The sequence below is a fragment of the Hibiscus syriacus genome, unplaced genomic scaffold, assembly GCF_006381635.1.
Source record: "Hibiscus syriacus cultivar Baekdansim isolate YM2019G1 unplaced genomic scaffold, ASM638163v2 tig00110160_pilon, whole genome shotgun sequence".
NCBI classification, from domain to species: Eukaryota; Viridiplantae; Streptophyta; class Magnoliopsida; order Malvales; family Malvaceae; genus Hibiscus; species Hibiscus syriacus.
The window spans coordinates 1,237,489-1,309,577 of record NW_024062608.1 but is presented as its reverse complement, the minus strand read 5'-3'; the positions used below and the strand labels follow the sequence as shown (position 1 = coordinate 1,309,577).

Genomic DNA, 72,089 nt, shown 5'->3' with positions numbered 1-72,089 from the left:
TGGGCGCATGCAATTAATAAATGAACGAATCTACAAAATCATATACACAAGAAATATAATCATTTAAATGTGAAATGCATGTAACTAACAAAAATGAGTCAACAAAATTATATTGATTTACTAACCGCATCACCAATGGCGATAAACAGCAACTCAAAGCGTCCATCTCTATCTGTTTTGATATGAGTTACCGACCCAGGATTTTCAGCTTTAATTGTGACAATAAGCCAGCAGTTGGGCAAACGATGCTTCTGGCGACCCCCTCAACAATTCCAAGGCATAACATTTGGCTCTCCAAGCTTGAGAATATGATACTAATCTTGAACCGAGCATTCATGCAGTCATAATTTCATGTCCCCGATATACCCTGCCATTCAAAACATTAACTCAGCCAGAAAACCACCCACACCTTTTTTTTGCCTGTCTATGGTGAGGAAAAACTTGGGTTCTTGAACATGTATGTTTATCAATAAAAGTCCTAACTTGAAACATTTCGCAATCTTTTATCCTCTTTGCAATCATACGCCACGTACAGTTTTTGTCAATACATCTTGTTTCGAAATGATCTTTGCTTGATTTGTTAACTTTTAGATGATAGCTATCTTCCACACATTTCGTATACAAAGCTATCTTCAAGTCTTCCTTTGTATCAAAACAATCATCTTTCTAGATACGAATAATTTTTGTATAACAATCAACTGCTATCTTTACCAACTCTTCTCCCGGTATCTGAAGTAATTCTGGCATATTCCAGTTATACTCCCGTGGCATTTTCTTCGGGGACTTTTTGGGGATTTCTTCTCTTCTTTTTCTTCTTCAGTGTTATATGAATTACAGAATGAATGTTCAACATGTTCATTACAGTCGTAACTTCCTCCTCATTATCATCAACAACATCTTCCTCGGCAACGGCTGTTTCATCATCAAAATTTGGGTATTGACCAATATCAAAATCATTACACGCAGGGTCTATTCTTCTCTGAAAAATCATCACAATCCGAGTATTGACCAAGATCAAAGTCCGGGTATTGACCAAGATCAAATTCGAATACTGACTAGTACTCACAATTTTTCCTGTTGGCTCATCATCGTCTAACTGGTCAATACGAAAACCAGAATTTGGTGCTGAAAGTTGATTGGGATTTGGATTAGGGAAAGGTTGTGGGTTTTGAGATTGTGTTTGGTATTGGAAATGTGGTGAAACAAATTTGCTTGGTGATGAAATTGTGGTGGAACCATTAAATTTTGAGCACCATAAACTGGGGTTGAAAAACTTAGTTGATTACTACCCACTACTGACCCACTTCACTACTTATAGGTTCAACAACATACAATGTAACATCATCACTTGAAACACTAATGTAAGCATGAATCGTTCAACATCTTCATGTCGGTTAACAAATAAACTTTATCATTTCTCTGATAAGATAGCCTAAATCCACTTAGGGGCTCTAAATTCAATTTATTTGCAACACGTAACATTAGAGTTTCATAAGTTAACTTTTTTAATGACAGTTTTAGTTGAAGATTCATGGGTAAAGCATATATTGTAAAACACCATGAACATTCTCCCATGACCCTCCAAAACACAAATCTATCCAAACATGATCAATATTAGATGATTTCATTATTGTAAATTAATTTACTAACAACGAGCTGTGAAACTAAAACCTGTTGCCGGATGGGAAGGATGTCGTTGGATATAGGAACGGATGTCGCCGAGAGAGTGATAGATGGAGATGGAATGAGTTGCGATTTAGGGATTTAGGTTATGAGTTGCTGCTGCTGCGTAGTTATATACCCAAAACATTTGTGTTGCGAAACTAAAACCTGTTGCGAATTCAGAAATCGAGTTGCGAATTTGAAATTCAGTATTGCGATAGTCAGAATCTCGTTGCGATTTACAGATACGCATTGCGATTTACGTAATCGCATTGCGATTTTCCAAATTCGCGTTGCGATTTACGTAATCGCATTGCGATTTTTCAATTCGCGTTGCGATTTACGTATTCGCATTGCGAATTAGGAAATCGTAACGCGAATTTGGGAAATCGCAATGCGATAGTCAGAATCGCGTGCGAATCTGGAAACTAATTTACGATACCAGAGATCACGTTCGAATTATCGATCGCATTGCGATTTAGTTGGTCATTTTGACAAATCCAAAAAAGTGGTTAAAATCGTATATTATAAGATTTTTTGGTCACTGAGGTTATTTTCTCTTTAAGATATTGCTTTCTTGATTGTCCTTGTTGCACTGAGATACCAACAGGACTTTCTATACCCTATTTTCTCGGCAGTTGACCTCTTGGGAATAATATCAGGGCTCAAGTACGTCCATCTGCAAACCTTAACAAAGGAAATATTTATTTCCAGCCATCTCATATTTTAGTCGGTACTCCGAAGAAATAAAAGAAATTCGCATGTCATAGCTCATATTTGGTATGCCAACCCTATACAATATTCATTCCCTAGAGCCTGCAGACAGTTCAAATGTGAGACAGGTTCTTCGATTTTGGAAGTTGAAGAAATTTTCCCTGTGGCATTCTGAATTTCTGTCTCAATTGTTCAGTTTCTTATTTGTTTCTCTCTCTCTATTCCAACATTTAGGATAGAATTGAGAGGTCCATATAAAATGCAATCTTTACTAGCTGTTTCACAAACCATGGTGCTTACATATTATGATGATCACTTGTGCCTTCTGTTTTTCTTCTCATTTCGTCACATACAAAGGTCTAGCAAGGTATCCTCTTTGCGTTCGTGAAGATGCTCCCACAGTTATATTATAATGGGATTGTTGCAGGTGAAACCCTAAACCCTTATAACCATGCAAACAGTACTTAAATTTCGCATGTATACGCATTTGTATGTTTAAAGTTGCCAGGCTTAAGCTTAAGGCTAAATGTTTGTTTTGTTCAAGTATGTGGGAAGCTTGATGAAGGCTAGTGATTCCTCAGACTTATCAAAAGTGGTTTAAACTGATTGATGATAACAAGAAAACATGGTCCAAAGCATAATTTCCAAGTACAAAAGATTTGCAAGAAAACCTGGAATCCTTGTGAAAGTAATAAGCAAAAAATTAACCACCTATCTTCCTGGTAGTCTTTGAAGTGTTAGAAAAACACAGTATCTGCATTTTCTTGTACACAAGATTTCCTTCACAACTTTAATATACTCGAGGAGCCAAGTTAGGGTGATCTAGATTCTAGCAGTCACTGAATCATGCATTTCCATCATATATTACAAAAGAATGTAATGAATTATGTACATAGAATAGAAGCTACACAAAGCATTGTACAAAAATACATCTGGTCTTGCTGTATAAGGTATAGAGATTTGCTATATATTCCATTACGACTTGTATGCTCGAACCTAATGAAGCACCATAGCATGCCACCCGATGCAATGCCGTAAATGGACTTGATGCATAATCTTACAGCTGCAATGTAAGTAAGCGCAAATGTCCTCTCTTGTGCATTTACACAGCATATTATGTACACTGGCATTGATGACCAAATAGACCTTACCTGACCTGGAAATTAGACGTCAATGAGAGATGGAACTTGCTTCTGTGCTATAAAATGAGTTTTCACTTAAGCTGAAGTTGATTTTCTCCTCATCCCATTTTAGAATCTCCCTTGCAAATTTAAGAGCAACATCAACACTGTTGGGTTCCAGTCCTTTCACGTGGGAAACATACAACTTCCGCCCAGTGAGTGAATAATAAAGCCTCTTGAACTTGACAGCGACATAATGGAATGCTAGCTGTCCCAGGGTAGGATTTGTTAATGCTATTGCTATTTGTATTTGTACGATAACGACTGATCAAGGGGAAAAATCATCAAACCTCGCACCGAGTCAATGGAACCCGTTCTACCTTTTCCTCAAACACATCGAATTTGTTCAATATTAGAAGGAAGTCCATCTGATCAAATGTTGGATGACTAACGATGGTTTCAAAGAATTTCCTGCTCATTAGCATCTTATTAGTCCCATCAGCAGAGAACTGGTCATAGTCACTCAAGGCAACACAAAAGATGACCATTCCAACATCTTCAAACATCTCAAGCCACTTGCAATTTCTCCTAAGCCTCTTGCTTGCACTCTGATCAATTGGTACCTGAGAACCAATCGAAACTTTTAAGGATAAAAACATTCGACAATAACCTAATGAGTTATTGAAATGTGCAATGTAGATCACCATAGAGTGCTGTTTTAACAAGTTAACTACAGCCTCACAAAATGCAGAGAACTTCATTTGTAAAAGCATGTGCTTACTGTTGACACTTACCTGAGCATGGAGTCATGCTGATCAGGAGTGTCAATATTTTCATCAGGTGAAGATTGGGGAAACGAAAAGTCGACACAGGCAAGCCCGTTTGATGAGGTAACACCTTCAGCATAGAGGATATCTAAATCTGAAGGTTCATAGTCTGTTTTCAATATCTCAACAACCTAGAGAATAGTAAAAAAAAAAGTATTAGAGAAAAATAAACACAAGCACTGGTCATATAGGCTATACTGGCACAAAAGTTCAAAAAAGAAAAAGCAGTGCCTTACAAGTGCAACCATTAGTACTAGTTGAGATTGCTCGACAGATCTGTGTCAAGAATGGTGACCACTCTAAGGGGTGGCCTAACATTATGTACTAGCCTAAATAGAAGGCAAGTTTATTTCTAAATGATCCAGATTAGGAAACTCCTGGGTCTTCTTATTAAGGGCATAAGAAACTCAAAAGAGAAGAATGTGTACTTCTCCACTTGCCTGGTGAAGCTAGCTCGTGGACCATGCAAGATTCTTTGTTAAACTGATATGGTCCTCCATTTGGAGATTTTTATTTTCATCATCAGAACTAAACCTATTGTTGTACAAACCTTTCACTTAGTAGCACATTGATAAGACCATATCCTCACAACCAAATGGTGTCCCCGTTTTTATCTGTTCATCTTGCAAACAAAGCCTTACAGCCTATATGCTTCACAGTGAAACACAAACAAGTCGGCAACTTCTCCTTTTGAGCCAATTAATGTATTTTCTCTAACCACATTCTGATGGTAAAATGCTTCATTAAACAAAATTCTCGGAATATCCAGTTTCATGGAGGAAATTTAGTTATAGGTAACATGTTGGAAAGATGGAATGGGTATTCAAGTAACCTTCAGAACTCAGATACGCAAAACTAATGATATATAAATCAATGCTGTCTGAGAAGTTACGACAAATTTAGACAAAAACTTTTGTTTCAAGAATAATCTTACACGTTCCAGGTAATAACTAGCAACACTGGGTAGCATTTCCAATTCACTTCTCCTGCCGTAAGTTTCCTGAATTGCTGCATGCTTCCACAGCTCCTCGACTAATGGAGCATATTCACGAGTAGCAGCTGGAAATATGGCTTCCAAATTACCAGACACCATAGTCTTCAGAAGCCAGTCAGAGAACGATTTGAGCCTTGGGCCAATGGAATAGATAGTTTTGCTATCAGCATCATGACTACTTCCTGCCGGAAAAAAAATGAAAAGAAATAATTAGATGCTTCAGATAGCAATACTACTAATCAGGTTCATTATATTCTCCTGCTAGATATGAAATGCCCTTTCAAAAAATTACAAGGGGAAATCTGAAGACTTGAATCCTTAAAGATATCCAATATATAAAGAAGCTACTTACAAAAAAGCTGTCCGTCAACAGCGTAAACATTGACATATTTTGAACATCGAGCAAGAGATGGGTATGAACTAATTCCCAGCTATAACAAGCTTGATCTTTTCAAAGTACAACCATTTTTTAATGAGGGTAAAAAGGATGGTTTGGAGAATAAAATCAATGTGCAGTCTCACCTTCAGGTTCAGTGTCCTTGGAACTTCTTTTCCTCATTTCAGCCAAACTCTCTTCGTCAAATCGTTCACGGCCCTCAAAAAGTATGCCAAGATAACCATACACGTTGGTTTGGATTGTTAATTTTATACTTTCACGCTCATCCTCTGCGAATGGTACATCTTTATAAAGGATCTTTGCCTGAAACAATCCGTTCGTTTAAAATATCAATTGACTACTCAATTAAATCTTGTTTCTATTGTGCATTCCATCTTTAGGCACGTATCTAACATTAGCACATAAACCTAAGAAAATATCAATTAGTTGAATTCAGGCAGAGAGGTAAACATGAAAACTGAAGTTAATGATTCATAACAATTCAGGAATAATCTCCTATGCTCATAGTTAGATCTAGATTTTCCTTCCATCATGATCTCGATAATATTGTAACAAACTATACTGAGAGTCTATTCGCACTAAAAATTATTAGATGGACCAGGCTCACCAAGTCATCTGTGATCCCAACCAATAATAATTTTCCATCTCATTTTTTTCAAGGTGAATCTTCACCTCTTTCCTACATGTAAATAAAGAGTGGACAGTTATTTGGAAGTTATTTTAAAATTGATGAATACCAGGTGAGCCGGGACCATGAAATAATTTCTCCTATTTGCACTATTATCTTTGTGAACTATGGTGTATCAGCCATTCAAAAATTTCAACTTTATACCCAAACATAAAGTAATCCCAATGCCCGTTGAATAAATTTGATTGATGCAATTAAACATCTCTTTTAAACCATCATCTATCTCCTTCGGTAAAAGAGAATGTGAGGCTTACGCAAGCGATTTTTAGTGGAGAAAAGCTATCGGCACATGAGTACAACTAGAAAGCAATGGAAGTTAAGATTCCCAATAATTATTTACCTGCTTAAATATGGCACTTGACCCAGATCCAGGAGATCCAACCAAAAGAATCTTCTGCAATGTACGCTGCTCAAGATAGTCAGGAACAGATCTGCTATTTATGCTGTTAAGTGACTCTCCGCAAAGATTTGAAGATTTAGAAGGAACAGGCAGTGATAATACAGCACAGACGAGCTTTGTTCCAGCCTAAGTCAAATTTTGAACAAATAAATAAATGCTGAATACAAGTATCTCATCCTAAGTTAAATTTTGAACAAATAAATAAATGCATATATTGCATACCTTTCCCCATATATATCCTTTTGTATTTTTTTGGCCCTCTTCTTGGTATGAACCATCCTCATTCACCCAAAAGTGTGGGTTGCCTGCAACTTGAACTCCTGCCAACTGCAATGTTCACCAAAATGGTAACAGACAATCTTGCACAATAATAACCATCTTAACAAATTTACATGTTTAGAAATCCAAACCTGCAACATCCTAAGTTCAACTTTTGTGATTTCGCGACCATTTATGAAAACTTGTGTGTTTCCGTTGCTAGCATCTGGCCTGATAGATCCACCAACATTTAGATGGGGACTAATTATCTTTGAAGGTTTATGTCTCTCCTGTCAATTGCAGAATAATCATCAGTTTCCCTAACAATACAGTGAACTATAGCAAAGAATACAACGTCATTCAAGATTATGTATTCACCTTTCCCCAAAGACCAGATACTTTATCATACCAATAGTTTCCGGGCTTTAGCTTCTTCGGTGGGTTAGGGCAACTCTGCAGTATAGCCAGCTCCTCATAACAAAGAGGTTGCCCGTTCACACAAATATACTCAGGGGCAACTGTTTGCTTCACAACTTTTCGGCTTTCATTATCTGTCTTACCTCCAAATCATTAGCAGCCGTTTAAGCAATCGAGAACACTTTCCCAAAGCCCCGCGTTTCGACTCGTCAATTGGAAATCCATACAATAACACATTCCTTCCTTCAGGCATAGACCCCATAGCTCTAAGCACACAATTACTACATACTTGGCATCACAAACAATACAAACTTCCTTCTCTGTAACCTATTCCCTTAAACATCGGTAGCACGACCCCTTCTTCCTTTCGTTTGTGGCTCTCTTTACTCTAACACCTGAGCTTGCACCTCATCTTGACTAAATTCCTTATCAAGTTCATCATCCGATTCAATATCTCGAAAAGTAAACTTGAGCTCTCCTAACATCACCATTGACTCATTAGCACAGTCCCCGGTCTTAAGAGAAGAAACCCGCGAAGATGGGTAATCTAAACTCAAAACAGACTCGTTAGAACCCCAATCAGGTTGATTCAAATCATCGTCATTCGAAATCCTCGCCGGCGAAGAACTTCCCCTCGGTTTGTCAAGCTATCGCAAGAATCAAGCTTACTCGAATGTTCATTACTAACAAAACAAGCCACTAAACGCCTCGAAGAACTATCATTATTGTTAATCAATTCAGCTAACTCCCCGGACTCGTAACTACTCAACTCCCCAGATAACAAGCATTATTATCTCAAAACCCTTTCTTCGAAAGCGATAACCGAAGTTGGTGAAACAGTGGTTGAAGAAGCATTCTTTAGAACTGTTACGATCTGAGCTAAATTGGAGGTACAACCTATATGGAGTTCGGTATTGGAAGTGGCACCTTCGAAACGACGGTGGCAACCGGGATTTTCTCGTATTCCACCGCAAAAGAGTAGTTTTTGGTCTTCATCATTTTTTCTACGCTTGGCAAAACTATAGCTTCCTTGGGTGGCATTTTCTTGCGGTTTTCAGGGATTATACAAACGAGAGAAGAAGAATAATTGTTTATATTCGGTGGAGGAGAAGGTAAAGGAAATGTAAGATGTGGGAAAATGACAGCAAAAACAAGGAAAACAATAAAAGGAAATTGGGGCTTCTACTGGGATTGGCTTAGAATAGGAATATAAATATTTTATTTAAAATGGCTTATAAGTTTTGTAAAAGGGAGATGTGGGGTATGAGCCGGGGAAGAAGTTGTCTTTTTAGGTGAAAGGATGGTGGGGGGACCGACTTGCCTAGCTTAGCCCTTTGTTTGTGAAAATGCTGTATTGGAATTGGAGCTATCAGTGGAAAAAGCAGCCATGGCGGAATTTGGATTTCCCTGTGGATTTTTTCCTTTTTCTGTTTGATGGTACCTTTTTTTTCAATTTATTTGGTTTAAATGATTGAGTCGATCTAAATTGGTTGTGAAAATGACTCGTTTTTCAATCTTGGAAATCTTCCCACATTCAGTTCTTTGCTGCACTTTGACTAGTATTGTTATCAACATCTTATGAATTCATATGAGAATTTAACCAGATTGGGCTCATGATTTAGATGTACTCTCGTATTTAAGATTGAAAATTGAAAACAAACTTGGTTACATTGGTTTACAAAGCCAATCCTAATTATTCACTTGTAGTTAACAAACCAAATCTAAGTAGGTAGATTAAGCCATAATCTGAGTTCAAATCGAGCCCCGAGGGCTAGTTTGTTTCTCACTATCACTTACAAAGGCTAATGTGATGTTGAATCGGTCTCATTGAGGCATTGTGTAGGCAGTGTTTGGTCCTTTAACCCCCATATCTTGACGGACTTATCTAGGCTACCACTGTAAAGAATCCACTGGTTTTTATCGGATGTTGATTCATGATCCTCTTCCACCGCCAAGCACTTAATAGGACCGTTATGGCCTGTTAATGTTGTCAACAAGGAATGCTCCTTCCCACATCTTCTCCAGACAGAAATAGACTTATCGGCCGATCCACTGATGACAAGATTTCCGGCTGTCACCAAAGAAAGAACAGCCAATTTGTGGCCGCTAAAAGCACCACCATGGGAGAGATTGTTTTCACAGTCCCAAAAGTTAACTAGCCCATCCGACGACCCACAGTAAACTAATGTACCATGAGGGTTCAACGCTAACGCTGTAACGGCATAATCTTAAGTTAACTAGCCATCCGACGACCCCAGTAAACTAATGTACCATGAGGGTTCAACGCTAACGCTGTAACGGCATAATCTTGTTTGAACAATGACCGGAACAGCGATGCCTGGTCCCTCTCCTCTAACTCCCGTTTTCCATACCTTACCAGATCCATTGGCTGAACCCGTGAACACTAAGCCATCACACCCTGCAACAATGGAGTTAACCGCATCATCATGAGCTCGAATAGATTCCAAGCATTTCCAATCAAAATTCTCCAGACTTGAATGTTTATCCCAAGAACTCGAGTAGAGCAACGTTTTGTCTTCACTAAAACACAGGCAGGAATAGCATCGGAATGTCAAGCCAAAGACCGCTTCGACAGCCTTCACTTCAAAAAAGCCTGTTGGTACGAAGGAGTTTTTTAAATAGTCTTGAGAGTCGGCAATGTCCCAATCGTTTATGAAACTCTCGATTTTTTGCTCAAACCCCTCCATACCCGAATCTTCCCATCTGATGTCCTGTAAATATCTTCTCTCCGGCAATGACGATGGCTTCACCAACCCACCATGCGATTTAAACCTGAAAGCGCCTTCTGTTTCATCCATACCCTAATGTTTTTGCTATCGGAGCGGTATACAACAAATCCCGGAAACAGCCAAGGAATATACATGCCTTCTTCACGTACCAATGTACCTATCAACTCTTTACAAGGACCTGCATTGGTTTCTTCCACAGAAGGACATAGACTATTACTGGCTACGAAAGATGACCATGGTGATTTTCTGAAAGAAGCTGGTGATGAATCATGAGGAGTACTTGCCAATGAAGAGAAATCCGGGTTGCTTGAACAAGAGTAAATCGTTGCCGGTGAACCGTATTTGAAATCTTCTTCGGAGGATGAACTCCTTAGCCTGGCAACCTTTCGGCCGGAGGAGGGGCCTGTTTCTTCAAACCATAGGTGGAAACCACCCCTTTTCTTAAACCTAATGGTTCCATGCAGAAGAGACACGCAAAGACGACAAGATAACAATCCAATGGAAGGGTAAACCGTATAACAAAGAATCCCAAGATGAAGGAGAAAATGAAACGAGGGAAGGCAAGAAATAGCAGCATTGCCTTCCCTCCCCTCCAAAAGATGAACCAAATGAAGCTACAAGCCCTCCCACGTATCAACACAACAATGAATTTGAACCCTTTTTTGCATGCAAGATGTGCTCAATGTTCCGTCGGGATTGTTTCCACCTGTATCAAACTGGGTTATGCCACATCAAATACGACTCTCATTTTAACTATTTTTTGTTACTAAATTTAATGGCTTTTCCAAAAGATGATATGTTCTTAATTTATTTTAATGGAGAACAGAAGATGTAGTTTTTTACTTTGTTAAGGACTGAGATTGTGGTTAAGAAGGTTCGTCGGGAATAGCATTATCAGTATTATTTTTTTGGCAAATTTTTTATAATAATGCTGTTGAAAAAAAACATGTTTCAAAAATAATGTTGTGGACGGATTAATTTGGAAATGAGTGCTAATTTTTCTAAATGGATAATGTAGAAAATTGGTTAACAATTCCTAATATAGATTTGATTTTGTTTTCATTTATGGATCACTTTATATTCAAATGAAAATTGATTTTAAAATTTTTCAATAATTTAGAGTGATTATAAAATAATATATTTTATTTAATTGTTGATATATATAAAAATGGTTGTCTCTTGTTCCCATATGTAATGGGGTAAGGGGAGGTAAGATAGTAGGCTACCCCTAAACACTAGGCTTAATTGTAAGATTTTCAATTTAGCGCTGGTCAAGGTTATGTATATACTAATTTATGGGATCGCAAAATGGCATATATATATATATATATATATATATATATATATATATATAATATATATATATATATATATATATATAATATATATATATATATATATATATATATATATATATTCATTTTGCATACTACTATATATAGCAGAAAGGGTTACTATTAGCGCTAGTGAAAGGCTATGTAAAGTGGCCTACACATTTTGTTGGTTTTCGGTTATGGGGATTTTTTGGCCCAATACCCCACGCAAGTAATTTATTTAAGGTATTGGACCTATTTTAGGAAATATAGCATTCTCTATAGTACATCCTAAATTCGTCACATCAACGTGACGAATTCTTTTGGATATTAATATTTAATGAATCCCGTACTGTGAGTCCCATGTGGGTTATTATTTTATTTCATATTTAATGACTTATCACTTTGGCGTAACGAGTCCAATAAAAAAATTTATAAAAAAATTACAATAATATATATATATATATATATATATATATATATATATAATTTAAAAAAATAGGGGAACTCGTCACGTCGACGTGAGGAGTTCCTTCAAATTCAAAATTACTAGTTGTTTTCTAGCCGTTGGTCAACAGGCAGCAACGATCGCATAGAACTCGTCACCTCGACGTGACTAGTTCCCTCGGGATTTCAAAAAATTAGTTGTTTATAGTCGGTTGAAGTAAGGCTATAAATATGTGTTTAGGGTTTTGGTTTTTTACCAAACCCTAAATCTAAAAAAATTGTAAAATTTCATACGTTCTGTCAAAATGACAACCCGAGAATATATGTTGTTACTGGATAACTCTTATGTTTCATCGATCGAATGCATATCGAATTACGATGAATGGGGTAATTGTAGTCGGGGATGACAACTAGAGAGATGCATCAGCGGATGATAACACATCTACATCAATCCGATTTATTTTTACCATATTTTTACATGGCTTCAAGGTGTACCCGGTGTTGATCAAGGCTCTGATCGAATGTTGGTGGCCCTAGACGCATACGTTCCATTTTTCGAGTGGAGAAGCGACAATTAATCTGGAAGACGTCGCTTGCCAACTCGGTGTTCCTGTCAATGGAGCCCCCGTGGTTGCGTAGAACGCGTACGACCCAGCGACGTTGATCTATCAAGTTTTTGGGAAATGGCCATCTTTCAACGTCATGAGGGGCTATCGGGTGATGATAACGTGGTTGGAGTCCTAATTCCAAGTCACAGGTGACTCTACCGAGGCGGAAGTTGTTTTCACCTCCCAAGCATTTCTTCTACAAGTGATCGGAGGGATATTATTGAACAGTTTTGAGAAAAATGATTATGATATTTCTCTAACAACAGATTACATCTTTAAAGTAAGAATTACTGCAAAAATAGGAAAGTATCCCTAAAAATTAGGAACTACAATTAGAGACATATTTACACTAGGTTAACTCCTAAAAATAAGGAAGAAGATTCAGTCCCTTAATTATAGGATTTCCAACACTCCCCCTCAAGCTGGTGGGTAGATATTTATCAACCCCAGTTTGCCAATAAAATCTTCAAACACGTTCTTACTCAGACTTTTAGTTAGTAAGTCTGCAACTTGTTGCTTAGTAGGAAGATATGTGATACAAACATCTCCTGAATTTACCTTCTCTTTGATGAAATGACGATCTATCTCCACGTGTTTAGTACGATCGTGATGAACTGGGTTATGTGCTATACTGACAGTAGCTTGACAATATACCTTTATAGGTTTAGCATAGGATACTTTAAGTTCCTTCATTACTCTTTGTAACCAAATTCCCTCACATATACCATGAGATAAAGCTCGATATTTTGCCTCTGCACTGCTACGAGCCACAACAGACTGTTTTTTACTTCTCTATTTCACAAGATTGCCCTATACATAGCTACAATAAACACTTGCAGATCGTCTGTCACTCAATGATCCTGCCCAATCAGCATCAATGTAAAGTTCTATGTCACGACTGGTGTTTTTCTTGAATGAGACCTTTACTCTGTGTTCCCTTCATACCTTAGAATCCTGTAAACTACCTCCAATGTTTTTCCTTTGGAGCATGCATATACTGACTGATGACACTCACACCGAATGCAATATCAGGTCAGGTGTGAGATAGATAAATTAGTTTTCCGATGAGTCGTTGATATCTCCTACTGTCTACGTCTTCCCTATCATCATCATTACCTAGCTTAGAATTGAACTTCATTGGGGTCTCGGCAGGTTTACAACCTAGCATGCCAGTTTCAGCCATAAATCAAAACATATTTTCATGGGAAATAGAAATACGTGTCCGAGTCTGTGCTACTTCCATGCCAATGAAGTATTTGAGATTCCTCAAATCTTTAAGCTCAAATTATGTGTTGATGAAATCTTTTAGTTTCAACAACTCACTCGAATCATCCCCTGTTAGAATAATATCATCAACATAGACGATAAGAATAGAGTATTTCCCACTTCCCGAGTGTTTGTAAAATATGTATGATCTGCTTGCCTTGAGTGTAATTCCTACTGGTCATATCCTTGGTAAACCGGCTGAACCAAGCTCTTAGGGACTGTTTTAGTCCGTGTAGTGACTTCTTTAATCTGCATACTCGCTCTTTTTCTTCTTCAAAGCCTGGTGGAAATTCCATATACCTCCTCGCTCAAGTCTCTATTGAGGAATGCATTTTTACATCAAGTTGTGTTAAGGGCCAATCAAGGTTAACAGTTAAGGAAAGAAGCACTCGAACAGTATTTAGCTTTGCAACGGGGGCAAACGTCTCATCATAGTCGAGACCATAGGTTTGAGTAAAGCCTCTTGCCACAAGTCGGGCCTTGTGCCGATCAATACTCCCATCAGGCTTGATTTTTATGGTGAAAATCCATTTACAACCCACAATTTCTTCCTTTATGGCAGATCTGTAACTTCTCATGTCCCATTATTTTTAGAGCATTCATTTCTTCAAAAACAATATGTCTTCATTCGGTTGATTCCAAAGCCTTTTTATATTCTTGGAGTCTCTACACTGTCAATATTAGTTACAAAAGTTTTGTAAGCTTTAGATAAATTTTCATAGGATAAAAGCCGAGAGATTGGATGCTGAGTACAAGCTCTTGTGCCTTTACGAACAGCAGTGAGGAGATCCATATTCGACGAACCAGGAGACTGATCTGGAACGAGACATTCCTTGGAATTGGATGAATTTAGCACCGCTGCTGTGTCGTTTTTAGGAGGAAAATGTTTCCGAGAATAAACAATGATTTCTGGAGGCTTTAGCTGGGGTTTCTCAGAGGGATTAGGTTGATAAAGCTTACTTCCAATGGAAATTCATCGCTGAAAAAATTCATTTCTCTCCAGTGGAAAACTCAAATCTGGTGTTATGAGGACAGAGTCGCCCTTAGAATTTTGTGTGATAATAGTGTTAAGGATAGATTCAGGGGGTATAATAAGAAGAGTATGAAGAGTCTCATCTTCACTAAGAGTCTCCCCTGAAGATGAGTGGCAGAAAAATAAGGGTCGTTTTAAAAAAATGTGACATCATGAGAGACAAATATACGATACAAGGTGGGTGAGTAACATTTGTATCCTTTTTTTGTGGATGAGTAGCCAACAAAGACGTATAGGTGTACTCGGGGATCAAGTTTGGATTGATTAGGTTGGTGATTATGTACAAAGGCTTTACAACCAAATATCTTGGCTAGTAGGACATGTAAAGGAGTTTGGGGATTAAGAACTCTAGAGGACATACATTTAAATAACATGCAGTAAGGACGGCATCCCTCCATAGGTATTTTAGAACTTTCATGGTAAACATTAAGGCTCGAGCAATAGCTAGTAGATGTCTATTTTTTTCTTTCTAAGATTCCGTTTTGTTGAGGTGTGTCAGGACAAGTGCTTTGATGAATGATGCCTGGTTCAGAGATATAGGGCTTAAAACAAATGAAATACTCACTTCCATTATAAGTGCAGAGCGTGTGTATGTTTGAGTCAAATTGGGTTCATATCATAAAGTGGAAATTCTTGAATACTTTTGGTGTTTCTGTTTTTTCTTTTAGAAGGTAAACCCAACATACTCTAGTATGGCCATCAATAAATGTTATGAACCATCTAGCACTCGTAATGTTTTTAACACGACTTGGCCCCCATAGTTTATTATGAATCAAAGAGAAAGGTTTGGATTGTATAAGGCTTTAAAGGATAAGGAACACGGGTATCTTTTGACAATTGGCAGATTTCACATTTCAGGGAATTGATTTTTTTATTCCGAAATAACATAGGAAAAATACTTCAAATATAAGAAATTTGGATGTCCTAACCTATGATGCCACATCATGACAGTGTCCTCATTTAAAGAAGAGAGAGAAAATACTCCTTTTTTATTCTTATCCTTGTAGTCATCCAAATATAGAGTCTATCATCAACCTTAGCAGTGTCAATAATTCTCCTCGATTATGTTCCTGTATAATACAACCATCAGCAAAAATTCAGCATAACAGCCTTGTCATCAGTAAATTTACTTACTGACAGTAAATTATAAGATAAATTAGGGACATGAAGAACTTTCTCGAGTGAGAAGTCCTTAGTGAGTCGAACAACCCCAAATAGATGAGTATAAACCATTAGTTATCCGAATTCGAGATTGGTTGTGGCAGGGGACATACATATGAAATAGTGATAAATTACTTGTTATGTGATCGAATGCTTTCGAATCTAGAATCCAGGATGGATAATTACTAGATTCAGAAGTAAAATTAAAAGCAGTACTTTGAACAGCCAATGAACCATGGCTTATTGGTGCACCGAGTAACTTGTGAAGAGTTTCAAGTTGGGACTTTGTTAGGCAAACATCCTGAACATCTTCAGTAGGTACAGGGGTCGTGTGGATGAGCTGCCCAAGGATAAAAGAGCCTTGTTTTCATTTTGAATTTTTGTTGTACCAGGATAACCGTGGAGCTTGAAACATTTCTCATTTGTGTGACCGGTACGGTTACAGTAGCTACACCACTGTCGATCTCATAAGCAACTTAGTTTTGAATCATTCCCTATTTTATTTTTTGAGATTGAGGGCCCCTGGAGGCCAGGGCAGATGATCAATAGGACTATGACCAGAATTGGTCACAGGTTTTTGTTCATTGGAATCTCCCATCATTACTCAGCAACGATTTCTTCTCTTCAAACCTCTATAAATGCTTCTCTAATGGTTGGAAGATACGTCCTACCCAGAATACGGCCACGAACTTCATCTAAGTCTCGGTTCAACCCTGCTAGGAACTCATAGAGCCGCTCTTTATTGAGATGTGACATGAACTTGGTGTGCTCCAAGTCTTCACCCCAATCCACTTCATAGTACATATCGAGTTCCTGCCATAAGACTTTTAAGTTGTTGTAGTACTATGTAACTTCAAGAGTTTCTTGCTGAATGTCTTTTAACTTTAGCTTGATTTCAAAAACTTAAAAAGCATTTCCTATATCATAATAGTTCGCCTTGACTACATCCCACATTTCTTTTGCAGTCTTGAACAAGAGGTAGGCTCGGCTTATGTGACTCTCCATGGAGTTGATCATTCAGGCTATAACAACAGAATTATTGAGTTCCCAGATAGCATATGTAGGATCAGTAAGTTGAGGACGTGGAATTTATCCACCGATATATCCTAGTTTTCTACGGCCTCGAATCACCATGAGTACCGATTGAGACCACTGTAAAAAATATCTTCACATCTAATCGGCGATTAGTGATTATGAGGGACGAATTAACATCACTATGAGATAGTGCTTGGTTGACATTCTAAGTTACTTGGGAAGTCTCAGAATCAAAAATATTTCCAGTGTTTGCCATGATAGAAAAAACAACATACAGGAGAAAATTAAAGAAGTGGAATATATCAGAATTATCCCTACAGCTTTGATGCCATAAACAGTTTTGAGAAAAATGATTCTGATATTTTTCTAACAGAAGATTACATCTTTAAAGTAAGAATTAATGCAAAAAATAGGAAAGTATCCCTAAAAATTAGGAACTACAATTAGAGACATATTTACACTAGGTTAACTCCTAAAAATAAGGAAGAAGATTCAGTCCCTTAATTCTATGATTTCCAACAATTATTACCAGAAAAATCCGGTAATTTGGTGCACGAGTAGTATCTACGATATTTGAAAGAATTCGTTGTGTGTCGTAATACCAGTTGGGGCTCGGGGATTTTGGCCTTTTTTTTACTGGGAGCTTTGTAAGGCCAAACTTCCCAACCGGGTCAAAAAACCATTGTAGCAGGTTGTCTGATGTTGCTACAGTCTTGGGCTTGGTATCGCTTACTGTTTTTTATGCCAGTTACAAATGCCCTGGTCGAGTTTTCATTGGTTGCAAGGTAATTGTTTAACTTCATTTATTTAATTTTTTAATTTCATAAATTCAATTATTTTTTTATTTTTTATAATATTTTTATTTTAAATATTTTATGTGCCACTGCATGAGATGTACGGATGCAGATCGAAATAGTTGGTTGACATGCAATATGACATACAATTTTTTTTAATCTTTTTAACTTTATATATATATTAACTTTGATGTTTAATATTTACAATTCTCTTGGCTTCCGTAGGTCGATGAAAAGATCATACATGTATTGTCGGGGGATTTTTTTTAGGGTCCTACTTATAGTGTGCCGTGACACCATTGTTGCATTATGCGATTGTAGAGTGACACACTACAGACAGAGTGATACGATATTTTCCATCGCACTAGTCAATTCCTACGCTTACGGTTGAAATGGATGCGCTCCATGCAATCGATACGAGTGGAAAACATACTGAGAATTGGATGGTGAGGAACATATTTTACATCGAGCAATGGAATCAACGTAACCAATCGCTCCCCCAGCGTCAGGACATTACACCACTGGACCTCGATTTTGCTTATTCTCCCTATCTTCGAAATTACGAAGCAAACAAGAAACCATATTTGACAATACCGGGAAGAAAGGAAATAATGACAAAATCATCAGGCCAGACGCGCCAAGTCCAAGTCCAAGAAGAAAACATCATCATCTTCTGCTTCCGCTTCAGCATCTGCCGCTGAAGAGTACTATCATGCATCTTAGGCCAGTTTCGATTTATATCCTCTATTTCACGCTTCAGACGAGACTCGACCAAATTGGGTTGGAGGTTCATGGGATGCACCACAATACACTCAAGGATAATTCACAGAATATGCGGTTACGGGTGAGTGGGACCATATCCTATATGGTCACCGAAGCCATATGGTCCCACTCACCCAAGTTGAAGCAGTTACTGCGATGATGGCGTAAAATGTCATAAATCCATCACCGTATTCCAAAGGTTGATCGTAGAGTGTGTTAAGTACACCTCCTTGGCAAGACGACGATGACAACAACTAAGGCCTACGCCTTTGGCGTACTTGACGAGCCCTGCGGCATTATCATTCGACAACTCCTCGGCATCGTCAAGAACTTCGAAGACATAGATAAATTTGCGTTGTAATTTCATGTAAAAATTTATTTATTACATTAATAATTCATTTTTCTTTAATTTTAATTTTTAAAATTTTATCCAGGGAAACTTGTCACGTCTAGGTAAAGAGTTCCATGTGACCGTTGCTGCCCGTTTCTGTCCGACTGCCCCGTTAACCAACGGCTAATAACTTTGAATTTGAAGGAACTTATTATGTCAATATGACGAGTTCCCCTATTTGTTTTAAAAAAATATATATCTATATACTTTTTATTGTAAAATTTTTACAAAAAATTATTTTTATTGGACTCATTACGTCGAGGTGACGAGTCATTAAATCTAAAATAAAATAATGATCCACATAGGGCCCACAACGCGAGAACCATTAAATATTAATATCCGAGGACGGGACGAGCTCAAGATGCATTGTAGATAATGTCATATTTCCCAAAATAATATTTGAGTAGGCCTAATACCCTAAATTTCATTTTGATTATTTTCCTTACATTAACTGATTTGATATATCTATATGTATTTTTATTAATAAATTAATATCCTTAAATAAGATGCTGACTTATGTCATCATTGAAAATTGATGAAATTAAATATGAGAGGAAAAGGTTAAATCTAAAACCTTGAAATGAATCTACTAATTAAACAATGGATCAAACTGAAATGTTGTTATAATATTAACAAAAATATTTAGGTTAAATTAATATTAAAATTAATTTTTATTTTATAAAAATATATTAATTATAAACAAATATAAAATATAATATAGAAATATATTTTTAGAATAAATAAAAATTAATTAAATATATTAATTTAAAAAATATTATTTATTTTTATTATAAAAAGAAAAATAAAGAAACAAAATAGTATATAATAATATATTTTTATAATCTGGGCTAAGTGTAAGGTAATATATGTTAAAGATAAATAACGATTGACATTGAACGCTTACACCCCTGATATTTATAGTGCTCGACATGATACCTCAAGAAACAACGTCAATTCTTTGCTATTGAGGTTGTTAGTTTGTGCAATAATAATATATTAATTATAATATAAACTATAAAATTCCATAAGAATATATTTATAACATAAATTATAATATTTGTCGCAACCGTCTTTCGGTTGGGCCACGGAATTGGGCTTCGACTTAGGAAAAAGTGGATTGGAGTCGCCACCCGATCATTTATTTAAAAATAAATGGGTTGACGGGTACCTTATTTCTTACCTGATCTGCGTCTTACAAGATGTGTCGGATTCGGGAGTCGGTTACAGTCAAGGAAGGGTTAGCACCCTTGAACTGCCCTTTCGGTACTGTGTAATTTCCAGTTGTCTTTAATTAAGAAAATCGTAATTTTAAATTGGAAGGTAAAATATCGATCCGATTACTTACAATTGATTGACTTGAAAGTGAACCTTTTAGGAGCCGAACGTATATTAGAAAAGGTGATGAAAATGAATTAAAATTGAAAGATAGAGAAAACGAAACAAAGAACAAAAATAACATAGATGATACACCAAAGTACATAATCGTCATGGAGATATGAACATGAAGGAAATAAAATGAAGACATACAACATGTGATACGATAAAAAAAAAAGAATAAGAAATAAGAAAATAACCCAATAAAAAAAGAAAGAATAAATAAATAAATAAAACATAATAAAGGTGAAATAAATAGTATACAAATGTAAAGTGATAAGAATTAAATAAAACGTACATAGTATATAAAAAATGTAAAATAGTAGCGTATGAGGTAAATTAATATAAACAATAATATTAATTCCATATATATAGAATAGCTAAATATGAGAGAGAAGGAAAAATATATAATAATAATAGAAAAATTAAATAATATAGTAATACAAAAGTAAGGAAATAAGATAAATACAAAACATATATATATATAATAACGTTTAAACAAGATATAGTATAAAAAAACAAAAAGAAAGATACAAAATGAAATGAAATAAAAAAAGAAGTACGAACGATAATATATCTACGTATATATAAGAAATAATGAAAAATGGTATAATAACATAAATAAATAAAACACCAAAAAAAAAAATATTTTGTATTATATATATAATAAGGATTGGATGAAAAGAAAGCAATCAAGTGGCCAATTTGAAAGTAAATCGGAATTTAAAATCGGATTTGGGACCAAATAACGAGCCTTTAAGGAAGGAGGGACCGAAAGAGTAGTTTACCCTAATTTATTACCAAAACACGGATCTGATATAAGCCTGGATCAAAAGTTTTAGTTCATTTTCTCTCCTTCCATCGAGAGAGCCTCTCCTTCCCTCAATGTTCTCTTTCAAATTTCATCCAGAAAGATGAACACGCCGTCGTGGGGTTCATGTGAACCCAGACTCTGGCACCGCGCACCTCGCCGGCCGCCGTGATCGCCCGGCCGCCGTCATCGGTGGCAAAATCAAAAAAGTTTTTTATTTTTTTAAAGCTCTCGGTGCCCTCGTTTTGAAAATCTAAACAGTTTTCTCAAAAAAAGCCTCAGGGTGTGAATCTGGGTTCGAGACTTCGAAAACCCCCCTGTTCATCGGCGTTTTTTAGCGTATTTTGATATAAGACAAAGGAAAAGAGAAGCAAACGGGCGAGCATGCAAATAACTACCAAAAGGTAAGAACTTTACCTATTGTTCTCTCGAAAATTTGCAAAGAAAGCTCTGTTTTTGCTAAAAAATTGCTAGTAATCTCTTCTTGTATTTTATATCCAAAAAAAAACCCCCTGATATCGTTGATTACATGGGTATTTATACACATAATAATGCTATCTCTAGTTCCGAATTTTAAGAGGTTTGTTTGGACTAAAACACTTGTTATTTGCTATTTTGGGTCCTAAACATCCACGATGTGATCTGTTGCCGAGAAGCATGGGATAGAGGCGTGTATGGCGAAGACTCGTGGGGGCTGTTGATCAAGGAATTTGGTCGTGGTATCCTTGAGCAGAACGGCGCTGGATGAGATCGAGGGAGGGCATGCGGCGCTTAGGGTTTCTGGAAACCTAAGTCTACACGGGTTTGACATGGGTTTGGGCCTGGTGCTGGACCACTTGCTGGGTTTGTAACTTGGGCCACTGTTTGACCTTGTAACGGGTTGGGTGACCTGTAAAAGTGAAATAAAAGCCAATTAATATATATATATATATATTATATATATATATATATATATATATATATATATACTATAAATAAAAATATGTCGAAATTCAGTGTCTTTAGCTGCCCCTCTTTGCTCATTATCGTGTAACGAAAATAGAGCAAAGATAAAAGACACAAATTTCGGTCACATCAACTATTCTTGTCATAGAGTTGAAATTCGATCATGAAATGATTCCCTTGTCGTGAGGTTGAGTCAAAACTGGAAGATTCTGAGTATGAGTCATTCGTTGTGAAGTTTGGCTTTGAGTTAGATATCCTCCGTCGTGGAGTTGAAATCTACTCTCGAGCCAAATTGTGTTGTTTCGAGTCCAATACCCTTCGTTGTGAAGTTGAAATTGGCTCTGAAATTGAGAAATGTTCGTTGACAACCAGCGGTCCCTTCGTCGTGAAGTTGAACTTGCGTTGTCTGGAGTCCAATATCCTTCGTTGTGAAGTGAAATGGCTCTGAAATTGAGAAATGTTTGTTGACAACCAGCGGTCCCTTCGTCGTGAAGTTGAACTTACGTTGCCTGGAGTCCAATATCCTTCGTTGTGAAGTTGAAATTGGCTCTGAAATTGAGAAATGTTTGTTGACAACCAGCGGTCCCTTCGTCGTGAAGTTGAACTTACGTTGCCTGGAGTCCAATATCCTTCGTTGTGAAGTTGAAATTGGCTCTGAAATTGAGAAATGTTCGTTGACAACCAGCGGTCCCTTCGTCGTGAAGTTGAACTTACGTTGTCTGGAGTCCAATATCCTTCGTTGTGAAGTTGAAATTGGCTCTGAAATTGAGAAATGTTTGTTGACAACCAGCGGTCCCTTCGTCGTGAAGTTGAACTTACGTTGCCTGGAGTCCAATATCCTTCGTTGTGAAGTTGAGATTGGCTCTGAAATTGAGAAATGTTCGTTGACAACCAGCGGTCCCTTCGTCGTGAAGTTGAACTTACGTTGTATGGAGTCCAATATCCTTCATTGTGAAGTTGAAATTGGCTCTGAAATTGAGAAATGTTCGTTGACAACCAGCGGTCCCTTCGTCGTGAAGTTGAACTTACGTTGTCTGGAGTCCAATATCCTTCGTTGTGAAGTTGAAATTGGCTCTGGGTAAAACCTGCAAAGATATGCATATATGTGATGTTATGGATGTCATGCTCTTAGGTATGCCTAAAATGCATATGTAACATATGTTATTCTGGGCTCTGGAGAGTAATCTCGATCTCCGGTGGCCTGTCGTTGTTGACTCTTGAGCTTGAAGTTCCGATCTTTGATCTTGAATTCTTCAAATGTTTGACGATTTTTTTTTTGAAGATGCTCCTCAACCATCTCAAGCATGTGTATGAGCCTTGATCGGCTTCTGGGTACCTGTACTTTTCAATGAATCTTTGTACAGTAATATGCGATTATCTTTCATAACAATAAATAAACCATTAGGTTTAAATCTAATTCAAGATGCTCAAAAGGAATTGGAGGAAATATGGTCTTTATTCATAAGGGAGGAGAAGAACAAATAATACATGGCAAACATTCTAGAAAACGAATACACAATGGTGTGTAAATGAATGTCTTAGATCTCGATAACGTGGGCACTTCTGAGTTGAAAAGCCGTTTGGTGACTTTGAATGCAACCTTTGCCAAAGGATCTTTGAAAATGCGACAACGTTTGGGAGGGTGCAACATTTCTCTGATTGTTGAGTTCGTAGAAGATTCATGTGCCGGGATGTTTCCACCGTTGATATCCAAATCGCCCTTTCCGGGTTTTCAACTTGGACCCATCCTTAGTTGCAAGACGCCCTTTGCGGGTTTTCATCTTGAACCCACCTTATTTTCTCTTCTTTTTCTCTTTTTCTTTTTTCAATTTAGGGTGCCCTTTCGGGTTTTCACCCTAAACGTTTTTTTTTTTCAACTTAGGACGCCCTCTCGGGTTTTCATCCTAAGCGAAGTATTTCTTGACGGCGTCCGAGTTAATGGGATGTGGCAGCTCAGGTCCGTCCATTTCAGCCAGGATAAGGGCTCCTCCGGAGAAAGCCTTCTTCACGACATAAGGTCCTTCCCAATTTGGCGTCCATTTTCCTCGGAAATCTTTCTGGACTGGCCAAATTCTTTTTAGCACTAGATCCCCTTCACGGAATATTCTCGGGCGCACCTTTTTGTCGTGTGCTCGGATCATTCGTTTCTGATAGATTTGACCATGATGAATGGATTTCAGTCTTTTTTCATCTATCAGATTAAGATGATCATATCTGGATTGTGCCCACTCTGCATCATCTAGTTTGACTTCTGACAAGACTCTGAGAGACGGAATCTCGACTTCAATGGGTAGCACTGCTTCCATTCCATAGGCTAGTGAAAATGGAGTTGCCCCAGTCGATGTACGTACCGAGGTTCGATAAGCGAACAAAGCAAAAGGCAACTTCTCTGCCAGTCTTTGTAGGTTTCAGTTGTTTTCTCCACTATCTTCTTAATATTTTTGTTTGCTGCTTCTACTGCTCCGTTCATCTTTGGTCTGTAAGCAGTGGAATTGTGATGTTTTATGTTGAACTGTTCGCAAGCAGCACTCATCATCTTGTTGTTCAAGTTCGTTGCGTTATCGGTGATAATCCTTTCAGGTAGACCATACCGACATATAATTTCTTTCTTCAGAAACTTGCAAATAGTGGATTGAGTGACACTGGCGTATGACGCAGCCTCTACCCATTTCGTGAAATAATCAATTGCTACGAGAATGAAACGGTGACCATTCGAAGCCTTCGGATGGATTTGCCCGATAACGTCCATGCCCCACACAGAAAAAGGCCATGGTGACGTCATTACATGAAGTGGATGGGGTGGAATGTTTATTTTGTCTCCATAAATCTGACATTTATGACATCTCCTAGCATAGTTGATGCAATCGCTTTCCAGCGAGGACCAAAAATATCCGCATCTCATTATTTGTCTTGACATCATATGCCCATTTGCATGTGCTCCACAAACCCCATCATGTACTTCTTCCACTATCATTTTTGCCTCTTCAGCATCGACGCATCTTAATAGAACTTGGTTATGGCTTTTCTTGTATAAAACCTCTCCGTCAAGGACGTATCCAGCTGCCAACCTTCTAAGGGTTCTCTTATCGGTTTCGGTGGCTTTCTCTGGATAACTTCGATGCTTGATATATTGCAGAATGTCGAAGTACCAAGGCTTAGTATCTTTCACTTCTTCAATTTGGTAACAATGAGCTGGGTACTCATACGATTGCATGTTGATTGGCATCATTTCAGACTCCCCACCAACCCTGAATGCGGCTGCCAATGTAGCTAAAGTGTCAGCCATTTGATTTTCTTCTCTAGGCACGTAGTGGAAGGTGACTTCGTCGAACTCTTCGAGCAGATCCAACACTAGTTTTCGGTACTCTAACAGCTTTATATCCTTGGTTTCCCACTCTCCTCGGAGCTGATAGATTACTAAGGCTGAGTCTCCATACACCCGTAAAGTCTTTATATTTTGCCCCAGTGCAGCTCGAATTCCCAAGACACAGGCTTCGTATTCTGCCATGTTATTGGTACAATCAAAGTTTAGTCTGCTCGTAAATGGGTAGTGACTCCCTTCTGGGGAGACTAGAATTGCCCCGATGCCATGTCCTAGTGCATTTGATGCCCCATCGAAGTGCATTTTCCAGGAACCGTCTGTTGAAACGCTTGCTTCCTCTAAAGATATGGCCATTAAGTCTTCGTCTGGGAAATCAAAGTCCAGCGGCTCATAGCTCTCATCAGTTCTGCTTGCCAAAAAATCGGATATGGCACTGCCTTTTACCGCTTTTTGGCTCACGTATTCGATGTCAAATTCAGACAAAAGAATCTGCCATCGGGCTAACCTTCCGGATAGAGCAGGTACACCCATCATGTATTTTAGTGGGTCTAACTTGGAAATCAGCCAAGTGGTGTGATACAACATGTATTGTCGAAGTCTTTTTGTAGCCCATATCAGGGCACAACAAACCTTCTCAATAGGAGGATATCGGACCTCGCAATCGGTGAACTTTTTGCTTAAGTAGTAGATGGCTCTTTCCTTCTTCCCAGACTCGTCGTGTTGACCCAGAACACACCCCATGGAGTTCTCGAATATGGAGAGATACAAAAACAGAGGTTTTCCTGGGATAGGGGACATCAGGACAGGAGTGTGAGACAAGTATTCTTTTACCTTCTCAAATGCAATCTGACAGTTTTTATCCCATGCTCCAGGGCTATTCTTTCGGAGGAGACGAAAGATGGGGTCACATTTGTCGGTTAACTGAGAGATAAATCGAGCTATGTAGTTTAGTCTGCCCAGAAAACCTCGGACTTCTTTTTGGGTTCGTGGTGGAGGTAGATTCTGGATAGCCTTAACCTTATCAGGATCGACCTGTATGCCTCTCCTGCTGACTATAAAGCCTAATAGTTTTCCAGATGTTACCCCGAAGGTACATTTGCTAGGGTTTAGTCTCAGTTGGAACTTTCTCAATCTATGGAAGAGCTTCTTCAGATTCTTGACATGTTCATTCTCGGTTTGTGCCTTAACAATCATGTCGTCAACATAAACTTCGATCTCTTTGTGCATCATGTCGTGGAATAGGGTCACCATAGCTCTCTGATATGTTGCCCCGGCATTCTTTAATCCGAAAGGCATCACTTTGTAACAGAAAGTTCCCCACATTGTGACGAAAGTGGTCTTTTCCATGTCTTCGGGATTCATCTTGATCTGATTGTACCCCGAGAATCCATCCATGAATGAAAAGTAGGCGTTCCCGGCCGTATTGTCCACCAGAGTGTCTATGTGTGGCAGAGGAAAGTTGTCCTTGGACTGGCCTTATTAAGGTCCCGGTAATCGACACACATGCGCACTTTCCCGTCCTTCTTCGGCACAGGCACTATGTTGGCCACCCATTCAGGGTATTTGGCTACTTGGAGAAAACCGGCATCGAATTGCTTCTTGACTTCCTCCTTGATCTTAAGGAGCATTTCTGGTCGCATTCTTCTCAGTTTTTGCTGCACAGGTTTGAATTCTGGTTTGATTGGCAGTTTGTGAACTACCATATCTGTGTCTAGTCCCGGCATGTCTTGATACGACCAAGCAAACACATCTTCGTACTCCTGAAGTAAGGCTATCAGGTTTTTTCTTGCTTCAGTCGAAAGAGTTGTGCCGATTTTAACCTCCTTTCGATCTTCCTCAATGCCCAAATTTAAGATTTCGATCGCCTCCTCATGCGGCAGTATTTGCTTTTCTTCTTTTTCTATCATTCTCAACAATTCGGTAGGTAAGTTGTACTCTTCTTCATTATCGCATTCTTCAAATTCCCCAAGACAAATGGTTGATTCAAAATCCACCTCCGGATCAGGGTCATTAGCGCCCACATTATCGTTATCTGGGAACCTGAAAGGAGGAAGATGTGTATGTGTGAGAGGATAATATCCCACACGGAATAGTCAAGAACTAACTTTGAGAGTAACGGGAAATGAAATACTGAAGGAGATAGATAATGAATAAAAGAAAACTTTGTTTGCCATGGAAAAGAAAAATGCATCCTTTATTAAACTTAAACAAAATATTTATTCACCCTTACAAAAGATCGCCTATTGCCCCGGGTATAGGCAAATAGGGATAGTTCGAATATTACTCTGAAAGATTCTTGTAAACCACAGGTAGTTCTTCCACCGACCAACTGCTAGGCACGAACCCATGTGGCAGAAGGCATATCCCGGATCTATCTCTGTTGTCAACATCTTCTGTGGTCACGGCATTAACGTTCAGATCTTCCAAAGCCGTTTCTAACTCGGATGTGGTGGTCTCAAACACATAACCACCTGACTTGAATGTTCTGAAAAGCGGCGGGAATGTCATAGGCTTCCATTGGAGTTTGTTTCCAGTCAATCTGGCCAACCTTCTCTCCCGGTTCTTTTGGATCTCCTTTCTCTTTTCATGATAACTGGGCTGAAAACCGAGCCCAAATTGGTCTAATTTAGAGATAGGAAGGACAGGATTGATCATCCCTTGCAAATATTTCCCAAAACCTTTCCCAGTTCTGGCGCCTCGGCCCAGGGTTTGCTTGATCTCCATCCTTGTGCATTTGGAGAGTCGAGGTCTTGGGATTCTCTTTCCTTCCGCCACGAATGTGGCATTCACAAACTCCAAGGAGCGGAACGAACATTCTACTGCTTCCTCGTCTACTTCGATGTATGGGGCCTCTGTGGTTACGCTTGCTACGATATCTTCCTCAGCATTGACAATTACTAAGGCCCCATCAATGACAAATTTGACTTTCTGGTGCAACATGGAGGGTATTGCACCTGCTTGATGAATCCACGGCCTTCCCAAAAGACAACTGTAGGACGGCATGATATCCATCACAAGGAACTCAACATCATAGGTGGCTGGTCCAATGGTCAATGGTATCTCGATCTTTCCGATTACCTCTCTTTTGGTCCCATCAAATGCTCGGACCACATTCTGACAAGCTCTCATATGAGAGGTATCTATTGGTAGCCTCTTCAATGTAATCAAAGGCATCACGTTTAGGGCTGAGCCATTATCGATTAAGACACTTAGTAAAGCGTGCCCCTTACAGTGGGTAGTAATGTGTAACGCCTTCGTTCGGCCTCTTCCTCCTGATGGAATCTCATCATCTGAAAACGAGATGAGATTATCAGCTTGAATATTGTTCACCAGTCGATCCATTTTGCTGACTGGTATGTCTTGTGGCACGAACGTTTGATTAAGGACATTCAACAACGCTTCTCGGTGTGCTTCCGAGCTTAAAAATAGTGCTAGCATTGAAGTACGTGTAGGTAAGTTGTGGAGCTGTTCTACAATGTTGTACTCGCTGTGCTTCAAGATCTTGAGGAACTCTTTAGCTTCTTCCTCCTTTATAGGTTCATTGACGACTAGCACATCTTCTTTGAATGGCTCCAGTGGTCTTTGCCCCACTTTACTATTACCTCCTCCGGAAGTGCTCACCTGACACTCGTACTTCCATGGCACTTGCCGATTGTCCTTATATTGAAAAGGCCGCGGTGCAGAGATTACCACCTTGGCTGGTGTTGTCACTGTCATGCTTGCCTTAGGGGTAATTATCAAAGGACTACCCCTACCAAATTTTCTATCTGATGATTCTCCGGTGGCACAAACATCTGCTTCCCAAGAATCTTGAATTTCTTCGTAAAATTCCAACTCCTTTCGATCCATCATGAGCTGGACTAACAATCTGAACTCTGGGCAATCTTGCACTTTATGCCCTTCTTTGTTGTGGTAACAACAATGGTTACCATCTTCATTTTCTATCGTATCTGAATATGGTGCAAGAAATCCTGCTTTTACCATTTGGCTCCATACCCAAGCCAAAGGAGATTTAATTTCTGAAACCCTTGATTTAATTCTCCTTCCCCCTTCAGTAGTAATGGCATTAATTCCTGTCTCCTGATGATTGGGCAAGGGATTCTGAGCGACATTTGGTGCTCCGGAGTTGAAAGCGATCCAATTCTTGTTTCTCATCCGTTGCACAAGTCTCTTGAATGCGAGACAACTTTCAATCGAATGCCCCTGCACACCGCCATGATATTCGCAGTGAGCGCTCTCGTCATACCATTTCGGGTAAGGGGGATTTATTGGATTCATAGGATAAGGCGACACTGCATGAGTGTCGAAGAGCTGTTGGTATAGTTCTTTATACGTCATGGGGATGGGATCAAACTGCTCCCTTTCCCTTTCTCTTCTTGGTTCCCTCTGGTTCTGTCTAGAAGTACCGGATGGTACAGCTGCTGTGGAATTTGAGCTTGAGATCGTTACCCCTTTGTTAACACTGTAGGTGTTTACATTGTTGATCTCTCGCTCTTTGTTCTTCATGGGAGTTTTTTTAGTGGAGTCTCCTCCCTCAATCTTTCCTTGTTTAATGGCCAACTCGATCATTTCACCGGCCATGACTAAATCTGAGAAACTTCCCGACGTGATTGCTACCAAGTGCCCGAAGTAAGGTGCCTTCAAGGTCTGTACAAATAGCTTTCTTGTTTCCTTTTCATCCAAGGGTGGATGAACTTGCACAGATAAATCCCTCCATCTCTGTGCGTACTGTTGGAAACTCTCATTGTGTTTCTTCTCTAGGCTTTGTAACATGACCCGGTCTGGTCTCATATCGTTGATATGCTTATACTGCTCCAAGAAAGACTTGGCTAAGTCTTTCCACGTCTTGATATGAGTTCGGCTAAGCTGGTTGTACCACCGAATAGCTGAACCGGACAGGCTCTCTTGAAAACAATGGATCAGGAGTTGGTCATTCCCGCCATATCCTGTCATCTTTCGACAGAACATAGTAATATGGGCTGAAGGGCAACTGTTCCCGTCGAACTTTTCAAACTCAGGAACTTTAAACTTTGGTGGAAGCACCAAGTCTGGAACTAGGCTCAGCTCCATTGCGTCCACTCCATAATAATCATGGTCTCCCTGGACCATCTTTATTTGATCTTCTAATATTTTTATCTTTTCTTCCATCTTTTTAGCTTTATCTTCCTCGTCAAAGTCTGGGACGTGATAATCATCTGGATGATCATCAGGGATGATTGTAGAAGTTTGTATCTTCACAGCAGGTGCAACTTTCGCTTTGGTAACGAATGAGTCCCCGGGTAGTGCTGCTTTCCCTTTAGTAGCAGATGCATCCCCGGGTAATATTCCGGGTGAGAGAACCACTTGCGGGGTTGGTGGTATGGCCACCCCCCTCGGAAGAAATGCCCCCTGATGCACTAGCTTGCTGTAGACCTGACAACTTGGCTACGATTTGGTCGACCAAGGACTCCTGATTTTTCTTGATGGACTCAAGAGTACTTTCACTGTTCTGAGCCATCTTATCTTCTAGTTCCTTTTGAAGTCTTGCCATGTGCTCTTCGATCTTCTCCATTCTGGCTTCCATTTGTCTCTTTTTTGCTCGAGTATTGTGCGGGTGATGTGTATCTGATGCTTGTGGTGGTAAGCTCGGTGTCTGAGACATATTCTGTTAGTTAATACGAATGTAAAAACATGGAAAAAAAATATATATATATATATATATATAAAATAACATACATGAAATATAAGATGCAAGAAATGCAATGCATGATGTATGCAATTGGAGGCATTGATCCAGAAAAGTGTTCATTATTATAAATAACCCTTGTTCAGACAAAAATGTCTTATCTTTTAAGAGACATAAAAACAGATTAAAGGTACATTCGGACTAAATCCTCTAGACCCCGAACAGCTTCCAGTAGGTTGACAAGTCTTCTGCCTTCCTTTGTCACTGGTAGGATGCCCTGTCGAACCACACCAGCTTCCCTTGCTAGGCCGTGAAGATGACGGGCTGCGTTTTGCACTTGATCCAGGAAATCTCGGATGGTTGCGTCTCGGGCCCTCACCCTTCGCTGTGCTTGTTCCCAACGGAAACGCCATTGTAATCCTCCGTCGAAAGGCACTATCTGAAGCTCGTTTGCTTGCCTCTTGAACCCATCTATAATAGCTTCTAACTCAGCTATTGTCTTGTCATCTTTCTCATGTCTTTTTTCTAAGTCAGCTATCCGAACTCTCAAGCGCTGGTTCTGATATTGACTATCTGCCAAGCGTCTTTGGGCAGTCTTCATCTGTTCCTTCCAAGCTTTCTCATCAGGCCCCTCAAACTTCCTTTTCAGGCTATGAGCTTCGTCTTTCCAGTATTCAGAGGTTACCTTCAACTTGGAATTATCCTTGACCTTATCCTGATACCCTTTTCTCAAGTCTTCGAGCTCAAAACGGACTCTTTTTTGTTCTTTTTCCAGTTTTTCTGCCCGATCTTTCTGAGAGTCAACATCGAGCTTCCACTGATAACGTTCAGCTTCAAGTTCCTTTATTCTTTGCTTCAGCTCATTATTCACGGCTTCAAACTCGGTCTTGGCTATCTCGAGTTCAGAAGGGACATGCATGAGGTGTTCTTCCATGGTCCGGGTGTCATCACGGTCTGGCACAGGGATGTTGTCATTCTTTCTTGACCTTCGCCACTCCACATAATCCGGAGTGAGCATGCTTCTGGCAGCTACAACATCCATCCGGAATACTTTCCTCCACGAATCGGCTGCTTCTTTGATCATCTTCTTATAGCTGTCGCCGTGGTACTCAAACTCTGACTTAGCCAACCCGCATGTTGCTGGGACAAACTGACGTGCTCCGTACTGTCTAAGTGCTAATAGCGGAGCATACCCGACTGCTCCCCAAAGTCCAAGTAAGGTCACAGTGTCAGAGTCACCACATCGGAAAAGAACGTCACTGAGAAATAGCCAGGGGGCTCTCCAGACAATATCCTGATCCTGAAGATGCGTAAAGACCTTCATCCATTTTCTTTCGAAGCGCCTTCATGCCATTTCAAGGTGATGAATTCACCTAGAGGTGAATAGGTGGTGCTGAAACGGCGGTAGGCAACCCCGTTAGTCTTCCAGAAATGGCTGTGAATCCAGACCTGAAGGAGCTGAATACACCCAGTAAATCTTCCTCCGCCAGTTCTTCGGCAATGGTTGAGCGATCGAAAGGTCTCGGCCAAGACGGCTGGTGCTGGGTTAATTCGTTTAGAAAGTTGCTCAAATAGTTCCACCACGGCAGCGTCAATGCACCCCAAAGCTTTCGGAAAGATAATCAAACCGTACAGACCCAGTGCAAAAAGGTCTATGGTCTTCCACTCATCAGGGTGGTTTTTCATTAGTTGCTTTATGTGGATCCATTCAATTCCTTCTCCACTGCCTCTACGCTGAGTCCGATCGATTACCCATTTCTCATCTACTCCTGCAACTTTGGCTAGTGCATTCTTGAAGGGCTGGCTTTTGATGTGTTTAATGTAGGCTCGCTCAAGCTTGATGCTTTCACAATGCAGCAATGTAGTGTATTCTTCGATGGTAGGCACCATGTCCTCTTGGTTAAAAGTGAAGCAACTATATCCCGGGTTCCAGAATTGAATTAATGCTCGGAGTAAGGGCTCATCAGTCTTGACATGGAGCAAGAGGGCGATATCACCATATCGTTGGCTGAACTTCTGCTTTCTGTCATTCTTCCAACTGTCCCAAATGTTTCGCAGCTCCTGGACATTATTCTGTTTCAGGCTGACAGCGGCATAACTAACCAGTTCTGACACATAGTTTCCCTGAAGACTGTCTCCCTTCTCTTTCTGAGCCTTCTCGGACCATAGTCGTGCCTCAGCGTTTTCAATCTCTTGTATTACAACACCTTTGTCCATTAACTCGAATTATTTTGTGTATAACAAACGTTTTTTTAGGGATCAATAGCCTCTTGTAATGATGCAAATGCTAGAAAACAAACACAAAGACAAAAACGTTAGTAAAATAGAAATAGATAAAATTAAATAAAAATAAATGGTAAATGAAAAAAACATAAAAAATAAAAAGGTTAGGAAAGAAATGTCCTAGGTTTTGGAATGTGGTTTTGGGGTAGGCTCTATTTATTCAAAGTCTCCCGGTTTGGGTTCTAAAAACGGTACTCGAGTTCTCCTTGCTGGCGCCCCCTTGGACCGACCAGACCCTTAGTCCGAAACCCATCACAGGCTTGTGTGGACTAAGTTAAACTCGAGAGGACACATTCCCTTATGCCCATACGGAGAATAAATTCACACGAAGGCATAAGGTATATGAATCCCGAAGGCTACTTGCTAGGCCCATACGGTGAATAAATTCACACGAAGGCGTCGCTTTCACCCCCACTTAAAACGGGTTCGGAGCTCGGGTTTAGAGCCTTAGATGAAAATGTTTGGAAAGCTGAAATCATTAGAAAACGGTCAGTCTAACTATTTACTCGAAAAATATAATCAAAAAATAAGTAATAAGGATCGAAAAATTACCTTCAAATTCAAACTTACCATTTTCGTTAAAAAGACAACTGGAAATTACCTTAGCCTGACTCACTTACCTGTGTCCCCAGCGGAGTCGCCAAGCTGTCGCAACCGTCTTTCGGTTGGGCCACGGAATTGGGCTTCGACTTAGGAAAAAGTGGATTGGAGTCGCCACCGATCATTTATTTAAAAATAAATGGGTTGACCGGGTACCTTATTTCTTACCTGATCTGCGTCTTACCAAAGATGTGTCGGATTCGGGAGTCGGTTACAGTCAAGGAAGGGTTAGCACCCTTGAACTGCCCTTTCGGTACTGTGTAATTTCCAGTTGTCTTTAATTAAGAAAATCGTAATTTTAAATTGGAAGGTAAAATATCGATCCGATTACTTACAATTGATTGACTTGAAAGTGAACCTTTTAGGAGCCGAACGTATATTAGAAAAAAGTGATGAAAATGAATTAAAATTGAAAGATAAAGAAAACGAAACAAAGAACAAAAATAACAATAGATGATACACCAAAAGTAACATAATCGTCATGGAGATATAGAACATGAAGGAAATAAAAATGAAGACAAGTATGACAACATGTGATACGATAAAAAAAAGAAAGAATAAAGAAATAAGAAAATAAGACCCAATAAAACGGAAAAAGAAAGGAATAAATAAATAAATAAATAAAACATAATAAAGGTGAAATAAAATAGTATACAAATGTAAAGTGATAAGAATTAAATAAAACGTACATATGTATATAAAAAATGTAAAATAGTAGCGTATGAGGTAAAATTAATATAAAACATATAATAATATTAATTCCATATATATAGAATAGCTAAATATGAGAGAGAAGGAAAAATATAAAATAATAATAGAAAAATTAAATAATTATAGTAATACAAAAGTAAGGAAATAATAAGATAAAATACAAAACATATATATATATAATAACGTTTAAACAAGATATTAGTATAAAAAACAAAAAGAAAGATACAAAATGAAATGAAAATAAAAAAAGAAGTACGAACGATAATATATCTACGTATATATATAAGAAATAATGAAAAATGGTATAATATAACATAAATAAATAAAACACCAAAAAAAAATATATTTTAGTATGTATATATATAATAAGGATTGGGATGAAAAGAAAAGCAAATCAAGTGGCCAATTTGAAAGTAAATCGGAATTTAAAATCGGATTTGGGACCAAAATAACGAGCCTTTAAGGAAGGAGGGACCGAAAGAGTAGTTTACCCTAATTTATTACCAAAAACACGGATCTGATATAAGCATGGATCAAAAGTTTTTAGTTTCATTTTCTCTCCTTCCCATCGAGAGAGCCTCTCCTTCCCTCAATGTTCTCTTTCAAATGTTCATCCAGAAAGATGAACACGCCGTCGTGGGGTTCATGTGAACCCAGACTCCGGCACCGCGCCACCTCGCCGGCCGCCGTTGATCGGCGCCGGCCGCCGTCATCGGTGGCAAAATCAAAAAAAGTTTTTATTTTTTTAAAGCTCTCGGTGCCCTCGTTTTGAAAATCTAAACAGTTTTCTCAAAAACAAAGCCTCAGGGTGTGAATCTGGGTTCGAGAACTTCGAAAACCCCCTGTTCATCGGCGTTTTTTAGCGTATTTTGAGTATATAAGACAAAGGAAAAGAGAAGCAAACGGGCGAGCATGCAAAATAACTACCAAAAGGTAAGAACTTTACCTATTGTTCTCTCGAAAATTTGCAAAAGAAAAGCTCTGTTTTTGCTAAAAAATTGCTAGTAATCTTCTTCTTGTATTTTATATCCAAAAAAAACCCCCTGATATCGTTGATTACATGGGTATTTATACACATAATAATGCTATCTCTAGTTCCGAATTTTAAGAGGTTTGTTTGGACTAAAACACTTGTTATTTGCTATTTTGGTGTCCTAAACATCCACGATGTTGATCTGTTGCCGAGAAGCATGGGATAGAGGCGTGTATGGCGAAGACTCGTGGGGGCTGTTGATCAAGGAATTTGGTCGTGGTATCCTTGAGCAGAACGGCGCTGGATGAGATCGAGGGAGGGCATGCGGCGCTTAGGGTTTCTGGAAACCCTAAGTCTACACGGGTTTGACGTGGGTTTGGGCCTGGTGCTGGACCACTTGCTGGGTTTTGTAACTTGGGCCACTGTTTGACCTTGTAACGGGTTGGGTGACCTGTAAAAGTGAAATAAAGCCAAATTATATATATATATATATATATATATATATATATATATATATATATATATATACTATAAATAAAAATATGTCGAAATTCAGTGTCTTCAATATTAATTAAAATATATTGAAATATATTATAAAATAGAATACAATATAAATAAATTAATTAATGGATTAAGGCTCACAATTACTTCTATAATAGATTAAATTTATCGATTTCGCCCCTATCGTATTTTCACATCTATTTTATCTTTAAATTGTTTAATTGCATCAATTTATACATTTGACCGTGTTGACTAATAAAACCATTCGTTTATGCTAATCTAGATGCCAACGGCTCAAACCTCAGATAATTTTCAATCTGATGACATGGTTATAATAAAAAAATATTATTTTTTAAGTAAACAATTACACGGTCCATTGTTATGTCATCTTCGTCTCGTTCAGACCAGCAACATTCGAAGCAGTTGATCGACAAACCTCACAAATTCTAGGAAAACCATTGAAACCATAGAAACAAATTTTATACTTATAAAGTAAAATTTGATTCCCCTAATTCCAAGAAAGATTGTACATTTAGAAGAATAAATCGTGCCCATAATTAAAAAAAAAACTAGCAAAAATCCCAGAATTTATTTATTTATTTTTTTAAAGAAGAAGATTACTTGTTTCCCTTAATTTTGAACCAGGCCCAGACACACTGTTTATGGGCAGCAACCAAATCGTCTTTACAACAACATCTCAACTCTATAGGCAAATCACATTCTTGATTACTGGTGTCCAAGCTGAGATGACAAATCCTGCAATTTCTCTCCACATTTTCCAAATGCAGCTTGGTTCCAGCCTCCAGTTCCACTTCCAGTAACGACACCGAAGATCCCCTCTCATCGTTCGTCCCAGATTTTTCTTCGTTCGAACAAGACAAGGAACACCTCCTGATGTCTTCATCGTTGTCTGTCTGGTTTTCTTGCTCTCCTCCTCCTCCATCGTCAATGCCGATGACAACCACGACCCCCTGAGTTTGTTTTGGTAAAGCTTCCATCTTTAAGACCCAGACAAAATCGTGCAACTGATTTGTCTGGTTTTTCTCTCTTGCAACTGAACAACAACCCTTTAATGTTATTGTCAAAATAGTGAAAAACAATGGTGAAAGAATGCAATTTAGGGTTTTTATTTTGAATTAGAAATTTCAAATTAGACTAAAAATGTTGAATAATTAAAAAGTTTTCGAATTCAAAAACAAAATAAAAAAGAAGAAGAATAAGAAAACCCATTCAAAATTCCTTAACCTTCCTGGAGATGACGATGAAGGAAGGGAGATGATCACGATGGACGAAGGGGATTAGTTTTAAGTTGAGAATTATACGTGTAATTGTTTACTTAAATAAATAGTAATTTTTGTTATTGTCACATAATCAGATTGACACGTAAACAAAATTATCTGAGGTAGAAATAGTTGGTTTCCACATCAGCAGAAACTAACAGTTCTGTTAATCAATACAGTCAAAGGTATAAATTGATGCAATTAAATAATTTTTAGGATAAAATTAATGCAAAAATACGATAAGGGCGAAATCGATAAATTTAGTCTATTACTGGGACAATTGTGACCCTTAAACCTAAATAAATAATATTTTAATTAAATAATAATAAAAATAATTATTTTTATTTTAAAAAATATATTGATTATAACATTTGTTGAGTTAATCGATCGGATGAATCGACTAAGAGGGGGTGAATTGGCAATTAAAACGTCGGTGGAAGCTTTTGCAGAAAATTAAAAATATTTGCACAACGATTTAGAGTGGTTCAACTTTCTTAACCAAAATTTACGTCTACTATCTTAGCTATCCACACTAAGGATTTTCCACAAATTCACCAATTTGTCTTTCTTTTAAGGACAAAGAGTAACCTTATAACTCCCTCAAGAATTGTACCCCAAATTCTTGATAACACTCTCTCCCAAAGAGAAAATTATAAATTCGCAAACTTTACAGAAAAACCTCACAAGGTAGATTGTTTGCATAATTCTAGAACAATGAAATAACACTCAAAGATGAATACAATTGAGCACAAAATGTGTTATTGAAATCAAAATGAATAATGAATGAAAATTGGCTTGAATTTCTCAAACTTGATGTTTGATGCTTTCTCTCTTGATTCTTTTTTCAATTCTTGTTTGATCATAGGTTTCAGAACTTGTTTAAATACACATTGGATCAATTCTAAACGTTGGGGATCATTGGTGAAGTCAATAGAGCCGTTGTTGTATGTTTTCTATTTAAAAAAAAATGTTGGGAGAGTAGAGGTATCGGTACATCTTCAAAGGGTATCGGTACCTCCCGTGTAAAATTCAAATATTTCGACCGTTATTTGACCAGGGGTATCGGTACCTCCCAGGGGTATCGGTACACCTATGGCATTTGATGTTTCTTGGAGCCAATTTTGACATGAGGGGTATCAGTACATTCGGTTATGTATCGGTACCTTTATTTCATTCGAAATTAAAGGGTATCGGTACATCCAAAGAGTGTATCGATACATCCCTACTTAAAACTCATTTTTGGCTTGATTAAGGTTCAAAATATTTTGTAAAAATTGTTTCAAAAATATTTTAAGATTGAAACACAGTTTTACACTTAAGTAAGGAGTAAAATTGACATTTAAAAAACTTGGAGTAATGTTTTTAATATTCGAATAATTTATTTGAATATATAATTTTGAATCGAATATAAAATCTTAAAATTCATTAACACTTTATTTGTTATATCGAAATGTCAAAATGTTTTTAACAATCTCCCTCTTTTTGATATAACAAAACATTTTAGTAATTTTAAAATTTTCTTTTTGAAAATCATTTTTGAAAAATTACTCCCCCTTACTATATTATTCTCTCCTTTTTTGTTAAATTAAAAAGACTCTATGAAAAATGTTTTAAACAAGTTTTTAAGGAAAATAGCCAATTGATTTATAGTTATTTAGCTGCTAAGATCACAGTCAAGAGAAATGTTAGCCATTAGTCCATAATCAATATTCATAAACAATATATAAATTGGGAATTGGTCATAATTGCTTGAAGATGTAAATGATGCATATTTTAACATGAAAGTTCAATTTAAGTTCAAAAACTAATTATCATTCAAACAAACCAAAAAATCAAACAAATAAATCCAAACACATAAAAATTTAAACCAAATATTCACCTAATCATCCAAATCATTCAAAATGTTTTAACAATTGTTTTAAGTTCATCTTCAACCTATGAAAACAAGCAAGAAAAGGTTTAGTCATCAATCGGTGGGTCGAAAGGAGGAAAATGTGCTCGCATAGCTGCCATATCGAGTGTAAGTGCATTGAGCCTTTCGTCCATAGCATTGAATCGATGATCTATTGCTTCGCGGTTAGCTCGCATCTCCCGTTGATTCTCCAATTGTTGAGCCCCCATAGCAGTTAAGTGGGACTCTATGGATGCAAACCTCATGTCAAATGTCTCCATGAACGATCGAAAATATGGAGGCATCTGACTCTCTTGCTGGACTGGCTCGTCCTCAGCTAGGTTAACAGGATCATTGACATCCCGAAGAAGATCTTCAAGCTCTAGATCATCAGCAGCCGATGTCGGTTCCGGAGCAGCTTGTGAAGAGCTAGCACCCGGTGTTTTTGGGGTTGAACGAACCCATTGATCTTTATCCCCGCTCCATCTCGATTTACGCAAAGAATTTAGATTGATTTGGTTTTTAATAGGGATGGCTATATCAAGTTGTACCTTAAGCTTGGCTTTGATAAACATATTACTAAGAAGACAACCGTAAACTAAGGTTTCTACTTGTTTAGAAGGGACATTGTTTACGGTTTCAACTAGTTCAGCAAAAATTATTTGTGGCAGGTTTATTTTCTTATTTTTCTGGATACAATGTATCCACCATAAATCTAAAGCTCTAAGAGTGGAGTATTTGCGTCTGGATGGTCTGAACCACCAAGAGATTATCAGATGAAGAAAAAGATCGTGGTGATCTGACAAGTACTCACACTAGCCTTAGCTTTATAAGGAGTACCTACTACTTCTCACTCATTATCTAAGTCGTCGTTATCTAGACCAAAAGTGTTAGCGATTGAGTCGGAGTCAATATGAATTTATTGGCCTAGGAGATAAGACCGAATATTGACAATGGCAGTTTGGGATTTGTTTTGGACACAAACCGCATTAGAATAGAAAATACGAACGAGTTGGTGATAAACGACAGGTTCAAGCTGAAATAGTTTATCAAATTTCTAAGATTGAAGAGTAGGAAGATATTTAAATTTCATATATCATAGCTTGAAGTGAAGGGATACGTTCTTCCTGGATATTATAAGACTCGAATAGATTTTCAAACCTAGTGTAAAGATCTCTACGGCTATGTTCGTTAAAACACGAGTTTTTAATTGTCATCTCAGGTTCATTTGGATTAGGATTTGGAGGTGGAATAGGAGGTCGGTTTGGTGGTTGGTTTGATCGACTAGACGATGACCTAGGGCGTTTAGACATAATTTTAAATAGAAATGGGATAAGGATACCTGCAATTTGAAAATACATGTATGCAACAATATCAATCCCAAAACTCAATACGAGTCCTCAATATTCAACGTTCTCTAAAAACTAACCTAATGGACAATTTTGAAAACTCTTTGAAAAATTAAGTTTAAAAATCATTATATAGTCTTCAAAACAACATAATTAAATAAAAAAACAACAATTTAAAACAAAACATTTTTTTATTTCTAAAATTTTAAAAAATTGAGGAAATTTTGTGTTTTTGATGAAATTAGTTATATTTTTAGTTCTAAACTACAATCTAACAAATGCCCAGTAACTATTTCTAACTAGAACTAACTAAAACTAGTCATATGTCCAAAAATCAATAAAATAGTATTTTAGAAAAGTTTACTTTGAAAAATCGAGATTGAGTGAGATTTGTTGTTGTTTGCACGATTTTGATGATGATAGAAGGATTAGGAGTTGAAAACCGAGTGAAATCCGACTTAAATTTGTTGATTTTGAGCAAATGGAGTATTTGGGTTGAGAGAGGTCAACTGGCGGAGAGTATTTTTGAGTTTGGGGGTTTTGGCAAAATAAAATTTTAGGGATTTAAAGCCTAAACCCGACAAGGGGTATTAGTACCCATTGAAGGGTATCGATACACATTCTAAGAGGGTATCAGTACACATTCAATATATATCGATACCTAGCAAGGGGATATCGATACCTGGTGCACAAAAATGTCAAAAATCTGCTTTTAATCACTTAGAATGCAAAATTAATCAGCTCTAGTGGCATTGACAACTTATATTACGAAAATTAACTATGTTCAATCAATCAAATCTACCCTTAAATTCCATTTAAACATATTATTAATTTTCACTAAAGATCATAAACTCCCCATAACTATTAGCATAGAATGCATTCAAAAATGTTATTTTTATAAGCATTTTTAATTTGCTAATTAAAAGTGCTAAATTTATTTTAAACACTAAGTTAAGGTAGGTCAGTTAAACCTAATTCTCTCCTAAGTGTCCAAAATCTTTCTTTGTCTAAAGGTTTTATAAAAATATCAGCTATTTGATGCAAAGTATCAACAAATTCTAGAACTACATCTCCTTTTGTGACATGATCTCTAATGAAATGATGTCTAATTTCAATGTGCTTAGTTCTAGAGTATTGGATGTGATTTTTAGTGAGACAAATAACATTAGTATTGTCACACTTGATAGGTATGGTACCAGCTTCAATTCCATAGTCTAAAAGTTGTTGTTTTCTAATCCATACAACTTGTGCGCAACAATTACCGGCTGAAATGTATTCCACTTCAGTGGTAGATAATGCAACACTATTTTGTTTCTTTGAAAACCAAGAAATCATCATATTTCCTATGAATTGACAAGTACCGAAGGTGCTTTTTCTATCTATTTTGCATCCTCCATAATCCGTATCAGAGAAGGCATGCAAGCTAAAGCTAGAGTCTCTAGGATACCAAAGTCCTAAGCTAGGAGTGTCCTTAAGGTATCTAAAGATTCTCTTAATGGATTGTAGATGTGATTCCTTAGGACATGATTGAAATCTAGCACATAAGCAAACACTAAACATAATGTCATGTCTACTTGCGGTTAGATAAAGTAAAGAACCAATCATTGACCTATATAGTTTAACATCGACACATTTACCTCCTTTATCTTTGTCAAGCTTTGTAGATGAGCTCATAGGAGTGGCTTGAGGTTTCACATTCTATAGTCCAAACTTTTTGAGCATATCTTGAACGTACTTTGCTTGATTGATGAAGATGTCATCTTTCCTTTGCTTGATTTGGAGCCCCAAGAAAAATAAAAGCTCCCCTATCATTCTCATCTCAAATTCACTCTGCATTAGCTTAGAAAAATATTGGCAAAGAGCATCATTAGTAGAACCAAATATTATATCATCAACATAAATTTGTACTACTAATAAATCTTTTCATTTTCTTTTTATAAACAATGTAGTGTCAACATTCCCTTTTGAAAAACCTTTTTCAATTAAAAAATTAACAATCTTTCATACCAAGCTTTAGGAGCTTGTTTTAAACCATAAAGAGCTTTTGTCAATTTAAAAACATGATTTGGAAATTTTGAATCTTCAAAACCAGACGGTTGTTCCACATACATTTCTTCTTTTACAAAACCATTTAAAAATGCACTTTTTACATCTATTTGATATAATTTAAATTCATTGAAACATGCAAATGCTAATAACATTCTAATTGCTTCCATCCTAGCTATGGGAGCATATGTTTCATCATAGTCTATTCCCTTTTCTTGAGTATAGCCTTGAGCAACAAGTTTAGCATTGTTCCTCACTATATTACCACTCTCATCTAGTTTGTTCCTAAACACCCATTTTGTACCTATAGTAGATTTATCACTAGGCCTTTCAACTAATGTTCATACTTTACTTCTCTCAAATTGATTTAACTCTTCTTGCATAACCATAATCCAATTTTCATCGGTTAATGCTTCTTTAACATTTTTAGGCTCTATGCATGAGATAAATGTAACATAATTACATACAACCCTAAAATCTCACTATCCTTGACATAGTTGTACTCTCTTGGGTATGTGATTTCCTTTTCTTCAATGGTTAGATTCTTGAAGGCATCTTGAGTTTCCACATCCTTCACTTCTTCCTTTGATGATGGTTCTCCAACATCATGTCTAACGTCATGTGCATTTATAATACCTACATCATCATTAACACAAGAATCCTTCCTCGGAAGGGGATTATCATCGAAAACAACATGTATAGACTATTCTACCACTAAAGTTCTTTTATTAAATACCCGATAAGCTTTAGAATTTAAGGAGTAACCCAGAAAAATTACTTAATCACTTTTAGCATCAAATTTGCCAAGATTATCTTTATCGTTGTTTAAAACAAACATTTGCATCCAAATGATGAAAATAACTAATGTTAGGCTTTTTATTTTTGAAAATTTCATATGGATTTTTTTTCAAAATAAGCCTAATCATTACTCGATTTATAACATAACAAGCAGTATTGGTGGCTTCCGCCCAAAAATATTTTGGCAAATTGTTTTCACAAAGCATGGTTCTAGCCATTTCTTCTAAAGTTCTATTTTTCCTCTCAACAACTCCATTTTGTTTAGGGGTTTTAGGTGCTGAAAAATTATGGCTAATCCCATTTGAATTACAAAAATCGGTAAATCCAAGATTTTCAAATTCAGTACCATTATAACTCCTAACACTTGAAATTGAGTAACCTTATTCATTTTGGATTACTTTTGAAAACGTGATGAAATTTTCTAATGCTTCATCTTTAGTACTTAAAAATAGAACCCAAATATATATAGAATAACCATATACTATTACAAAACCATATTGTTTTCCACCAAAACTAATAGTCCTAATTAGCCCAAAAAGATCTATATGGATCAATTGTAATACTCTACTAGTGGATACATTATTAATGGATTTAAAGGAAATTTTCTTTTTTTCCCTTTTGGGCATGCATCACAGATTTTATCTTTATAAAATTTTAATTTTGAAAACCCTCTTACTAAATCTCCTTGAATTAGTCTTTGTAAAAACTCATGCTTGTATGTCCTAGTCTCCTATGTCATAACCAACTATCATGTTCATCCTTGGCAACTAGGCATAAATTAGTCATATTTATTGAATCTAAATGCACCATGTAAATATTTCCTATTCTATGACCAATAAGCATAATTCAATTAGATGCAATGTTAATAATTTTACAACCATTTGTTTCAAACAAGACATTGTATCCTAATTGACTAATACTCAATAGATTATGCTTTAACCCATTTACATATAATACTTTTTCTATTTGTATGGAAAATGTATTACCTATAGTACTTATACCTTCAATGTAACCTTTTGAGCTGTCACCAAAGGTTACCACTCATTCAGTTTTTTTAGTTAAGCTCTATAAACCAGTTCTTGTCACTGGTCATGTGTCTTGGGCATCCACTATCAAGGAACCATGAGTTTGAACTCGTATTTCGTGCCTTGAAGCAATGCTCCTTTTCCTACAAACATAGATTAATTTTTTATTTTTGGTACCCAAATTCTTTTGGGTCCATATTCATTAGTTCCTAAAATCCTAGTCCCCTTAGGTATCCATTTATTTAAGATATCATTATACTTAGTAGTATTGAGTCCTTTATGGACCTATATACTTCTAAGAATTTTACCATTAGAGGTTCTTTGGTGACCTCTATGATTGTAAGATTTAAAATTCTTTCTAATATAGTTGGATTTTGAACTTTCTCCTTTTTCAAAACGTTTTGTTCCAACTTTATTGAAAGAAGCTTTAAGATCATCAATTTTCTTTTGATGATCGTCATTTACTCTTGAAAGTAAGTTATTCAAATCAATATTTTTCTTTTCAAACTCATTTAATTTGATTTACAAATTTTTAATCTTACTCTCAAGATCAATGTTGGTCTTGGATATGAGATCTTTTTCGGTTTTCAGTTTTGAAATATCTTTCTTGTATTTTTGAAAACAATTTCTCATAATCCGAAGCCAACCCATTGTATTCCTCTAATAACTCATCAAAAGAATAATCTTCTAAATCAAATGAGTTAGAGGTTACCTGATAATCTTCCCCGGTGGCCATCAAGCACAAGTTTACTACTTCTTGTTCCTCTTCATTGGATGATTCATCATCGTTCCAAGTAGCCACGTGTGCTTTCTGTTTCTTCTTAGAATGACCATTCTTCTTCAATTGTGGGCAATCGTATTTAACATGGCCGAGCTTTTTTGCATTCATAGCAAATGATAGGGTCCTTCTCATTTGGTTCATTTTTTAAGCCTTCATTTCATTTGAATTTTCTTCCTCTGTTGGGCTTCATTAATTTTCTGAACCGTTTGGCAAATAATGTCATTTCTTCATCATCGTCATCGTCATCAGAATCACTCTCATTTTTTGTGGATTTGAGAGCAACTCCAACATTCTTCTTTTTCTCCGTCTTCTTCTTTGTCTCGTTCTTCTTCTCGAGGTCTACCTCATCTTAAATCATCATTTCATGAGTGAGGAGAGAACCAATGAGCTCATCAAGAGTTAAAGACTTTAGGTCTTTAGCTTCGATAATCGTCGTCTTCTTCGATTGCCAAGCTTTTGGAAGAGAATAAATTATCTTCCTCACAAGCTTCTCTTTTGGAATAATTTCTCCATATTCCTTGAGGCCATTGACAATCATGGAAAATCTATCTGTCATAGCTTTGATATATTCTCCTAGATTCATCTAGAAATTTTCATAGCTATGAATAAGAAGACTGATTTTAGATTCTTTTACCTCGTTGGTTCCTTCATGAGTGACTTGAAGTTTGTCTCATATCTCCTTGGCGGTTGTACAAGATGATACTCTCTCGTATTCATCTGGTCCAAGTGCACAGAAAAGAATATGGATAGCCTTTTAGTTGAGCTGGAAAAATTTCGTCTCTTATTTACTCCACATATTCGGATCTGTGGATGGTTCAGTGTATTCGTTCATCACGATTTTTCATGCTCCTATGTCACTATCTTGAATGAAGTATATCATCCTATTCTTCCAATAAGCGTAATTAACTCTATTGAAGAAATGAGGCTTGTTGACGGCCTGAGAATCAAGAACGAAGTCGAAGTTTGATGTAGAGGCCATTGATGACTTGAATATCGATTGAACTCTTCCTGAATCTACTCAAGATGTGGTAAAACCTTCAAATTAGTGTAGCTCTTATACCAATTGTTGAATTAATCGATTGGATGAATAGGCCAAGAGGGGGTGAATTGGCAATTAAAACGTAGGTGGAAGCTTTTGCAGAAAATTAAAAATATTTGCACAGCGATTTAGAGTGTTTCGACTTTCTCAACCAAAGTCTACGTCCACTACCTTAGCTATTCACACTAAGGATTTTCCATAAATTCTCTAATTTGTCTTTCTTTTGATGACAAAGAGTAACCTTACAACTCCCCCAAGAGTTATACCCCAAATTCTTGATAACACTCTCTCCCAAAGAGAAAATTACAAATTCGCAAACTTTACAAAAAAAACCTCACACGGTAGATTGTTTGCACAATTCTAGAATAAGGAAAGAACACTCGAAGATGAATACAATTGAGCACAAAATGTGTTCTTGAAAGAAAAATGAATATTGAATGAAAATTGGCTTGAATTTCTCAAACTTGATGTTTGATGCTTTCTCTCATGATTCTTTTTCAATTCTTGTTGATCATAGGCTTCAGAACTTGTTTAAATACACATTGGATCAATTCTAAACGTTTGGGATCATTGGTGAAGTCAATAGAGCCGTTGTTGTATGTTTTCTATTTAAAAAATCTGTTGAGAGCGTAGGGGTATCGGTACATCTTCAAAGGGTATCGGTACCTCTCGTGTAAAATTCAAATATTTCGACCGTTATTTGGTCAGGGGTATCGATACACCTATGGCATTCGATGTTTCTCGGAGCCAATTTTGACATGAGGGGTATCCGTACATTCGGCTATGTATCGGTACCTATATTTCATTCGAAATTAAGGGGTATCGGTACATCCAAAGAGTGTATCGGTACCTCCCTACTTAAAACTCATTTTTGGCTCGATTAAGGTTCGAAATACTTTGTAAAAATTGTTTCAAAAATATTTTAAGATTGAAACACAATTTTACACTTAAATAAGGAGTAAAATTGACATTTGAAAAACTTGGAGTAATGTTTTTAATATTCGAATAATATAATCGAATATATAATTTTGAATCGAAAATAAAATCTTAAAACTCATTAACACTTTATTTTTTATATCGAAACATCAAAATATTTTCAACAACATTAATTATAAATATTATAATATTATATTTATAATATAATTTTTAAATTTATTAAATATATAATAAAATTTATAACTTGTATTATGAAAACCGTGGGAATCCAAAATGACGAAGATGTGGAATAACCAAAATCTTCACACATGGGATGAGGATGGGGAAGTTTTATCCCTAAAGCTCAAATAGGATGGGGACGGAGATTGTTATGCCTGAACCGTGGGGAAAATCGAACTGTACCCGTGTGAATAACAGTGGGATCCCCAAAAAATATCCATAGAGATCCCTAATATTTTACAAAATTTTAAAAATATATTTATAATCATTTACCTATATACCCTTAATATATATTTTAATAAAAATTATATAATAAAATTATGAAATTACGTGTTGTCATTGTTACATCTCAAAGGAACTAAAATTGAAGTTAAGATATTTTCTCATTTAATAAACATTGATTGTTGAGATTGAAAATGGGTGTTAGATGAATATTATAGATAGAGATTATCATATTGACGTTTTTCACTATTGTTAGATGAATGTTTGAAACTTTCATATTATGGATAGAGACCAATTTGAGATAATCTGATATATCTTACAAGTTTTAGGCGTTGCATTGATTTTAAAAATGTTTATTTATTTTTTGGGATGGAGATTAACCGAAATCTACAAGGATCCGTGAGGGATGGGTATGGGGACAAAAAACCATGAAACATATAATAAGGATTCCTAAAACCGTATCCGCAAGTATTGGAGACGGATTGGGTAATGCAAAACCGTCTCTGCTCCGCCTCATTGTCACCCGTAACTAAAAGATTAATGAAAAATAATGGACAAAAATTAATACAATTATTTTAATAATGATTTATGTTATAATTAATTTTTATTTTAGTTGATTTTTTAATTGATAATAAAATATGTTATTTGACATATTTTATTTTATAAAATATCAAACTAGTTACAGTTAATAGTCAGATGATGACAGTGAAATAAAAAAATACAAGTTTTGTGACTTCAATACAAGTTTTAAAAGTTTAGTAACTGAAATGCAAATTCCCTAGAACTTTAGAGACCATTTTTGTAGTTTACCCTAGATTTTATAACATTTTCTTTTCTTTTGCGCACGACTTTTTCCTTTCCCTGAAGTTCTATTTTCTTAAAAAAGAAACCATTTTACAAATTTAATTTGGGCAAGCAGAAACAATAGTTTCATACATCACTTAAGGTATAATATAGTTTGGGTCAATGAAAAACCCATGTTTGCAGAAATCGTGTTTAGATTTACAACTGGCCATGTGCAATTCCTTGACTTACTTTTAGCTTTAGCTAAAGTCCCCCTCCTTCCCCCTTCTCTCCGCACCATTCCAAAACTTTCATTTCCAGTTTTCCACAAGATACAAGTTGCTTTGACTCTCTCAATAAAACCATTTTCCCAATCATACACCGCTATTAGTTTCGGCTGTGGGTCTAGAAATTTTTTTTTAAGATAAACACATATATATTAATAATAAAAATTTTTGACGTCATAAAATTTCAAGATGATTACAAATATATCAATGTGATACTAGTTTGCTGCGATTTAGTTATAAATGAACAATCTTGATTGTGTGTGTTGAGTGGTTCTACAAAGCACTTTTACAAAATTATCATTATAAATGTGATAAATATAGGTCGACATAAATCAATCTTTAGAAGGAAACGTGTAGAGATGTTGTTTACCGGCAGTTAAATGGATAGAATTTAGGTCCATTTCCATACAATTTGCCACGACCAACTTACGCAAAGTGTTGAAATACTATTGGCCATGCATGCAAATTCCACAGAAATTTATAAAAGAAATGGTCCAATATTTATTTATGAATAAAAGTCATTTTCACGTGTTCGGTTTGTCCCCTTACCCTTGCTGTCCTCACCAGTCCAAATTTGCTGCTCTTTCGAGTTTTGCTTCCAACGAAAATTACGGTGGAAATTGCACTTTCGATACCCACTTACTGTTTACCGACAAAGATGGATATCAAACTATGGTAAATTGCATTCACATCAAATCACAAAACGTGTGAATCAAGCACCATCATTTTACATTATATTACTTTTTGACCTTCTAACAAAATTATTTTTTAATTTATCAATATGGTGATTGAATAAATTATTATGTTTGAATTCTGAATAAAATTAATATTAGAAAAAGTTGTCTCTCATACGAAGAAAAATAATCTCAGTTTTAAATAGGGATGGGAACAGGTCGGGTTTCGGCCAACCCGATCCCATCCAAAAATTTATCACCTGAACTCAATCTGATCTAATTTTTTGAGATAAAAATCAAACATGACCCGAAACGATATGAAATAATAAAAAATATTATTTTTATTCAATAAAAATAGAGATTTAATTGAAAAAATAATATATAAAGGGTATTATTGTAATTTCCTTTAAATATATAAGATAAAATTATATTTCTTTCGGGTCAGATTTAGGGTGGTCATGTCGGGTATTTTCACCCTAAACCTGAACTTGACCCAAACTTAATTTATTTTAGAAAAAACCTAAACCGATCGGGTTGGATCGAAACCGTCGGATTCAAGTTCCATCAACAACAACAACAACAACAACAAAACCCAATTCCCATATGCAATGGGGTAAGGGGGAGGTAGGGTAGTAGGCTGCCCCCAACGCCAGGTTGAGAGTAGCTTCCGTGGAAGACCTCCGGCAGTCAGAAAAATAAAAATATAGATAAAATGCAATGCATGTATAAATAAATACATAAATACATAGTTGTATAGTATTCATATGCAGTCATTAATATCATTAATATCATATGCGCGTCTGTAATGGACAGTAATCTTTGTATATAGACAGAAACGTAAGATCCGACTAAATTTAAAAGTGGAGAGAATGATACACAGAAGTCAAACGATAGCAAGCCCAGTTCTAAGCCTTCATAAATACCAATAACAGAAACGGATAAAAAGTAGAAGTTATGTAAATTACTACAAAGGCATTAAAAGAAGACAGAGATGATACACCCTAGAGATGTGACCCACACTACTCGACTATCCTAGTCTTAAGTCTCCATACTTTCCTATCAGAGGTCATGTCCTCGGTAAGGGCTAAATCCATCAAATCAGATCTCAAGCAGTCTTCCCACTTCCGCCTTGGTCGCCCTCTCCTTCGGATTCAAGTTCCATCCCCATCTCTAATTCTAAATATAATCAAGATTTGTATTATTATTATTATTATTATTATTATGTAAAGATTTTAAGTGTGTAGGAACGCATTTTAGATTCATGTTTTAAACTATTTTTTGTTTGTTTAGTAGAACATCCTCTTCAAGTAACTTTTCTTCACCACTAGCTCTAATTTTTGTCAGGAAAGATATAAATGGTTTAGGTAAAAATATATCCATGGATATATTTTAGTGTGTTAGGTTAAAACTGTGAACCAACATTCCAATGGCCAATTTAGCTTTCTTGGACACCCACCTTTGTTTAGTAACCTCCCTAGCAAAGGGATTCCTAACTATTTTTTTTTATTTAAATAAATAAAAAAGCTATTATCGTCATTCTTAATGTTATTAAAGTCAACAATAGGTTTGTCTCAAGTCAAGTATTTTGGCTGCATGGGTAATATTGTCTTAATCGTTCACTGTCACCTTATTCATTACGGCAACAAATTACCCATAAAAAGGAAATGCATCTTCTAAAGGAAAAGAAAGTGCATTCAGGATTTACAAATTGTCATTAATATCCTTTAAACTACAATTAACCAACGTTTTGTTTCCCCCATTCACATGTAGGAATTTTAGAGAAAGGCCACCATAAATATGAGTTAGCCAAAGATCATTATATATAAATCATATTCAATTCTTTCTGAAACTATAATAATATCTAGTGAAAATTTTCGAATGCTTAACAGATTTTAACAATTTTAATATTTTTGAATAAAATAAAATATAACATATTTGAAAATGATGTAACCTCATCTAAGATTTTAGCATTTTCGATGCAGATAATATATATATATATTTGTTACATTTAAGTTGATTCATGTTCGCATAACATCGGATTTGTATGTTTAAACGTTGAATTATGTTTTACAGTTGAGAATAATAAAATTGATAAACAGACATAAAAGAAGGATGCGAGAGAACGATTTGTGACAAATTCTATTATTTTACATTATCTATAAAAATCGGACAATTTTATTTAAAAATCACTTAAAATATATTATCAGCCGAATAGTACTCTTTAATCAATATTTATAAAAAAATTCACCCTTTCGTAGCATGGAATTCAGGCACGTTATATAGAATGCACTTTATCGACGTGTTAATCACATTCAACAAACGTGCTTCGAACAAGGTGCACTTATGTGATTTGACCTGCCACTTGGGAAATACTTCTTATGGAACGCATTTTACACCAACCCTATAAAGGCTCTTCCTATAAGACGCGCCTTTGATATATTTTTTTCATCCCTCCAATTTTGCCCCCATTTCCTACCTTTCCCCCTCCCCCAACCAAGATCATCTACTTTCTCTCTAAACCCCTCCGCCCTTACAAATCACACCAAGCAAAAATCATCTACCTTCTCTCTAATTTCTTTATGTTGGGTAATGTAATTAAATTTTTTACTTAATTTTAGTTACTATTTTTTAAATGTGGGTAGTTAAAAAATAGAAGGCATGCTACTTACTAGTGTTTATTTTGTGCAACATTTTATGATTAAATAATCCTCGTTTGTTCATTATTATTGCTGATTTGGACATTTTTTCATTATTTCTGTGTAGAGTAGTGACTTCTGAAAAATGTGCTTAAAATGACTAAAAACTGCACTTTTTGTTCTGGAATCAATGCTAGAACAGTGGGCATGAAATGTTGATGTGGCAGTGAGTCAATAGCTTCTAGAAGGTCCAATCAACAGCGCCCAGTCAGCAATTCTAGAAGGTGGATGGACGACTGGAGCATTTCAAGCATTTTAAATTCAAGCTTAAGAATTATCTTTTTAGGATTTTAAATTTAAATAATTATCTTTTGTATTTTTAGCTCATTTTTAGGGTTTTTGGAAGCTATAAATACCCGCCTTGGGTAAAGCTTCAAACATGTCGAATTAGCTAGTTCTTCTCTTCCTTTAAGTTTTATAAAATTTCTTTCTCTTTTTCTTTTACTTTCGTTTCTTTACTTTTACTTTAAAGTTTTTTACTTTTAAAATGCTAAGTATGACTTTTGTCATGCTTAGCTGATTTTCTTTTAAGTCGAGAGCTAAAGCGATGATTCAACTCTAACGTGAGAATTGAAAAAGTATTTGAATAACTTCAAAAACCTCTCTCGATTTCTTGCACTTATTTTCAAAAAAGTCAAAACAATATCTAAACCAAGGATTGACGATGGTCAGGATGCTGTTGCGATTAAAAGTGTGGGAGGAAGGATCGACTTATTGAAAGCACATTCGACTTCCTAGGAACACAATTAGCAAATTGATCACTAAGAGGAAATTGAGATCGAAATTTGTTATTATTGAAACAACATAATCCTAGTCGGTCTTTTACGAACTTAATTGGTTCTTGCTCTATAACAATTGATGTTGATTAGATTAATTTCCAAAGTCAGAATCAAAGGTTGCACTTGGGTATTCAATATACAAAGCATAGTCACAAGGATTGATCCTTGTAGACAAGTAACCGACGTGAATCCCGAAGTAAAAACCATTTTCGATGATATGAGGAAATTGAATCAAAGCTACAACCCAAGGTTGATTTTACCATATTGAATTCATTTCTTTTAAATATTCTTCTTAATCTTCTTTACTTTTTAATCTTCCTACTTTCTTATTTTTATTTACTCTCTTCATCGACAAACCCCCCATCATCAATAAAAAATTACTCCATCCACTTCCTGGCTCAAAGATTAAATCAAACATAAATCAAGGAGTTTTCTTAGTCTCTGTGGGGTTGACCCTTACTTCTCTCTTACTACGTTTAATTTTCTTTAAATATTATTTGAGAAGAAAGGAATTATTTTGACACGAAAAACGACACGTGTCAGGTACGAATGGATGAAAGTCACATTTCGTCTCATATAGCAAATGTGATAAAAATATTTAATTTTTTATGTTTTTAAATTTTAATATATTAAATTTTTATCAATTAGGAAAATGATCGTATATTAAAAGTATTTCATAACACTAAGATAGCCACTCTGATACGTATTTGGAGGTATTTAACTAATGTTGGATCTAGGTACTTATCGTAAATAATTGGATGATGTAAATTTGAACTTGCCCTCATTTTTGCATTAATTGAGAGGTGGAGGCATGGGAAACACGTTTCATCTTTCATTTGGGGAGTGCACTATTACTCTGGATGATGTTTCAATGGAGTTGGGACTCCCGATAGATGGTCTTGTTCATACTAGTGTGGTGGGTGGGGACTGGAAAGGTTTATGCCTATAGTATCTAAGAACGTCCCTGAATTCATTCAATAGTGGCCAAATCTCTTTGACATGGCTTCAAACCAATTTTTTAGAGTTGGAAAAAATTATTCTGAAGATGAGACAAAGATATTTGCTTGGACATATATTTTATGAATCATTTTATAGATCTTGATGTCCGATAAATCTCACAACCAAGTACATGCCATGTGGTTGCATCATCTCATTACTTTTGAATAAACATGTACGTTCAGTTGGGATTGATAATTTTAGCATTTCTCTTTAAGTGAAATGTGTCGAGTAACGAAATATACCAAAAATAGTATTGATTGTTGTCTCATTCTTTTGCAACCTTGGGTGTGGTATCGCATGCCTTTTTATGTATAATCGTGAATGAACCATTTGTCTTTCTTTTCTTACTAAGGTAATTTCAATACTTAATTTATCTATAAATAATTTTATTATACAATTAATTAAAATATTTTTTATATTAAACAGGTGGCCATCACTAAAAAACACCGTGATATTCCTGATAAATTACAAGATATCATGTTATTAAACGAGCAAAAACAAAGTTTGAAGGCACTCTTTTGATTATTAAATTTTTTATTTAATTATCGTTATAATTATAATCTCATTTAAATTTTGATAACAAATATATTTTTTATTTTTGCAATTCTAATGGATGCCATATATGAATGGAGAAATGAGGGCTTGCATCCACCTGACTTGAGTGGTCCGTTGGACGTATTATTTGATGTTGTGCCTCTTATTTATTATGTTATTGTCAAGTGGCATCTGAGTGATGGTGTGCTTCGTCAGTTTGGTTTACACAGTTTATTCCTGAAGCAGCCGCGAATCTCAACAATATGCATAAATTTGACAAACAAGGAAGGCATGATGTTGATTGGATGGAGCAACACAATAGATAGATAGCAATGTGGGAGCACTCACATGAATACATTCACGTTCACTATTATATTTCAGAAAATGGTTTGACGGTTTCACCTGAATATATTTTACGATTCAACAAAAATAAGAAGTCGTTCATACTTTCTAAAGATGCACGAGGCAAGTCTATTTATCATCGTTAGGAAATATTTACTTATATAATATAATCGCCCCGACTAATCGCGAACGAAGTGCAAGCACTTCCGACCTGTCTTCAATAGCACCACTGAAAACACCGCAACATCCACTATACGAACTGATTTTGAGCCCATCGGGTTACATCTGAAGCTCACCGATTTACATGTCGAGTCCATTGAGTTATATTCCGAGCTCGCTGCTGTACATGCTAAGCCCCCTTATGGACCCGTCGTTTGCTTCATATATATTATATCTGATAGATGGTGGCCCTCCACCAACACCAAAATCAACACCGTATGTAGCCTAGTCACCACATTCTTTTTGCATTTTTCATAGTTCTCGGCAAGCGGTGAGATTGTTGATCATACACCTCCACATTCGTTATTCCATGGAGGTTCTTCTTCAACATTAGTTTCAGTCCAACAAGATGAAGCTAATGTCGATGAAGATGATGAGACTGAAGATAAAAAGCATTCTAGACAAAAACATTCAGCTCAAAATAGACAATAACCGCTTTATGGAACACATTCATGAATAAGACATCGTTAGTTTTTATATTATGTTTTTAATTGAATGTTATATTTTTTATATTTAGTTTTTATGATTAATATTATGTTTTAATTTAATGTTATATATCTAGTTTTTATATTATTTTTTAGTATAATATATTTAATTTTGTGTAAATATTTAATTTTTTATATTATGTTATATTTAATTTTTTATTTTTTAAAAATATAAAAAAAGGGCGTAACGCGCCTTCCAGATAAACTATCAAATAAGTATAAGGCGCTTTCTGCAAGACATGTCTTTGCTGAGTCAGATGTCAGGTGTGTAAAGCGCTTCTTATAAAACGTGTCTTATTGTCATATAATATGAAAATGTGATATTTCGGTAAATATTAGAGAAAGATTAACATTCCAGTAGTTTTTCATTTTTAAGATGAATTTTAGGTAAAAATGCCTACAAATTGCATAAGCAAACAAGTCAACAATCAAATTAGGATTTTATTTTACCCTAGACTAGGGATTGGCATGGAATCCGAGCGTGACGGGTTTTGACTCGACCCTACTTGATCGAGTCAATTTTTTTATTAAAAATTTAGGTTTGGGATGGATCGGTTTTTAAGGTTATGTTCGGGTTGGGTTCGGATCCCTACCCGACCCGAAAAATTATAATTTTACTTTATATATTTAAAGATAATTACAATAATACCTCTTTATATATATTTTGTTTCAATTAAATCTCTATTTTTATTGAATAAAAATAATATTTTTAATAAATATATTATTTCAGGTCGGTTGAGCTAGTTTCGGTTTTATATATTTTTTGAATCGGATTAGATCAAGTAGACCAAAAATCTTATCCGACCCTACCTATGCGTGACCCTACCCTAGACCGTGCAATTAAGAAAAGAGAAAATAACCTCATTGACCAAAAATGCCTTATAATATACGATTTTAACCAACTTTTTTTGGATTTGCCAAAATGACCAACTAAATCGCAATGCGATCGATAATTCGCAACGCGATCTCCGGTATCGCAAATCAGTTTCCAGATTTGCAACGCGAACTTCGACTATCGCATTGCGATTTACATATTCGCATTGCGATAGTCTAAGTTCGCGTTGCGATAGTCGAAGTTCGTGTTGCGATTTATTCCAAATTCGTTGCGATTTATTTCAAATTCGTTGCGATTTATTCCAAATTCGTTGCGATAGTCAAAGTTCGCATTGCGATAGTCGAAGTTCGCGTTGCGATTTTCCAAATTCGACTATCGCAACGCGAACTTTGACTATAGCATTGCGATTTACATATTCGCATTGCGATAGTCGAAGTTCGCGTTGCGATTTATTCCAAATTCGTTGCGATAGTCGAAGTTCACGTTGCGATTTATTCCAAATTCGTTGCTATTTATTCCAAATTCGTTGCGATAGTCCAAGTTCGCGTTGCGATTTATTCCAAGTTCGTTGCGATAGTCGAAGTTCGCGTTGCGATTTATTCCAAATTCGTTGCGATAGTATTGCATTTGTTTCTTAAGAATTTTCTCTAAAAAGATAGTATTCGCGCGGACGTGTAGAAGACACGTATTACCACGACCATGACCCGAGACGAGACGAGACGGACGGCGGCGGCGGCGGCGGCGCGCGAGAGTCTTCCTTGTTCTCTATCACTCAACAAGGAAGTGGGAAAGCCAAGCCTTAAATACCATTCCCAATAGTGTTTCCAATACTATGTGGGATTGAGCATTACCAACACTTGTTCCCAATACTATGTGGGATTGAGCCTTAAATAGTGATATTATTTGTGAATTATAGTTAATGACTTTAGTATTTGTATGAAAAGTATTTGTGGTTCGTTTAGTTTTCATACAATTCTAATTTATTTTCAATTGATTGTAATTGCACAATAACAATTTTTTTTTATTCTTGCGAGTGATGCAATTTTTTTGAACGTTTTGCTTAAAATTGCAATAATCGCGATTGATTGTAGATTGACTTTTAATTATGACATATTTAATCGTATAATACTAATGCAATTGGTTGCTGATTCAGTTGTTTTAAGGTGCATGATTGTTAATTGTTTCCTGAATAATCACATTGTATTGGAAACAAGTGTTGGTAATGCTCAATCCCACATAGTATTGGAAACACTATTGGGAATGGTATTTAAGGCTTCGCTTTCCCACTTCCTTGTTGAGTGATAGAGAACAAGGGGGACTCTCGCGTGTCGCCGCCGTCCGTCTTGTCTCGTCTCGTCTCGGGTCGTGGTAATACGTGTCTTCGACACGTCCGCGCGAATACTATCTTTTTAGAGAAAATTCTTAAGAAACAAATGCAATACTATCGCAACGAATTTGGAATAAATCGCAACGCGAACTTCGACTATCGCAACGAATTTGGAATAAATCGCAACGCGAACTTCGACTATCGCAACGAATTTGGAATAAATCGCAACGCGAACTTCGACTATCGCAATGCGAATATGTAAATCGCAATGCGATAGTCGAAGTTCGTGTTGCGATAGTCGAATTTGGAAAATCGCAACGCGAACTTCGACTATCGCATTGCGATTTACATATTCGCATTACGATAGTCCAAGTTCGCATTGCGATAGTCCAAGTTCGCATTGGATAGTCGAAGTTCGCGTTGCGAATCTGGAAACTGATTTGCGATACCGGAGATCGCGTTACGAATTATCGATCGCATTGCGATTTAGTTAGTCATTTTGGCAAATCCAAAAAAAATTGGTTAAAATCGTATATTATAAGGCATTTTTGGTTAATGAAATTATTTTCTCTTAAGAAAAAGGGTCCTAGATCAAGTGGCACTCATTGTTTAATCAATTGTTCCTCTTCAACTTTGAAACTTTGAAACTTTGATTCCTGAACACATTATGTGCTTATCATCTTGTATAGAAAATTCGAAATAAAATATTTATATATTTGAGAAAATTAAAGAAGAGAATATCTGTGGTAGGCCAGCAGTGAGCTCAGTTTCATATTATTAGTCAAAACCTATTTTAGTTGGCGTGATGATCACAGCATTATTCCTTGGGGTGGGTCCATTTCATTTTACCCTACTATTTCAACGAAATTTTCGCCTAATTACACCCGCGTGATCCCCAACACAAGGGTACATCAGTCGTTATAATATAAAATAAAAAGAATCGTATGCTATACACACACGGACGTTTTTAACAACTCCGTCGAACCTCTCTGTTTTCTTTCTCTTTTCTTCTTCGTTTCCTCACCTAAAAATTCGAGCTCCCTTTTCTGGAAATTTCTATCTTTTATAGTTTGATTTTAAGTAAAAACCTAGAACCCAAACTAAAGGACTTCAAAAGAAATGAAAAAGGTTAAAGCAACTTCTTTTGGAGCTAGTTTAAGGAATAAAAACAGAGTTGATTTCATGGCAGTCATTGAAGAACAGAACGGAGGTAAGCTCATAAACAGCTCTAATTTAGTTCCCGTCAATCACTCCCCTCTTTTTCATTTTTTTCTATAGGGATTTTCAAGTACACATTATCTACTAATTTTACACATTATCTACTAATTTTAATCTGTTACGCTTAGTGAAGCTCTGTTTTTGTTCCATCTTCTTCTTTTCAGGTAATTGATGATTGCTCTGTTTTATTATGGAGAATCCGACGACGATGAAGTTATACTTCTCAATAACAGTTACAGCCTTTTTCGTTATCTTCCAAGTAAACTCAGTTAACTCGGAGAACAACAAGTGCCAAGGCTCCTGTGTAACCGGCAATTCCACGAGATTCCTACCATTTCCATTCGGATTCTCATCGGGTTGTCCGATTCAACTCAATTGCAGCTCAAGTAGCGGTGTTGCAATCGGAGACTTCCATGTCTTGAACGTAACTTCCACCGACATCATCGTTGACCTTCCCAACAAATGCGACCGGAAGCTTGATTCGCTCGCCGTTCTATTCGGTGCAAACTACGCGCCTCGGCTGCCAATTATCTTCTGCTGGAAAACTGCTCCAAGGCCTTACAAACTCCCTGTGAAATAAGCGCAACGTTTCTAGAAAGATCGTTCAAAGTCAAACCCTGCGTCGCTAAGAGCGATCATATGAGTTGTTTAACCGGCAGAAATGGTGGGAGGTTGCTGAGTTTCGATGAAGTTAATAATACGCGGTGCCGTTTCTTGTTTTCATCGACTACGATTTTAGCCGAGCCGACGAGTGACTCGATGTTTCAATTGGAGATGGGGCGAGTGAACTTGGAATGGTGGATCGAAGGTGAGTGTAACTGTGATAGAAATGCCCGTTGTACAAAAGTTAAGAATGGTAACAAAACGATGGGGTTTCAGTGCCTTTGCAATGAAGGGTTTGACGGTGATGGATTCAAAGAAGGCGGTGGTTGCCGGCGATGTAAGTCGGATCTTTTTCATATCAGTAATTTCGTTTGTCTTGTTTATGGGGGCGATCTTTAGCAGAGGGAAGAAGTGGGAAACTAGAGGTTTTTTGGGCTCGTTTTCCCATAAAAAGGGTGACGCCTCATCATTATGACTGGTTTGGTTTAATGGCTTCTTTTCCCCCCCTATTTTGTATGTTTTTCACTTGGAATTTAGATTACTTGGGAGGGAAATTATGGGATTCTTGACTAGTATATAGAAGTGTGAGCCTTGTAACAGTTTGACTAGATTGAACCAATGGGGCAATAGATGCACTGTTTTTTGTTATGATGATATTGAATGTTATAGCTTGTAATTTACTAATTGGATAAATCATTAACTCCTTTCTGATTGCTATGCTTTTCAGTTTCCAAGTGCAATGCTTCAAAATTCATGTCAGGAAAATGCGGAGGTACAAGACTTGGTGTTCTAGTTGGAGGTAATTAGGCAACAAATTACCTTAAAGCGTTGTTTTTCATCGTTCTTCTTGTTTCCGTATTGTGTTAGTCCTGTAACCAATGAACCGTATTGTTTTCTTCTTAGGGCTTGTTGTTGGGGCCTTGCTGATGAGTTGTGTTGTTCTTTTATGCTGCCATGTTCGAAGGTGTTGTAATTCTTCAAATAAGAAGATGCATGCACAGCGCCGTCTATGTGAAGCTGCCGGCAACACGAGTGTTCCTTTCTATTCGTATCGAGAGATTGAAAGAGCTACTGATGGCTTCTCTGACAAACATAGATTGGGGACTGGAGCTTACGGTACAGTGTATGCTGGAAAACTCCACAATGATGAATTGGTTGCTATAAAAAGGTTCAGATATAGAGACCCTGATAGTATTGACCAAGTAATGAATGAGATTAAGCTCCTTTCCTCAGTCAGTCACCCGAATCACGTCCGCCTCTTAGGTTGCTGTATCGAGGAGGGTGAACCGATCCTGGTCTACGAATTCATGCCTAACGGAACTTTATCCCAGCATCTACAGAGAGAGAGAGGTGAAGGACTTCCATGGAATGTACGGCTCACCATCGCTGCTGAAACTGCCAAGGCTATTGCCTACCTTCACTCCGTGAATCCGCCGATCTTTCATCGAGATATAAAGTCCAGTAATATACTCTTGGATTACAACTATCGTTCCAAGGTAGCTGATTTTGGTCTTTCCAGGCATGGGATGACTGAATCATCCCACATTTCAACCGCACCTCAAGGAACACCAGGGTATCTTGATCCTCAATACCATCTGTACTTCTATCTTTCAGATAAGAGTGATGTTTATAGTTTCGGGGTTGTGCTTATTGAGATAATAACTGCACTGAAAGTGGTCGACTTCTCACGTCCTCATTCTGAGGTAAACTTGGCTGCACTGGCTACAGACCGGATAGGAAGAGGCTGCATGGAAGAAATAATCGATCCATACCTCGACCTACATCGGGATGCTTGGACACTGTCATCGATTCATAATGTGGCTGAGCTTGCCTTTAGATGCCTTTCTTTTCATCCAGACATGAGACCAAACATGCTTGAAGTCGCGGAAGAGCTTGAACGCATTAGGCTCGGTGCTTGGGTTCCATGTATGTGTATCGAATCACCTTCAGATTCCTCTTGTCCATCCTCTGATGACGAAAGTGAGACATCTTCAAGTACCAAGACATTGGTTGAAAAGTCGATTGTGGAAAGCCGAAGGTTGATGGTAAAGCAAATGGAAGGGAACTGTTTACCATTGGATGATGTTAAAACTTGCTCCCCTGTTTCAGTTCAAGATCATTGGTTAAGTGAGCAAAGTTCTTAATATGGATAATTAAGATAATGAATGTAAATTTTGTTAAAAGAAAAATACAACCTGTCTAAAATTATTGTATCAATGTTTTTCTCAAGCTCCTACCAAAATCCTTTTAAAAGTGAATTCATCTCCTCTTGTGAACTTTTGATTGATTGTTCAAGCTAATATTGCGTTTTTGACCCTTTAAACTATTTTTGCAAATGAAAAATGCACAAAATTAAACTGGAAAATGAAAATTGCATTAAGCAAAAATAATTTTACTTTTTTATGGATAGAGAATCTCTGCATTTTAGTGTTCTCTATTCGTTTCCGAAATTTTAATTTATGTTTAAAGTCAGATAGTTTCGAAAAGTTGAACTAAAAAGGTAATAAAAGCGTGAAATTAAAAACAATCTTTATGAAAATCTGTAGAAGGTGTGCTTTTTCAGCCATAACATCTATTTGAACCAATAAAATAATTTGGCAAAACGGGTTTTTGAATCCCATGTATTTGTCCCAAAAAAAAATGTGGCTGCCGATATTTTTTTACATTTAATGTGATTTTTAAACTTATAAAAAAATCAAAAATAATTCTTTGACCAGTTATTTTCGTCGTTGACCTTTAAGATGTTGGCGTTATACTTTACGGTGTTGATGTGATAATTCACAGTACTGATGTGATAGTCCATAATTGTTGGTGACATAATTGATGATGTGACAGTTGAATTAAATTGATTTTTTAAAGTTTGAGGGTTAAATTGATTTTTTTTAAAGTTTAAGAGCTTATTTGATTTTTTAAAAAAATTATTTTAAATTCAAAATATAAAATATTAAAAAACTTAAATATAATAATACCAAAATTAAAAATTAAAAATATATGTTATTGCTTTTTTAACTCGAATTTAACTTGACTTTTATTTATATAAATCTAAATTTGTTCTTCGTGCACAAATTTTATTTTATATATTCAAATCAAATTATCTTAAATTCTAAGTGTCTTTTTTAATTTCTATTTCACTAAATTTTTATATAAAAAATGAATTAAATAAATATTAGAAAATATTATAAAAATTTGAAATTATGAAATTAAAATTTTGTTCATAAATTATCAAGAAACATATCATTAAAAAATAGTTATCCAATTAAAAGTAACATTTTTAGTGAATATAACATGATATATGGAAGTAAACTTAATCTAAACTTAATCTTATGAAAAAGTGGGAATATTGACTTACCCCACTAATTTTTATTAGACACAACTCTATAAAATCAAGGTAGATATGAACTTCATGTGTTCGAGGGTTTTTTTGTCACTCTAATATTTACTTTTTTTAAAAACAATAAAGAAATAACAAATACATCTCAATAAAATAAAAATAAAATAAAGTTCACAATTTAGAGGGGATCTGACATGAATTTTATTTTATTTTTATTTTTAAAACAAAATAATATACATTTAATTTTTTAGTAATTTAACTTGTATTTTTTGTTTTTTATATTTAATATTTTAATATTTTGAATTTAAATTATTTTTATTTTTATTTTTAATAAGCCTTTAAATAATCAATTTGGCCCTCGAACTTGAAAAAAAATCAACGTAGCCTACCTGTCATGTCATCAGCCATGTCACCAGCATTGAAGACTGTCACATCAACATTGTAGATCGCCAAATCAGCACCATGAAGTGTCACATCATCATCGTAACGGTCAACGACGGAAACCGTTGGTCAAAGGGCCACATTGGGTTGTTTTATAAGTTCGAGAGCCACATTGAGTGCAAAAAAATATCGAGGGTCACATTGACTTTCTTGGACAAGTACAGGGGCCTTAGGTACCCTTTCGCCAAATAATTTTTAGGTATTAATTGTGTAACACCCTAAAACCGAGTGGGCCTAAAGTGCCACATTGGGCTACCGAGGCAACCCTTGATTTCCTAAACTTGGTCGTTTTCTTTTGAAACATACTCAAGGGTATTATTCAACATATAAAACAGCTATTAAAACATTCTACAAACCGGAGTTTTGTGACACATAATTTAAAATCAAAATAATATATCTCACTATTTTATAAAATAATTACACACGTAAAGTTCTTTGAATACACATGCCCACTAAATCTACAATACAATACTCTGAAGGAGATGCTAGAAGTCCTGCTGCGACAGTGCTTCAAGAAGTGCTCAAGCTACCTACCTACCCACAAAAAATATCCGAAGGCTGAGCTTACAAAGCCCAACAGTATAATTGCTAATCTAGAGTAACATTAAGAGTTTTATGAACATAAGCGTGCTAAAGATAAGGTATTAAGCAGTAGGCACATACATGATCTTGATCAAGTGTTACCTACCTAAGGCTCAACTATTTTTTACTGAAATAGGGGTCTCACGCTTCCCTTAGTCCTCGAACAAGGACCTCGCCATAAGTACGCCCTCTCAAGGGTTTCTAACCTTAATGACTGACTGTGACTACTTTGCATTGTCTAAATGCAACTTTGACTCTATTGTGTACTATCTATATGCAATGTTGACTATTATCTGGTCTCACAAAGCCATCAGACATAAGCAACTGTGGATATCACGTCCGGCTAACCTACCCCTCGCGAGTGTTAGGCCTCGTACCCAAATTAGCCATCGAAATACCTCGCGCAATTATTGTGGTGTATCCGGATAAGGACATCACACCTGCCAACACACCCCTCGTGAGTGTTAGACCTTGTACCCAAATTAGCCATCGAAGTACCTCGCGCACTTACTGTTGTGTATCCGGATAAGGACATCACACCTGCCAACCTACCCCTCTCGAGTGTTAAGGCCTTGACACATAGTTAGCCGTAAAAGTGCCTCACACACTTGCTTCAGGTGTTATTGGATATCTTATACCACTAGACGATCATCATCGCCTGAATTGGACTGATGAGACTATACATACATACCTAAGGCCTAGAGGACACACGACGTTGACATCGATGACCGATTAACAACACGGCGTTTTGATGTCAAATAAATTATTCCTTAATCTCAAATAAAATAAAATAGCATATTATAGTATAGAGAGAATAAGGGTTAGTCTGCAGGACTAAGAAAGATTTGAATTGGTTGTTCTTGATCTTTGAACTAGGCAAAAAATAACAAATAAAAGTAAAAATGGGGGGTTTGAAAGATTATAAAGAAATATAAAGATTAAAATAAATTAAAAGAAAATGATTAAAGATTCAAGATGATTAAAAATAACCTCAAGCTTTAATTTTGCCTCAAATTTCAATCGATCCTTAAATAGGATTTTTCTCAAGTTAAATGTCGGTTTGAGTCCGCAAGTTTTAATCCTTGTAGCTCATTTTCCTATTTGGTGATTGATTTTACCAAATCTATTTTAGGAATCACAATCCTTGTTCGGATTAACTTTGATTATCGTTGTTAACTCAAAACATTTTAAAAGCACTTGGAAAAAAACTTGACTCAAATTATGTTTTCTCTATGAAAGTCGAACTCGATCCCAATTTCCCTTAGCGTGTCATCGCTAAGTGTGTTCAAGGGAATTCAAATCAATTGATTCTATAATCCCAACGTTAAATCATAACAACATCCAAGCCAAAATCTATTTTTGAAGTGTAATCTTTTTGATTGTAAGAAAGACCGATCGCCAATCTAGTTTCCAGAAAAATAAGAATTTAACCCGAAAGAGTATGAGGTGCTTTTCAATTCTCATGTTAGGAATTGAGTCATCGCTTCAGTCTTTGGCTATGAAAAACTTAGCTAAGTATGATAAAAATCATACTTATAATTTTTAAAAGAAAACCTTGAAAAAAATAAAAGAAATGAAAGTAAAAAGAAAAGGTAGAACTTTATAAAACTAAAGAAAGAAACAAGAGAATCCGAGAAGTGAATGATTGATTGATCTCAATGATCCTTTGAGGCTTACCCCAACGGGGTATTTATAGTCCTAAAAAACCTGGAAATTTCATTCAAACTAAAAGATAATTATGAAAGATAATTCCTAAAATTGAAAATAAATCCTAATTTAAGTTTGAAAATGTTGCTGAGTCTTTTGATTCCACCAAGATGCTGATTGAACCATCTAGAAGGCTACTGACTGGATGCCACGTCAGACACTTCATTCCCCAAGTCATGCCCACTAATCTAATCATGACTAGAAAATAAAAAATTGTATAATTTCATCAATTTTAGCAATATTTCTGGAATAAACTGTCCTCTATTAAAAATGAACAAAATTTCCAAATTAACAACTTAAAATAACTAATAAAAGAGTAATAAGGTAACTTGAGTATACCCCAACACAACTGGACTCACTAAGGTGAGGGCATCCTCTCTTTAGATACGCTCGTTCTCTAGATTAGAATATTATGTGAATCCTTATTGGTCTGTTACTTCTGCTATTTAATACGATGCTCTATTTTGGTCACTCGTTACTTAAGGGTATGTTAATCATTCTCTACCTTTAGCGAAGCATCTATGCATTCTCGACGTTTTACGACAATTTTTGTATATGTTGTTCACTGGTTGTACTATTAGCTAGCCCGATACCAAACTCAAGTTCAATTTTGAGTAGCGACGCTCTGATTACACTGATTGAACTTCTTTTCAAAACCCCTCAAATTAAAATAACGACTTACACCTCATATGTTCCCTGACGTTCTTGAAGTCCACATTTTTCGTTATTTTTTAATATGACTTGCTCATTGTACCACTAGTCGGTATATCCCCCCTGCAATGATACTCGTTCTCAACCATCCGTATAGTGCTCAATTGAAGGAACTTGAATACGTTACGTTTACTATGGGTAATTCGGTTGTAACTCGCTCTTACGAGTGCATTCGATCCCTTTTGGCTTTTTTCATCCGTCACGACTAATTCTTACTAATTCAAATCGTCCTTAGCTTTTACGGGCCATAATTGGGTTAAAACTAACAATCTAAAATGAGTAGTATCGATACTCTACTAGCAGTACCTATACTATAGGGTTAAGTATTGATACCCCTATGAGTGTCGGTACCAAAAATTCATTATGTTTCTGAAATTGAGGCCAAGTATCGATACTTCCACCCTGAGTATCGATACTGTAGGGGCAATATTGATACTCCCAACCTAAAATCCCTATTTTAGCCCCAATTCATCCAATATCAATACTATTCATCATAGTATTGACACTCGAACCCTAAAATAATTATTTAGGCTAAAAAATCACCCAAAACCATCATAAAGGCCATAATTTGGTTTCTAATCAAGTGCTAAAGCTTTAGGGAGTTAACTAGGATCTTAAGGTAGCATAAAAACGTCTTTTTAATTTCTAAAACTTTATTTGATCATAAAATCAAATATAAACCCTAATATGCCTAAATACATAAATCATAGCAAAACTTCATGCTTATGATAATCTTAACACTCCAAAGGATTAGAAATACACTACCTTGGTTTTAGAAACCCGAAATGAAGCCCCTTGCTTAAAAAAACTTTCTTCCTTAGTGTTTTTTTTATGAAAACTCTCACTTTTATCTTACTAGAAATAAACCAAGACTTTGATTCTAAAACGACATTGCTGGAGGAATTATGAATATAAATAAAGCATGAAAAAAACTTAAAATCTTACCTTGGCCTTTCCCTTTGGTGAAGAAAAAGAAGAAGAAAATATGAAGGAATAAAGGGAAAAGAGTATGAAAGAAATAAATAGGTTTAACTTTTAAAAAATGAGATAAATGCACCTTTGGTCCTTCTTTAATTTTTCCAACATTTAAGAAAGCTCTTGTTTGGTTAATTGGGCCCCGAACTGGCCCAAGCTAAACTCAACTCACCTGAACGATTTAAATTATAAAATTCATGGAAGTCTACTTACCTTTTGGGTAAACCCGAAACTACTAACTTGGAATTTGGTGTGTTACAAATTGGACGAGTTAAAAACACATATGATATCACACATATTTATTTAACGTGACATGCCAAGTCAATTAAAGGACATATGATAGGTGCCTAAAGAATTTTTTGTTCAACATAGGTATATAATATTTTTTTCGTTACACTTTTAGGTGCATTTGACATAATGACGGTTAAATTTTGCCGTTCACAGACACGTGTCAGCCTCATACTTTTCTGAATTTTTTATTTAAAAAAGTAAAATTATTATTATTTAAAAAAAATCCCTTATGTTTTCATTATTCTCACAAAACACCCCAAAATCATAAAATTCCCAAATACTCTCAAATACCTAACCCAAATTATGGCAAACCCAACCCACCGATGACAAAACCCACTACCAGTTATACCTATCCCAAAGTGCAGTGAACCCCACAATTGTATTCGACCAATTTACGCGCGACTTGTGGCGATTTACGCGCGATTGTTATCAATTTGTGCGTGATTTACAACCAATTTTCGATCGACATTTAGTTTAAGGGTGACAAGAGACTTGATAGTAGTGAAGTCTAACGACGACTACAACAATGGCTAACAAAAGAGTTGAATGATTTGGGTTTCAAAAACTTAGGAGTCATTTTGATAATTTTAAAACATTTGGGTTTTTAAAAATAATAATTTCTTTTTTAATAAAAATTTCAAAAAAATATGATGGCGACACATGTCAATTAACGATTGAATTTAATGTTCGTTGCAGCCCAGACACCTAATAGTGTAACAAAGAAAACGTTAGGCATTTGTTTTGAGTAAAAAAAATCTTTAGGTGCATATTAACGACAACCTGAGTTGATTGTTAATTTTGTTGTCTAAGATATGATAGTCGTTTGAGATTTTGAGAACAAATTGTATCATATCTCAAACAATATATTAACATCCAACTTAAACAACTGACAAATTTTCAACGAAAATGACAAATTTTGAATATAATGAATAATCGAGTGACCATTTTATAACTTTAATATTCAGATGACTCAAATTGTATAACTTTTGATAATCAGAGACTCAACAAAATTACACACTATAATCGTGGAGCCATTTATGTACATTATCATATTTTTTACCATTACTAACTATACTAATCTTAAACTATAGTCGATCATTGACTTTTTTATTCTCTATTTTCTCTTCAATAATACAAATTATATTATTTTTTGTCTATTTATTCTTCTCTCCTTCGTATGAAAAAATGTAATAATTTTGTTGGTTATTATAGAACCTTTTTTTTTCTTTTCTGCCTTTGATGTTGCATCTCTATATTCAAACAACGTTATTTGGTTATCGTACTCATTAATACTTACTTTAGATTTTTGGATTGAATATTGATAGTGTTCACAATTATTGATGATATGTTGTGATTGAGTTATAATAATGTCAATTGATCAATAAATTATAATTGTTATATATATTTTTATGTTAGTATTGATGGTGTTTACCATTAGTCGTTAATAATAATATTTGCTTGTATCTATTATTTGTTTGAGTTGTTTATTTGAATTTTTATATGATTTTTTATTCTTAGAGAATCATGTATATTTTAATAATTTTAAAAATATTTAATTTATATAATTAATTAATTTATATTTTTATAGTCTTTATGTTTTTAAAAATTTCTCCTTCTATTAATAAAATTAAAACTAACTACCAACAATAAGTTGGTCTAGTGATATGAGACAAGGTAGGTTAAATAAAGTCAAGGTTCAAGTTTTAATATGTGTGAATAGAACAAATTGGATTGAAATGATCATCATCGTCGTTGCATACCTAATCCTAATTAATCTATTAATAATAAGATATATGTGATTATACCAAAAAAAACTAATTGCTACTATTATTTTAAAAAAACTCACCTAACCTTGTGAAAAATACGGAAATCAAAGTGCTTAAGATAGTCTACTAATTCAATGATTTTGTCTACTAATTCAGTGATTTTGTCTATCTTTGCATGCTTCATTCAAAGGCAATTATTAGAAGAAGATTCAAGCTTGAATAAAAGCTTGTTGTTCACATCATCACCGCCTCCATCTTAACCTAATTATATGATCATCATATTAGTAGTTTGATATTTATGAACTGAATGAATATGACAAAACCCTGTTAGCTAACAATATTAAAGGAAGTAATCAATGACGGTAATAATTTGTCTAATCCCAATGCTTCCACCTGCCTCTCTTCCATCCACTTCTCCATTTATCCTCCTCGAATTCAAATTTTTGCTTTGGCATAGCTGTCAATTTTTATGGGGTGGTCATTAACCATGTAATATTCCTCGGTAGTTCCCTCATAAACGCAAAGCAAGGAAGAGGGTACAGCTGACAATGGTGGACATGTTGCTATTAATGAAATCATCCAGCGCCATACCTTTTCAATTAGTTGTTGCCTCTAAAGCATTCTAACAGGACAACTTTGTTCTCTTGCTTTTGGGATTTTGGTTTCTTGTAACCATTGCACCTTGATTAAGCTCCACATAAGGAAAGCAACTAAAACCCAACAATCTTTTGGCTATGATGTAAAAGGGAAAAGAAAAGCTTCCTAATCACAATATTTACAACAACAACAACAAAACCCTATTCCCATATGCAATGGGATAAGGGGGAGGTAGGGTAGTAGGCTGCCCCCAATACCAGGTTGAAAGCAGCTTCCGTGGAAGACCTCCGGCAGTTAGAAAAATTAAAAGTAAAGATAGAAATGCCATGCATGTATAAATAAATAAATAAATAAATAAATAAATAAATAAATAAATAGTTGAACAGTCTTCATATGCAGTCTACATATGTGCGTTTGAAATGTGAAGTAATCCTGCATAAAAATCTCTGCATATAGACAGAAACGTAAGACCCGACTAATATTTAAAAAGAGCAAAACTTGAAGTAAATGATACACAAAATTCAACGATAGCAAGTAACGAGAAGGAATAAAGTCAAATGAGTTAAAACCTAAACTAAAGCAACACTACTCCGCTACTGTAGTTCTAAGCCTTCATAAATTCCAATGACAGAAACGTATAAAAAGAAGAAGTCATGGAAATTACTACAAATGCATAAAAAGAAGACAGAGATGATATACCCTATGGATGTGATCTGTACTACTCAGTTACCCTGATCTTAAGTCTCCATACTTTCCTATCAGAGGTCATGTCCTCAGTAAGGGCTAAATCCTTTAAATCAAATCTCAAGCAGTCTTCCCACTTCCGCCTTGGTCGTCCTCTCCTTCTGGCACCATCGACTGTAATCGACTCCACCCTCCTGACCGCATCCGATGGTTGTCGCCTAAGGACATGCCCAAACCACCGTAGTCTTCCCTCCCTCAATTTTTCGGGTATAGGCACCACCCCCAAGGATATCCTAATAGCAGAGTTTGGTGTCATGTCCCACAGAGTCCTACCACATGCCCATCGAAGTATTCTCATTTCTGCGGCCTCCATCCTCCTTACGTGATCCTTCTTGATTGCCCAACATTTTGATCCATACAACAACGCTGGTCTTAATGCCAAAAAAACATACAAGGAGTAGACACTACTCATTGTCTATACTTTTGTTGATGATTCTATTAAGCAAACTTAACTTTGAGTCAGGTATGTCTAACCATAATAGAAAGAAATTAAAAGGTCATTATTGATAAACTAGAATTACTGTGTACTAATTGAATTTAATAATTACATTAGAATGGATTCTCACTTTCATTGTTTATTGTTTTCTACACAATTATGGTTATTATTATTTGGCTTAAAGTTAAAATAATTACTCAAACTATGTATTTTTTTTGCTTTAAGTACCTAAATTATGTTTTACTCAAATTAAGCCCTTGAAATATTCTATTTAATCATTTTAAGTCATATTATATTTTTAGTTAGAAAAATATTTTGACCAATAAGATGTTGACACATCATATAAAATTAGGTACTTATTTTGACAAAAAAATAGTTCAGGGGCTTAAATCAAAAAATTCATAGTTTAGAGACATTTTGACAAAAAATAGTTTAGATACTTAAAGTGATTACATATAATAGTTTAAAGACTTAATTTGACAAAAAATAATTTAAGTACTTAAAGAAAAAAATAGTATAGTTTGAATAATATTTTTAGTTCAATCCATATTATTTTAAAAAATAATTAGTAGTAATAATTATAAAACAATCCATTATGTACTCAGATGGGAAGCAGTGCGATTCAAACCAATATAGGGTTAATCGCTGCTGCTTTCTCTTTATGTTTTCTTCAAAAGCTATCCTTTCTCACTCCTCACTTTCCCCTCTCTTTGACATTTTGAAAGACGGAGTAGTCGAGGCTTCGGATTCTGATTCAAAAGAGTAAAAATATATATTAAAACAGTAAATTATAAGTAATTTAATTATTATTTTTGTTCTATTTTAATTATTTTTAAAAAATATATTTAATATTGATTTTATTTTGTTCATTTAACGATTATAGTTAAAAAATATTAACGATAATAATGAAATATATAT

The 72,089-nt window shown here is 35.9% G+C and overlaps 2 pseudogenes; one reads left to right on the top strand and one right to left on the bottom strand.

Annotated features, from left to right (window-relative positions):
• Window positions 1-3,194: 3,194 nt before the first annotated feature.
• Window positions 3,195-8,201, bottom strand: LOC120216493 (annotated as a pseudogene).
• Window positions 8,202-59,132: 50,931 nt separating this feature from the next.
• LOC120216378 lies at window positions 59,133-61,749 on the top strand (annotated as a pseudogene).
• The last annotated feature ends 10,340 nt before the right edge of the window (window positions 61,750-72,089 follow it).